This window comes from Triturus cristatus, chromosome 4_1 (assembly GCF_964204655.1).
Source record: "Triturus cristatus chromosome 4_1, aTriCri1.1, whole genome shotgun sequence".
Taxonomy (NCBI): domain Eukaryota; kingdom Metazoa; phylum Chordata; class Amphibia; order Caudata; family Salamandridae; genus Triturus; species Triturus cristatus.
This window is the reverse complement of record NC_140585.1, coordinates 449255123-449327211: the sequence shown is the minus strand read 5'-3', so window position 1 is coordinate 449327211 and position 72089 is coordinate 449255123.

The following is a 72089-nucleotide window of genomic DNA, read 5'->3' as shown; positions in this document are numbered from 1 at the left end:
GACTGTCCCGCTCCATATCCAAGAACTTCTAAAATATCACTCGATTAATTAGGAGAGGAGCAAGGGAGACAAGAAGGATATTTCATCACCTCTTGCCATGATGAAAAGTGACTATTTGCAAAGGTATTGTGGCAACATGAACAATGCAGTTATTGACTTTGTGAGACAAGGCACTTGGCCTGCACGAGTATTTTACCGCAACATTGCATTTTGGGATTCTGAGTATTCTACTTAACTGCGAAGAAATGTCTATGATTAAAGCTACCAAAGCTGAAACGCATCAGACCAATGATGAAATGTTGCCGCCCACATGCACAATAAATGGCCGCCTTTCATCCTACCAGTGCTTCGGCTTTCTTTGTGAATATTGCTGGCTGTAACTTAACGGGATGCTTCGTTCCTGTTACCTGCCGAAGCTGCCCTGCTGGGTCATGGGCTCCCGCTCACGAAGAGATTTTGGTGCCATTGATTACGGGAGACTGTCCCGCTCCATATCCAAGAACTTCTAAAATATAACTCGATTAATTAGGAGAGGAGCAAGGGAGACAAGAAGGATATTTCATCACCTCTTGCCATGATGAAAAGTGACTATTTGCTAAGGTATTGTGCCAACATGAACAATGCAGTTATTGACTTTGTGAGACAAGGCACTTGGCCTGCACGAGCATTTTACCGCATCATTGCATTTTGGGATTCTGAGTATTCTACTTAACTGCGAAGAAATGTCTATGATTAAAGCTACCAAAGCTGAAACGCGTCAGACCAATGATGAAATGTTGCCGCCCACATGCACAATAAATGGCCGCCTTTCATCCTACCAGTGCTTCGGCTATCTTTGTGAATATTGCTTGCTGTAACTTAACGGGATGCTTCGTTCCTGTTACCTGCCGAAGCTGCCCTGCTGGGTCATGGGCTCCCGCTCACGAAGAGATTTTGGTGCCATTGATTACGGGAGACTGTCCCGCTCCATATCCAAGAACTTCTAAAATATCACTCGATTAATTAGGAGAGGAGCAGGGAGACAAGAAGGATATTTCATCACCTCTTGCCATGATGAAAAGTGACTATTTGCTAAGGTATTGTGGCAACATGAACAATGCAGTTATTGACTTTGTGAGACAAGGCACTTGGCCTGCACGAGTATTTTACCGCAACATTGCATTTTGGGATTCTGAGTATTCTACTTAACTGCGAAGAAATGTCTATGATTAAAGCTACCAAAGCTGAAACGCGTCAGACCAATGATGAAATGTTGCCGCCCACATGCACAATAAATGGCCGCCTTTCATCCTACCAGTGCTTTGGCTTTCTTTGTGAATATTGCTGGCTGTAACTTAACGGGATGCTTCGTTCCTGTTACCTGCCGAAGCTGCCCTGCTGGGTCATGGGCTCCCGCTCACGAAGAGATTTTGGTGCCATTGATTACGGGAGACTGTCCCGCTCCATATCTAAGAACTTCTAAAATATCACTTGATTAATTAGGAGAGGAGCAAGGGAGACAAGAAGGATATTTCATCACCTCTTGCCATGATGAAAAGTGACTATTTGCTAAGGTATTGTGGCAACATGAACAATGCAGTTATTGACTTTGTGAGACAAGGCACTTGGCCTGCACGAGTATTTTACCGCAACATTGCATTTTGGGATTCTGAGTATTCTACTTAACTGCGAAGAAATGTCTATGATTAAGGCTACCAAAGCTGAAACGCGTCAGACCAATGATGAAATGTTGCCGCCCACATGCACAATAAATGGCCGCCTTTCATCCTACCAGTGCTTCGGCTATCTTTGTGAATATTGCTGGCTGTAACTTAACGGGATGCTTCGTTCCTGTTACCTGCCGAAGCTGCCCTGCTGGGTCATGGGCTCCCGCTCACGAAGAGATTTTGGTGCCATTGATTACGGGAGACTGTCCCGCTCCATATCCAAGAACTTCTAAAATATCACTCGATTAATTAGGAGAGGAGCAAGGGAGACAAGAAGGATATTTCATCACCTCTTGCCATGATGAAAAGTGACTATTTGCTAAGGTATTGTGGCAACATGAACAATGCAGTTATTGACTTTGTGAGACAAGGCACTTGGCCTGCACGAGTATTTTACCGCAACATTGCATTTTGGGATTCTGAGTATTCTACTTAACTGCGAAGAAATGTCTATGATTAAAGCTACCAAAGCTGAAACGCGTCAGACCAATGATGAAATGTTGCCGCCCACATGCACAATAAATGGCCGCCTTTCATCCTACCAGTGCTTCGGCTATCTTTGTGAATATTGCTGGCTGTAACTTAACGGGATGCTTCGTTCCTGTTACCTGCCGAAGCTGCCCTGCTGGGTCATGGGCTCCCGCTCACGAAGAGATTTTGGTGCCATTGAATACGGGAGACTGTCCCGCTCCATATCCAAGAACTTCTAAAATATAACTCGATTAATTAGGAGAGGAGCAAGGGAGACAAGAAGGATATTTCATCACCTCTTGCCATGATGAAAAGTGACTATTTGCTAAGGTATTGTGCCAACATGAACAATGCAGTTATTGACTTTGTGAGACAAGGCACTTGGCCTGCACGAGCATTTTACCGCATCATTGCATTTTGGGATTCTGAGTATTCTACTTAACTGCGAAGAAATGTCTATGATTAAAGCTACCAAAGCTGAAACGCGTCAGACCAATGATGAAATGTTGCCGCCCACATGCACAATAAATGCCCGCCTTTCATCCTACCAGTGCTTCGGCTATCTTTGTGAATATTGCTTGCTGTAACTTAACGGGATGCTTCGTTCCTGTTACCTGCCGAAGCTGCCCTGCTGGGTCATGGGCTCCCGCTCACGAAGAGATTTTGGTGCCATTGATTACGGGAGACTGTCCCGCTCCATATCCAAGAACTTCTAAAATATCACTCGATTAATTAGGAGAGGAGCAAGGGAGACAAGAAGGATATTTCATCACCTCTTGTCATGATGAAAAGTGACTATTTGCTAAGGTATTGTGGCAACATGAACAATGCAGTTATTGACTTTGTGAGACAAGGCACTTGGCCTGCACGAGTATTTTACCGCAACATTGCATTTTGGGATTCTGAGTATTCTACTTAACTGCGAAGAAATGTCTATGATTAAAGCTACCAAAGCTGAAACGCGTCAGACCAATGATGAAATGTTGCCGCCCACATGCACAATAAATGGCCGCCTTTCATCCTACCAGTGCTTTGGCTTTCTTTGTGAATATTGCTGGCTGTAACTTAACGGGATGCTTCGTTCCTGTTACCTGCCGAAGCTGCCCTGCTGGGTCATGGGCTCCCGCTCACGAAGAGATTTTGGTGCCATTGATTACGGGAGACTGTCCCGCTCCATATCCAAGAACTTCTAAAATATCACTCGATTAATTAGGAGAGGAGCAAGGGAGACAAGAAGGATATTTCATCACCTCTTGCCATGATGAAAAGTGACTATTTGCTAAGGTATTGTGGCAACATGAACAATGCAGTTATTGACTTTGTGAGACAAGGCACTTGGCCTGCACGAGTATTTTACCGCAACATTGCATTTTGGGATTCTGAGTATTCTACTTAACTGAGAAGAAATGTCTATGATTAAAGCTACCAAAGCTGAAACGCGTCAGACCAATGATGAAATGTTGCCGCCCACATGCACAATAAATGGCCGCCTTTCATCCTACCAGTGCTTCGGCTATCTTTGTGAATATTGCTGGCTGTAACTTAACGGGATGCTTCGTTCCTGTTACCTGCCGAAGCTGCCCTGCTGGGTCACGGGCTCCCGCTCACGAAGAGATTTTGGTGCCATTGATTACGGGAGACTGTCCCGCTCCATATCCAAGAACTTCTAAAATATCACTCGATTAATTAGGAGAGGAGCAAGGGAGACAAGAAGGATATTTCATCACCTCTTGCCATGATGAAAAGTGACTATTTGCTAAGGTATTGTGGCAACATGAACAATGCAGTTATTGACTTTGTGAGACAAGGCACTTGGCCTGCACGAGTATTTTACCGCAACATTGCATTTTGGGATTCTGAGTATTCTACTTAACTGAGAAGAAATGTCTATGATTAAAGCTACCAAAGCTGAAACGCGTCAGACCAATGATGAAATGTTGCCGCCCACATGCACAATAAATGGCCGCCTTTCATCCTACCAGTGCTTTGGCTTTCTTTGTGAATATTGCTGGCTGTAACTTAACGGGATGCTTCGTTCCTGTTACCTGCCGAAGCTGCCCTGCTGGGTCATGGGCTCCCGCTCACGAAGAGATTTTGGTGCCATTGATTACGGGAGACTGTCCCGCTCCATATCCAAGAACTTCTAAAATATCACTCGATTAATTAGGAGAGGAGCAAGGGAGACAAGAAGGATATTTCATCACCTCTTGCCATGATGAAAAGTGACTATTTGCTAAGGTATTGTGGCAACATGAACAATGCAGTTATTGACTTTGTGAGACAAGGCACTTGGCCTGCACGAGTATTTTACCGCAACATTGCATTTTGGGATTCTGAGTATTCTACTTAACTGCGAAGAAATGTCTATGATTAAAGCTACCAAAGCTGAAACGCGTCAGACCAATGATGAAATGTTGCCGCCCACATGCACAATAAATGGCCGCCTTTCATCCTACCAGTGCTTCGGCTATCTTTGCGAATATTGCTGGCTGTAACTTAACGGGATGCTTCGTTCCTGTTACCTGCCGAAGCTGCCCTGCTGGGTCATGTGCTCCCGTTCACGAAGAGATTTTGGTGCCATTGATTACGGGAGACTGTCCCGCTCCATATCCAAGAACTTCTAAAATATCACTCGATTAATTAGGAGAGGAGCAAGGGAGACAAGAAGGATATTTCATCACCTCTTGCCATGATGAAAAGTGACTATTTGCTAAGGTATTGTGGCAACATGAACAATGCAGTTATTGACTTTGTGAGACAAGGCACTTGGCCTGCACGAGTATTTTACCGCAACATTGCATTTTGGGATTCTGAGTATTCTACTTAACTGCGAAGAAATGTCTATGATTAAAGCTACCAAAGCTGAAACGCGTCAGACCAATGATGAAATGTTGCCGCCCACATGCACAATAAATGGGCGCCTTTCATCCTACCAGTGCTTCGGCTATCTTTGTGAATATATATATATTCACTGAAAAAACCATAGGTTTCAGGGGTGTTATAGTTAGCTGGACATTTCCCTCGTACTAAACCGTAGAAATTCCTCCGTTATAGTTAGTTCTGCTAACTATAACTCACGCGCCCGCAATGCACTGCTGATGATGTCCCATATTGCATCATTCATGACATGGTCAGTGACATCACTGATGACATCACTGATGACATCAATGATGACATATCAAATGACATCACTGATGACATCATCCACTTGACAATCCGATACACCACATCATACACTAGTATAACCTTTCATCACTCACTGTAAAATACAGAGTACCATATTTGAAACCATTGACACACCAATACCAGTTACTACATACCCACTCACTGATTCCTAAGTCTACACACACAACTACCCATTCAACAACAGAATCATCTATACATGTAGTCATTAATTAATAGAACACTATCAAATGCGCTTATACACATATATAGACATTGACACATCAGCAGTCATCTTAGTCGGTTATGCAGTCATCCTACTCACTCATGAAAAAAATGTATTGCACTTAAATTTACTCACTTACACAATTATCCAACGACACCTCATTTATTCAAACACATAGTAACTCATCGTTAATATGTTAAAAAAGCACCATTACAATTATACACTCATTCATATATTATATATATATAGTTACGAATCCATGTATTAAGTGAGACACTTTTAATTACTCACTTAAAAAGACAGTCAGACAGCTACTAAATCCTCCATCCAGACAGTTCTATATCCACTCAATCTTCAATACAGATTGGTATATATATAATACATATTTAAATTTCAAACTAAACCACATTCAGTGGATGATGTCATCAGTGATGTCATTTGAGATGTCATCAGTGATGTCACTGACCATGTCATGAATGATGCAATATGTGACATCATCAGCAGTGCATTGCGGGCGCGTGAGTTATAGTTAGCAGAACTAACTATAACGGAGGAATTTCTATGGTTTTGTACGAGTGAAATGGGCAGCTAACTATAACACCCCTGAAAACTATGTTTTTCACTGTGAATTTATATATATATATATTCACTGAAAAAACCATGGGTTTCACACACGTTATAGTTAGGAATTAGCAGTTAAAAAACCTTAGAAATTCAGTGAAAAAACCATAGGTTTAACACATGTTATAGTTAGCTGGACATTTTACTCGTAAAAAACCAATGAAATTCCCCCGTTATAGTTAGTTCAGCTAACTATAACTCGCGCGCCCGCAATGCACTGCTGATGACGTCACATATTACATCACTCATGACATGGTCAGTGACATCACTCATGACATCACTGATGACATCTCAAATGACATCACTGATGACATCACTGATGACATCATCCAGTAAATGTGTGTTTTTCTGAAAATTAAATATGTTTTATATATGTATATCTCAAGGTCGATGGAAGAATAAATGGGTATATAAGTGTCTAAATGGATGATTTTTATTTGAAAAATTGATTGTGTAACTGACTGATTAAGTGTATCATAGTGAATACATGGCTTAGTGAGTAATGTTTAAATATTTAAATATCTGTATCAGTCTCTCTCTTTGTGTATAAGTGGCTGCATGGGTTGGTGAGTAGCTACATGAGTGTCTATATAGGTTATTTGTTGGTTTTTTGAGTATCAGTGTCTGATGTCTGTATGGTTTGGTGGGGGGTATTACGTAGTGCATAGGTGCATGAATGAATGACTCAGTCTTTGTATGTGTTGAAGTCAGCATGTGTGCAGGACTCTATGGGTGCATGAGTGTGTGTATGAGTGTGTTAGTGAGTGATTGACTGTCTCTATAGTGTCTTTATGAGTAACTACATATGTTTTAAACTAGTATATGTGACTATTGGTGTATATAAGTGAGTATATGTGAGAGTGAGAGATTGAAAGAGTTCCTGAATGAATAAGTATGTGGTTCTATAAGTGATTGTTTAAAAGAGTAAGTATGTGTAAGTTTCCGTAAAAGTAAGTGTGGTGGTGTGTGTATAACTGTATATTTAAGTAAATGGATGTTTGATTCTTTATTAGCATGAGTGACTATGTGTGTGAGTAACTCCATGGATGAGTGGCATTGTGTAACAGGGTGTATAGGTGTATGAGTACATATGATGAGTGAGTACATGTATGAGTGACTGTATAGGACTGTTGGTGAATGAGTGGATGTGTATGTGAATCTTAGAATTACTGAAGAGGTTGTTGTAATTGGTATTGGTATGTCCATTGTTTTGAAAATGTTAGTTTGTATTTTTGAGTGTGTGTATCAAAGGTTATATTAGGGGAAGAGGAGCTCTGCCACTCTATCTCAAGGATGATGTCATCAGTGATGTCATCAGTGATGTCATTTGAGATGTCATCAGTGATGTCATGAGTGATGTCACTGACCATGTCATGAGTGATGTAATATGTGACGTCATCAGCAGTGCATTGCGGGCGCGCGAGTTATAGTTAGCTGAACTAACTATAATGGGGGAATTTCATTGGTTTTTTACGAGTAAAATGTCCAGCTAACTATAACATGTGTTAAACCTATGGTTTTTTCACTGAATTTCTAAGGTTTTTTAAATGCTAATTCCTAACTATAACGTGTGTGAAACCCATGGTTTTTTCAGTGAATTTGCAAGGTTTTTTAAATGCTAATTCCTAACTATAACGTGTGTGAAACCTATGGTTTTTTCAGTGAATTTGCAAGGTTTTTTAAATGCTAATCCCTAACTATATCGTTTTTGAAACCTTTGGTTTTTTCAGAGAATTTGTATGGTTTTTTTATATGCTAAGTTATGTATTTTTAATTAAAGATATTTTTTTTTATTTAAATAAAATTACTTTATATTCATTTATATATTATCTGTATTTTTTTATAAATTATTTTTTTTTAAAATTCAATTTGGATATTTTTATTTATTTAATTTTTTAAATTATTTTATGTCCACTTTTTTTTTTTTTATAAATTCTTGGGGTGCGCGCTCTGAGCGCGCACCTAGTACTATTTCGTATTTTTTTTATGAATTCCGGCGTACGTTATTTACGTACGCAAATATACTTAATGGTGCGCGCTGGGAGCGCGCACCCAGTACGTATGCGTACGTACGTACGCATGCGTCCTACGCCCTCGACGCGGTTTACTTCCGCATACGCTAAAATTATGCGCAATAACGGTCGCGTATACGCGTGTTCAACGTATGCGCGCTAGGTACGCGTATATGACGTATGCACCTTCGCGTTTACGCGTTCGTGCATACGTCATCGCGGGGGGCGCGCACGGAGCTTGCGCAGTGCGCGCACCTCGGGTTTATACATAATAAAACAATATTTCTTATTGGTTATCATTACTTTCAGTTTCTAATTGTATCAATACCACACCCAATCCCCTCATGGCAAGTCATGTGATCAAGAATCTTCACTTTTGATTGGTTTGAAGTACTTTCTGTTCCAGATTCTTCCCAAACCACACCTACTCCCCTCATTATTAGTTCTGATTCCTTTGGAGAAGGAGCTATTCTGTTGTTGAGAGACAATGGCTGAACAGCAACCTACTTCAGACAGTGAGCAGGACACTCTTGAGAGGCAGAGGAACAGGAAGCAGAAAGACAGCTTTATATGGCAGTTTTTCACTTTTCCAGAGAATGAGAAAAAGGTAAATGCACCGAAAGTTACATGTGTACTTTGTAAAAAAGTCTTATCTCGTGGGAATCCTAACAAGAAATATTCTTTTAGCATTCACACTATGTTGAGACATGTTTACAAAATGCATCCAGTATCTTATCGTCGAGCTTCTGGAGAAAACCCTCCACCTGCTCAGCCGACGACATCAGCAGCAGCTCAGCCGAGCACATCTTCGGCAGCTCAGGGGAGCACTTCAGCTGCGATGGTGCCTTCACCTGTTTCTTTACCTCTTGTTGGTCCACCTTGTTTGGCGAGGTTGTCTACACGGTGCACTGATTGCGGTTCTCTTATTTCTGTGGGGGAGACCAGTCTTGATCTCCTTCAGAGAAAATTTGATGCGCATACGTGCACTAGGCCATAGATGTTTTTTCTTTTTTTGCGTTTTTCTCTTCCTGTTTCCCTCCATTAACTCAAGGGCTCTTTTAAGAGCCACTTATAAACGTAATCAAACAAATTTTGTTTTTAGAATTTTTTTTTGAAATTTTTTTGAGGTGCGCGCACCCTGCGCGCACCCATGTTTTTTTTAATTTTTTTTTTTTTTTGAGAGACTACAATTAAAAATTGAAAATGTGATTGTACAGAAGTACAAACCTCAAAACCCCACTCGCTTAAATGCGTTTTTTTTTTATTTTGTTTTATTAAGTTTTTTTTCGGGTGCGCGCTGGGTGCGCGCACTCGGCGATATTTTTTTACAAAATATTAACCTTTTTTTTTGCCCTACAAGGTCCTACTTTAACCCTCTTACAATGCCTACTGGGTCTATTTCTACCCACTCTGCCCCCTTTTCAAGTTCTCCCCCTTTGTTTATCACCCCCTCTTTATGCGATTGACAAAATGGCGGCCGCCGCTTCCTGATTTCCACCGATTCGAATGTTTACTAAGATCTAACAACCAATCAGAATTGCGCTCGCGCACGGCGAGGTGCGCGCACCCAGCGAGCACGGAGCGCTTATATATATATATATATTGATTTAAAGGCTATTTTCTCAGAATCTACTGAACAGATTTACACCAAACCTACAAAAGGCACTTCCTTGACCTGGGGACTACCTCTCTGCCAAATTTCTAGTAATTCTGTTCAGCCGTTCGGGCTGTAGCCCTGTCTAAAGGTCCTATGGCAAAATGCATGGGAAAAACGCGTTTTGGGACCCCCCTTTTATCTCAGCCCCCGCTTGACGAATCCCCCCGAGACTTTCAGGGTAGGAGCGGAGCGTAGCGCCCCACCTATTTTGAGAAATTTGCGAACATTCGTCGACCAGCGCCAAAGTTATTCCAAATAGAATGTTGCGGATTTCCTATGGAAAAGGGGTCCTAACTATAACTACCTACTGGCGACCGCCAGTAGGTAATATATATATATATATATATATATATATATATATATATATATATATATATATATATATATATATATATATATATATATATATATATATATATATATATATATTTAGTTTAGTCAAAAAAATCTAAAAAGTCACGTGCACCCTGGAATGCGAGGTGTTCCAAAAGGACATCAAAATCATTATGAAAAAAGAGAGATGCCATCCAATTGAACAGAACGAATGAACATTCATGTTCTCTGTAATCCAATGCAACCAGCAGCAGTATAGGGCAACTTGCGTGATATTTGATGAAACTCACCACAAAGAGGCGCTGGGCTGCCTCATAGGTATTCCAGCATGCCAGCACTCCAAGTGCAGCCACACCCATCATATGGGCGTCACCAGAACAGTCCTGATCATGGGCAAGCAAAGGATTCACCAACAGATCATAATCCGGGTCAGCGCTTGATGTAGTAGAAAGGCAGATATCCAAGGTCCAATAGAAAGGGCACAGTCGACAGTAGAACACAGGTTGCATGCAACTGAAGTAAGCGAAATGCAAGGTAAGTCTATAACTCACACTCAGTGTTGCCAATTGCAAATATCCAAAGATTTGCTGCATTTGTTCATGGTAAAGTCGCAATAGGCCTGGTCTGTGCAGAACCACAGGATGGATATCCATTGCGTAACAGGAGCAAAAGTGAAAACCACCGAAGAGGCTGGGAAAGAATAGAATGTATAAAGGGCGGTATTACTACAAAAATTGTCTGAAAAGATGGAACAAGACCAGAGCTTACACGTTTAAAAAAATGTGCAAGGCCTTTAGTATCAGACACATTAAAGATTTGGGGGCATATCAACAAGGGCTGGCGATGTAATTATCGCCGCTTTAGCGTCCGTTTTTGGGCAAAAAGCGGCGATAATTATATTGCATTATTTACAAGGACACGCTATCGCGTGTTCCCTTGAATCAGCTCCTGTTTAGTTCACGCCTCGCTTTGCATCTCTAATGAGATGCAAAGTAGGCGTTCCCTGCAAAAACTAAGGGAAAATGATCTCTAACTGCCCTACTCCGTATTTACAATACGGCCCAGGACACCCATAGCGATGTAAAATACAGCATTAACCGCTGTTATCGCCGGTATTTTAAATCTGCTATTTTTCATGACTACCCTATCTATGACATGGGAGGTGGATTCAGTGGCTGAATCCACATCTCCCTATCATCTATGTTTCTTCTATCGCTGTGGGAATATCGCTGGTTTAACAGCGATATTCCCACATAACGCCTCTTTTGATGTAAAATGTATCACCCTGGAGTAACGCGTTGTTAATAACGTGTTATCCGGGCGATAAATTACAGTGATAGGCGGCGATAAATATAAAAACGCTAAGCGCGCTTTGCGATATTTATCGCCGTCTGTTGCTGATATGCCCCTTGGTGAATAAGTTCCCCAAAATGTAGTGGGACATTCGTAGTCAGCAGTGACTGAATTTCAGTAGACGTTCTAGCCATTGCAATTCGAAGGTCTCTTGAGCAGAAGTGAGAGAGACTTCTTGTTAAAACAATAACACTTTGAGTCTGCTTCGTTTATTGAAGTCTGTTTTCAAAGTGGTAATGGAAGGCCACAGCAAGCTATCTACAATCCCATGCAGGGGAGGAAAAAGTACATTGCTGCAACAAGTAACTCTTTCAGAAACCGTAACTATATAAGGAATCCCTGCCCGTAACCAGCAGCAGTTGTGGTTATTTAGCATAAGATAACTACCGTTAGAAAGCAATGTGAGTGTGAGACATATGGAGGGAACTGGTTTTCCTTTTAGAAAACAGGCAAAATTCGGCGCAGAAACGTTGCACGCAAACAGTGAAACGCAAACGGTAAAGACCAGATTTCATGCAGAAAAGTACTACCCAGGGGTTCAAGTCTTTCGATAGGAAAATGTTTCATACATGCACTAAATTGAAAGAGGGAAATATGTAAAGAATTAACCCTATGTATTAACCATACTGAGGAATCAGTGTCTGCTATTGAAAATGGTAGTTGTTCTAACTTCTCAATATGTAACAAGGTGTATGTGGAATATTTCATTGACATAAGCTTATGTTTATCGGTAAAATTAAACGGTAAAAACAGGGCAGTTGTCTTCAAATATACCCAAGGCACTTTACCACTTTTCAATGTTTGCACAGTCCAGCTGAATTGCATTAGAGGAACACAACTGATTATGACCCTGATACAAAACAGATACATAATTTTGTACAATGTCAATAACAGATGAAATAATATTGTCCAAAGTGTAAATACGAGAAGACAGAGTATTTATGCTGTTGTCAACTACATCCAAAACTTTACGCAGGTTATCCTGATTTATTTGGCATAACCTGAAAGCCTCCTCCGCTTGACACAGCTTCCAGATTTCCGTATATGCTGCATATGCAAATCGCCTCAGATGAGGAGACCGTGGTCCTAAAAGGAAATCTGCCAAATCAATGTCACCATTTAAACGTGAGCGATGTTGTTTCACAGATTATAACCATGATTGTCCTAACCACTGTTGACACAACTTACCAACAGAATATGTAGTAACTGTATGTGATAGTGGAAAGCGAGGGTCAGGTCTACTGACCCTCGCTTCCCACTATTCCCCGTTGAGTTAGAAAAATGCAACTGGCAAGCATTACTACTGAGTGGCCAAATTAACCATCCCAAGGGTGCAATAGTGGTTGAATTGAGGGTACTATTGTGGACCATATCTTGTAAGTCCTCCAAAGAATAGTTTTTATGTCGCTAATGAAGGAAACAAGGGAACATTTAAATTCTTAGCAGTAGCTAAAGCAAAACATGTAGTTTGTTGCACTGACTGATTTAAAAATAACAGCTGTGATGGTATCAAACACGCACAATGCAATGATTCAATTCCCTACACCTGCCAATTTTTGTTACTCCATATTGATTTTAAATAAATCATTTCTTTCCAATAATCATAACCTTTCAAGGATAAATCGGTTATGAAATTCGAAGAATATACCACTTTAGTATGGGTCAGCATGAATTTCGTGTGTGTATGTGCAGTCAATTTATAATATTAGGATGTTGGGGCTGATAGATTATAACCTGAAAAGTAGACAAACTTATTGTTCGGTCTGCGAACTTCCTTGAAAAGGGGCAGGACAATGTTCCCATTGTGTATAATTAACCTGATTACAGACTGTGTTTTACTTGTGTAAAAAATGATAGCCATCATGTTGAAAACAGAATAAATCAGCATAATTGGCAGAATTCAAATACAAATCCTCAGTTTCAAAAGCAGTGTAGTATTTTAAATCTGAAAATAATGAATGTATGGCATTAACATCCCAATCTTCGGAATGCAGTCCAGGTGTGATGACGTCACCCAATAAAACACAAAACAAGCCCCTTGCGTGACTTTTACGCTGCAGTTGCGTCCATTTTTTGATGCAACAGCGGTGCAAACAATGCGGCCTATTTGCAACGTGACGCATCTAGGGAGATGCGTCACGTTGTAAAGCCCTGCGTGACATTATACCTGCGTCAGGTATAATGTATGCAGGGTGGGCGTTCCCACGCAGGAAGGCCTCGTAAAAGTGACTCAGTGAAATCTACAAGATTTCACTGCGCCACTTTTAGGATGCCACTGCGTCAAAACCTTACGCCTGCTTCAAGCAGGCGTAAGTAGTGACGCAGTGTAGTGGGAATATGCCTCAACACGCATTGCTGGAGTTGCGTCGTGCTTGCGACACAACTCCAGCAAATGCGTGACTTTTCCGCCAACAGATGCGTCAGAATTTCTGACACATCTGTCAATCCTTGCGCCATAATGCGCCGTATTGTAAATACGGCGCATCTATGGTGGCGCAAGGGTTTCTAAGGGTGGCGCAGGGAAAGTGACGCATCTGTACAGATGCGTCACTTTCTTGTAAATCTGCCCCAAAATATGTATGGCATCCGAATAGTCTCTGTCGGACCGTATATTTTGTATTGAACTTTCTCCCAAACAATGCCATCTACTACTGGCACAACAGAAATGTTAATGTGGGATTGATCCCTCTTCATTACATGAGATGAGGTGAGTGGGGCCAAAACACCATCAACCAAGTGTACATTAGAACGTTCAGGTAAACAATGACCAATTAATTAATAGGAAAAAGACAGTCACAAACCCAATCCACATAAATAGAAACACCGTTGTAAGTACCATCCAGATGTATGTCCAAGGAGAAACTAGATAAGTTCTGAGAAACCAGCAAAAGAAAATGGATAATCGGCTGGGGGGTTCCTCCATAGTTGAGGTTGATGAAGAAGATGAGGAAGGCAAAGAAAAATTGTCTCTGTCCATGTAATAACCCTCAGTTCCTAAGCAATATAAAGGTGGATGGTCAGCATTAAAAGAAGATTTGAGCACACATGTAGGAATGTCCACCGTAATCTCTATTGGCGGTGCAGCCGTTGAAGCTGGTGACAAAACAGGCAGCACATCAATTGAGGTTTCCACTTCACCCTCCTGGTGTATGTTAGTTGTCATCAAAGACCTCACAGGAAGTGAAACATCTCTCCGCAGGGCGGGTTTGGGCATACTGTTCAGTATCTGCCAAATGGCGCAATTTGACATGTTCAATGGAAATATAGCGATCCTCCTTGCGTCCAGGTAGTGGATGCAAAATCACAGTTCGGGTGCCCTTTAATCCAAGAACAGGGACTGGTGCACGGTAGTGTAGTGTAGTTCCTATTTCCCTTATAGGCTCTGCGCATTGGAATAATATACACTATAGTTTTTGCATAGAACTAAGGTCAGTATGCTCTTATCGAGTACATTAAACTTAATTACTTTGTGTGTGCCAGCTAACTCAGAGGTCACTATAAACTTCTCGAATGAACAAGAAGGGATTAGTTTCAAACAACCGCATAAACATGACAACTTTGTTTCCCTTAGATTCGGAACACGTCTCAGAATCGTGGAAACCATAGATAACCGTTTCACTCAGTCAATTGTGCATGATTAGTTTCTCCAGAGTTACACTGAAATAGATAGACGGGCGTTTATTGAACAGTCTTTTTTCTCGTGTAAGAGATATGAGCTGTTACAATCATTAGACAGTAAGCAAGATATAATACGCACAGCGTAAGCAGTAAGAAGAAATAATACTGCAATAGCATTGTCTTTTAGCTATGACATATTTATATATACATACATAAATAACAGGCTAAAAAGTGAATACTCGTCTGATGCTTCTAAATAGTTCTACCCCAGTGTACCTAACCTAAGTGTAGTACAAGGTAAGAAGTAGGTGCTGTTTTTTATAGTATGGTATATACTAAGTTTGTATGCCAAGAGTCCCTCTAGGTTCTAGTCAGCTCCATACCTTTAGAATGAGAGAGGTGGGAATCTCTTTCAGGGTCTCAAACTCTAACTCCCCGCAAAAGGAGTCAGAACACTGAAGCTGGATTCTTTGCGAGCAGGGATGACAGCGTCTGGTCAGTGCGCCAGGCTGGGATATGGTCTCTTCCGAAGTTGCCGTTGCGAACCGTGCAGTCAAGTTGTGCCGAGCCGAGCCGCGGTTTGCCATGGTAAGGGAAGATATATTTATACCTGCAAGGTGTTTAGGAATGCTAGCATTGATGTAAAGTTGGGCAGAGGAAGACGTCATGGATGAACCCCTAAGGAATAGTAGTTCATGCATAATAGATGAGTCCTTAGAGAAATCAATTTTCCTAGCTAGGGAAAGTCCAGACGGCTTAAGGGTCTGGTTTCTAAGAACTCGTTGTGACGTGGGATGGACGGATGTAGGTGACCATGCCTGTATTTGGAGAAAATGCACGTCCGCGCATGCGCAATTGTAAAAAGAAGTTGCCGTCAACGAGGAAGAGGGAGCCCCGGGACGCCACACCGCAGGTAAGGCATTTTATCTTATTTTTAACATAGTTTAACTTATTTTAAAATGAGGGCGGGCGGGAAGCGGGCGGCGCGTAGTGGATCTACGCGGAGCGTGCGAGTGTGCGTAGATTTGGCCACACTACGTGATGCTCCACTTAGCCCCACTATGCCCACTACACCCAGGGTTAATTATCATTCCCATCCACCACCGGGAACTTAACCCAATAGTAAAACATTTTCAGCGAAAAGCAGCGTTCGCTTCAACCACAAAGATAATGTCTGCCCCTGTAGTTGGGACTCCATGATTAGTCAAATGAGCAGTCAGCGCCACTCGATTATGAGCAGCGACTGCAATAGCCATTATCTATCAGAGAAGAAAAGAAGGGGACCGGTTGCACAACACTGGGTAATAAAGAAGAAATACAAAACCGATTTAATATCCAAGTTTGAGAAACCTATAATCTCTAATATAGGAGGTTACTCCCTTACACCACAGACGTCTCTGGTAATTGGTAATAGGGTATTATGGAGAAGCACAAGCGCAATTCAGGGGTCTCGTGAATAAGTACCAGACCAAACATTTGTGGTGCCATGTTGCAGGGATTCTGCACATACACAGAACTATGCACAGGAAAATGGGACCTCAGTGTATAGGGGCTAAGCCTTCCCACCACCTTAGTGCCCACGATCCAAGCACTGACTAGCTCAGGCATCTCATTCGCTCTCCTACTCACAAATGGTGAAACCAATGATTAGACACCCCAGAACACAGATCACAGATCTCTCAGGAATCGCGGTAACAAGATACACCTTTTGGCTCACATTCTTGTACTTATCCACAATAAGATCTGACAGAGACACGAAAATAGTTTAAAATATTTATTTTAACTAACATGCTCTAAACTGCAGTATACGAGCCACCACCAGCAGCAAAATGCATAATATCAATACAGTTAACATTGCAGCAAGGCAATACATCATATTCGGAGATATCATTTTATAAGGACAGTGGATTAAGGACTATAAGGCCTAACCACCCTTCCCTTAGTAAGTACGAGTATCAATATATAATAGAAGATCTCTGGGCTTTGTCAGCAGACACCATACCTCAGGACATAGATCGTATTTCACAAGTGCGTGTTGCTCTTCTCCCTGGAAAGGTCCCTCTTCAAGTGTGTGTTACCTAAACATGCATCCTCATAATGTCAGAGTCGATTTTCCAGCAGAAACAGCTGTGTTGGTATGTTTTGTCTAGGTGCTAGGGCCTGACCAGAACAGAATAACAAGAGTCAGTGTTTATTGAATGTGCTCACTATGTGCAGACTAAACTCCAGTAACAGGCAGAGAATGAGCACAGCAGAGAGATCTCATGTGAAAGGCATAAACAGAGTTGTGCAAAATAAAGACATTCAGTGTCATGCGCAAAAGCAGCATCATGGCTACTGGGCTCATGCTAACTTAAAGATTTCGATAATATCTCTAGTAACCATGTGACAATATCATTCTATTGCGCTCAGTTATACGTATCTTGATCTTTCTTTCAGTCTTTCCAATGTACAACAAACCACACAGCATTTGATTCTGTAAATGACTTTCTGAGTATTGCAATCATATGAGTGCCTCATTTTGATTGGTTGTCCTGTTTTGGATGGATGACTGTATCTCCAACAATAACATTATTGCGACATATGCAATTTTGAATTTTTTGTGTGGAAATGAGCGTTTCCATAATCGAATATTTTTTAGAAGACAGTACCTCCTTCAAATTTCCCATCCGTTCATTACCGAAGATACGTTTGTGAGAAAACAGACCCTAAAATATGTCCCAGTTGCAGTAGCTCCCAACATTAGTTACTAATGCGTTTGATGACATGAGACTTTTTGGAAAAATTAGAAACAAACACTGACCATGCAGGTTTATCAGTGGTAGATTTTTGAGCTAACCCATTTGATCTAGGGATGATGACACCCATTGAACAGCTGAGTTGAGTAGATCAGAGTGATATTCTCTATTAATGAATTGTGATTTGCAGGTCTTCCATGATTGCTGCACACTCTTCATTGTCCAATGTAATCATTTTGATTTGAAGAAACTGGGAAAATGGTAGATGCTGTTTCAGAGAATGAGGGTGGAAACTATGAAAGAAAAGAGGATTGTTACGGTCAGTTGGTTGTCTGTATACTTTTGTCTTGATGGCTGCTGGGGACAAATCAATCAGTACGCCAAGGAATTAAATTGTCTGGTAACTGATGGTATGCATGAAAAAAATCTTCTGGTTTCTTTGGTTGAGTGTAGAAATGTTGGTTTCGAGCACCTCTTTTTGACTATTTCAAATGAGGAAAATATTAATATATTGGAAATAGTCAACAAGATGTTCCTGCCATGCTTTTGTAGAAAACATGTACTGCTTTTCAAACTTAGACATAAAGATATTCACATAGCTGAGCAGCTTATTTCAGCATGGAGAACCAGCATTTGAATTTATGTGCTGCATATAATACAGTTTTGTTGTAGTAGCATTTCCCCCAGCTCCCTACAAACTGTCCTGAATAGCCCATTTGTTTCTCATTTCTAGTTTTAAGAGGCCCCTGATTAAGGGCTTTCCTGAAATGCAGTGGGTTTTGGACATGACTGTTTAAATGTGAAGAAACTTCAATTGTCAGACTGTGGGGCATATTCACAAGGATCTATCGCCGAGTTAACGGCACATTATCACAGCCAAAGTTGTGATAAACTTATCGCCCCAATCACAAGCTGGTGTTAACAGCCCACAGCACCAGTTTACCTGCGATAGCAGCCACAAAAAACATTGCCATGGAAGGCCCCCACAACTATCGCTAATGAGATGCAGAGTAGGTGTTGACGTCCAAAAAGCTGCGTCAACACCACTTCACAACATTCACAACGACCAGACAGAACTGTGATAAGTACACAAAACAGGCGATAAGGCGCGTTAGCAGCAGGAAAATAACACTTGCTCTGACCTGGTGCAAAGTCGGACCACAGCATGCACCACTAAAGGGAGCACAGCCCACAGCCACACCTGAAGAACAACCGATGCACCCGGGCGACTGAACATGCAGCCCGGAGGGCCGAAAGGACAACAACACCCTCCGCCACCACCCTCCAGGACCCCCCCTCCCCAGCACCCCCTGACAAAAGACATGCCACATCAGCTACACCTAAACATGTACCAAATAATCTGCTTGATGTCGCACAATCACAACTGGTGACATGCATATGTCGTCACAGAAATGAGCATCACACATTCATTTTCGAAGCAACAAATGAAACTTTATTAAAATGAAAACTGAAATGAAATGAAGACACATGGCGGCCACCCCCGGGACAATCCATAGGTCATAGCCTGCAAGACAAAAATCACAATGAGAAGGCGTGTCCTGCGCACATCAAAGGATAGAGAGGGAGCGAAGGAGAGAGAGGAAGATAGAGAGATAAGAAGAGAGGGGGAGAGAGAGAGAATATGAAAGGGAGAGAGAGAGAGAGAGAGAGAGAGAATAAGAGAGGGGGAGAGAGAGAGAGAGAAAGAGAGAGAAGAAGAGATGAGGAGAGAGAGAGAATAAGAGAGGGGGTAAGAGAGAGAGAGTAAGAGGGGGGAAGAGAGAGAGAAAGAGAGAGAGAGAGAGAGAGAGAGAGAGAGAGAGAGAGAGAGAGAGAGAGAGAGAGAAGAAGAAGAGAGGGTGCAACCAGTGTGTCTCCAACCACTTGCCGGTATGGATAGCAGTACGCCAGGTCACACATCTGAGACAGAGCCGTCATCTGAAACAGAATCCAGAAACATGATTGGCACAGTACACACACTTGCACAAGACAACATCACCTGCCTGCCCATGCACACCCAGGCAGAGGCACCCCAGCCCCTCCCACTGCCCATTGGAGCATGCCCGCCCATGCACACCCAGGCAGAGGCACCCCAGCCCCTCACGCTGCCCATCAGAGCATGCCCGCCAATACACACCCAGGTCTCACTGCTCACCTTCCGCCACCGGTGTGTAGACAGAAAGTCCCACATTGTGCTGCGGCAAGCCACAAGCCTGTGTCCCACGGTCATGGCACCCTCCACACCATGCAGCCACACTCCGCAGGCCACCAGGTCTCAAGTTTGGTGCTGGGTCTTGATTACTTCATGGCATAGGACATACCAGTGCACCCGGCATCTACGCAGGCTGCACACCCGCTCAGCCCAATGGGTGCCACTAACTCTGGGATCCCGGAAGCGATGCCACATGGCAGTAGGCCTGCGCTGCCCGCTGGCTCTGGCCTACACTGCGTTTCAGCAGGGCACACAAAACCTGAGTTGTCTGGACCACCAGGACGGGGCATCATCGCAGGCTGCACACCCGCTCAGCAGCTTAAGATGCCACTGACTCAGTGCACCCAAAGTCACAGTCCCGTGGCAGGGTGCCTGTGCTGGCCGCAATGCCCTGGGTGCCACTAACCCTGGGCAACCCCAGTCAGCGCCATGTGGTGGTAAGCCTGTGACAGCTGCAAGGCCTTGGGTGCCACTAACCCTGAGCAACCCTAGTCAGCACCACGTAGTGGTAGGCTCATGACAGCCGCAAGGCCTCGGGTGCCACTAACCCTGTGCGCAACAACTCATGGGCCCTTTATGATTGGGAACCGCGGAGCATCCATCATCCAGTCACCACCGGCAGAGGGGAATGTGACGTCGTCGAACCCTTATTTTGGCAGAGTCACATGGCCTGTGACGCCTCTGCCGGGTGGGTGTGGTGTGCGTACAAACCTGCCCTCAGGGAGTGGCTGTGACATGCTGAAAACTAGACCAGTGATCTTCACACCACCAGCGAGTACGCCAATGACGGGTAGCAATGAGGGCCCCCCTTTGGAGCGTTAGCGTAGTGGTCTGGCCTGCTGTACGATGGATCAGCGCAGGGCTTGCAACAATGACTCGTGGGCTCTGGGCATGGTTCAGTCCATGTCCGGACAAGGAAGTGACTGATGCATGTGTCCCTGTTATAGTGTTCACGGGACCCGGTACACAATATGCAATATAGCACCCTCTGACTGGCATCCCACAGGATGAGCATCATTGACGCAAGGGAAATCACTGTCCCTACATTCATCCACACATTCATACATGAATGATGACAGAAATGACACCGCAGTACATCACTGGATGTTTATTGCACATCCAGTGCTGTTCTGCAGCTGGAGCGGTACAGGGCAATGCCGAGCACACTACACAATATGGGCCTGTGGAGGGCCAGCCATGTCCATCCGGGGATGACAAGTACTGTGGAAGAGGAAGGGTACAGTCTGCAGTCTGGTCACCGTGTCATTGGTCATCAGACAGGATATGACAGTCGATGTCGCTGTCCAAGGTGAGTGCATCGGAGTGTATCAGGGGTCAGTGGAAGGTCATGAGGCCATGTGTGGCACTAAGCAGAAACAGGCCAGGTGGCGGAAATGAATGCTAGTGCCTCCTGATCACAAACCCATCCACGTCCTCATCCCCGGATGTGTGCTCTGTCCCACCTGTGGGTGTTGCAGTACCGGCTGTGGCACTGTGTGCCACTGACACATCAGGGGCTGGACTAGGATTGTTGGCCACACTGTGTGGCAGTGACACATCAGGTGCCTGAGTGGATATGCCTGCCGCACTGTAAGGCACTGACACACCAGGGGGCGGAGATGTGGATGGTGTGGGGGCAGCAGCATTCATCAGTGTCACGCCTTGTGGCAGCAATGCCATGATGATGCTCTGCAGGGCATGGTAGATCCTGGCTACATTTCACTGATGTGCAGCGGTGGCTGTCATCCTTTCTGCCTCCATCCGCACCATGTCATCCATGAGCCTCCGCATGTGTGCCAGCTCACGGCTGCTATCGCTGGTGCCCCTCTGAGTGGACAGGTGTTCTTCTTTCCACATCAGGAGTCCAGCGATGTCAGTCAGGGCTCGTTGGAGACCATGGAGAGGGCCTAGACAGCCATGGATGGCGTCCAGTTTGGTGGCCATGAGGTCGAACCCCACCCGCACCTGCTCAGCCATCTCCATCTGGGCCTCCAGCACACGGCGTTGGAAGGCCGTGTGTTGTTCCTGGGGGTCTTGGGAGACTGCCAGAGCCGTGGGTGCCTCCTGCTGAGTGGTTTGGGTGGTGGGTGGGGTCTCCTCATTGCAGCTGGTCAGCCCTGATCCTGGAGGTGAGTCACGGATGATGTCGATGAGGTCTAGGAGGGCTTGGTTGTCAATGCTGGGGTTGTCCTCCTCATCATCAGTAAAGAGTGGCTGGGACTGCTCTGCAGGGAGTGTTGGCTGTGGCCCTGCAATGTGAAGTAGAGACAGCATGGATATGGGCGATTATCCAGAGTTATTGAGGGTGTGCACTGTGCTCTGCTTGATTGTGCATTTGTGCCATCGTGGCCATCTCCACCCATCCCCCCAATACCTGGTGGTCACTCACCCTGTTGCGGTTGTGTTGTGTCCTGTCGAGCAGTGTCCGGTCCCCCGACACCGGCCACAGTATCCACACTGATGACTGCTGACACCAGCTCCTCCATGTCATCCAGCACGAGCTGTGGCGCTGGGCCCCAACCTACAGTCTGCATTGCTGCCTTCTGGTTGGCTGCGAGTTTCTCCTTGATCTTCCTCTTGATGTCATTCCATCGCCTCTTGACCTCGTCCATTGTCCTCTTGTGCTCTCCGACGGCATTCACCTTCTCCACGATGTCCCGCCATATTCCAGTTTTGGTTCCCAATGACACGTTGGAGGTGATGAACAGTTGTGGATGGTGTTCCATCACCTCCTTGACTATGATCCTGTTTGCCTGCGGACTGAACTTCATCTTCCTCTTCTTCTTGTCCTTGCCCTTCCCTGTCTCTGAGATCCCGGGCTGGTCATCCGGGGTGCTTGTGGTGTTGCGCTCGTCCTCTGCACCTGCTCCGGCTGCCTCCATGGTGCTTGGGTGTTGGTGAGTTTGTGTTTGTGTGTGTTGCAGGCCTGGCGCTGCTTATCGCTGATTTCCTCATCGCGCTTTGGCCTATCGCAGGTTTTTTTGTGTTGTGGTTTGTGTTTTTATCTCCATCGAGGCGGTTGGGTTTCGGCAGACTATCGCATGGTACTGCCTTGTTGTGAATTCCACGTTGACACGGGATTATTTTCCCGCAATGGGCTGCGATGTTGAGAGTTGCGTTAAGCTACTCTCGCGGTAGTTATCACACGTTCTTGTGAATATACCTCTTTGTTTTTGGAAATGTGGAGCAACATTTTGTTTGAACTTTGAACACTGACATAATCAACGTCTTCAATAAAATAAATTGAAGCACTGAAGAGCATCAATCTTATTTTGATTAATGATCTCTCTATTGCTAATTTGGTTCAAATCCCAATCCCAGTTTAATTTTAGGCAAATCGTACCACATTTTTACATAGCAAATATTTACTTCCAACACCACAAGGCAAAACAGGCTGTTGTACGAGATCACTTGTATTTAAAGAAGCGCCTCTTTCATATCCAACTCCAGGGCTGGTAATGCTTGCCAGAAGGGAGGTGCATCTCATTCACTGCTGGCATGCTGTGGCATGCATGTTTAGGGTTCACATCACTGTATGCTCACACTTCTGTTATGTGGTCAGTCGTGTGTGTAGTTCAGTCTGTTTGAAAAGACTGCAGCTTCAGATGTCTGTCTAAGCTGGTAAAAGAGCTTGTGGGTAGAACGCAGTTCCGCATGTAACCTGCAGGCAGGGTAAATGCCTGCTGTGTCTGCCCCGTAATTTTATCGTTCCATATAATTTAATTACAGTGGCATTCTGGATACAAAAAGACCTTATTTTACATGTTAATTTTCGTTTGGTGTTCAAGCTTCCCTAAGCATTGCCCTTTGAGATAATGTTCAGAGGTTAGCTTTTCACGCAGTGCTCCGATTGCCAGCTATATAATAATCATGGTGTGTTACTTTTAGAAATGAACAGTTTGTGACTGACTGTAGATACCAGCCAGAGTCACTCAAAAGGAGTTTGATTTCATTACTCAATGTGTGACTAGTTGTCCCATTTTCCTGCAGTATTATATACTCATTCTATTTGTTTTGGCAATGTTAATGGGCATTTTAACGATAATGTCTTGTGAAGAGCAGAGATCTGTGATGAAGAGCCTCCCGCCCACCCCACCAACCTCCTTCGTCCCGGAGATCATCTGGCATTTAGGTGTAAATGTGGCCAGCAGGAGTCTGACCAAACTAGCTGCCGAAGCCCCATGGGATAGGCCTGGCACCTCGCTGAGAGCAGGCACGCCCAGCAGCATATCGGGACTGGAGTGAAGACGGCAGAGGACCATATGTTCTCTTCAAGCCCACTTGTCACCATCCCAGCTCTCTTTCTCGTGCTTGCTGTGCTTACAATACGTTTACACTCCTAGCATGCGCTTTTTGGCATTTCCCTGCCAACTCTTGACAGTTTCCTCCTCGCGCTGGGTGTTTTCATACCACCTGTCATTAGTGTGCTTAGAACTGTAATGCTTAACCGACAGGCACAATTATGCATGCCGACCATTGTGTTAATTGAGGCACGACTTGTGCAATTTTTCTCTTCGGGGATTTTTATGAATAAGGTGGGACTGAAATTGACTATGTGCAGCTATTTTTTACACAGTTCCATGCCAGGGTTTGTCCACAACACCTTTGCAGCTGTTCCTCCTGGTCAGCCATCACAAAGCGTTATCAAGGCAGAGCGGCTTTCTTTAACAATTCCATTGATGCATGATCATTTTGTGCATTTCTATTTCAATGTCCACTTCCTACTAAAGGTATGCTAATAATGGGGTAAAGTCACAAGAACATGCAAACAGCTATGGAGCGTTTGTCGGATACTGGGACCAGGCTTGTCCTTCTAAAGAGTTACCATCCCCTTGTCTGCGTGTTAAAATCCGGCACATTGCTCAACACCTCTCAACTCCGGCAATCATCTTCTGAACTGACTATTCACCCTCACTGCATGGAGAAGATCAACGCATCTCATTGCTTGCAACCAGGAAAGGTACTTTGTTCACCGAGGCCTGCATGGGTCCTGCAGCCGGCCTGCGCTTCCACGAGGTCGGCCCAAACTTTGACTTTGCCACAGTCCATCGTGGCCTAAAGTATCCTTTTTATCGCTACTTGCTTCTAAGAGCTTTAATGCATTTATTCCTTTAAAATTTAGTATCTCAACTTCTATACATTGGATTTTTGTTGTTTTGGTCTTGTTTTGTTTATAATATCATTTTCTATTTTTATAAACCAGTGTGGAGTATTTTAGTGACTTATTCATTGTGTTACTGTGTGTGTATGTTGCACAAATACTTTACACATTGCCTCTTTAGATAAGCCTGACTACTCTGTGCCAAGCTACCAGAGGATGAGCACATGTTATCTTTTAGTGTGTATCTAGCTTACTCTGACTAGAGTGGTAGTTTCTGCCTGGCCTGGCTGCATACCTTAGTGAACCAGGAATCCCATTTGTAACATTAGGATAACTTTAAAATCTATTCACAAATTATTTTGTATTAGCTTCCCAATGTAGATATCTGGTTTTGCAAATTTCAAAACGTGAAACATTCAGATCTCATGTTTTTGCTTTTGCAAAACAGTATGCCACCAGCTGCGGCTAGCATGGCTAGCAGGTGGCGGCAGCTCGCGGGTGGTGGGTTGCACGCACGGGGGCGGGTGATTGCGCATAATTACAAAATTACCTTACTTTCCGCCGGGTCCCGTGTCTCTGCTCCTGCTCTTCTCCGGAAGCACAGCCAGGCCCCACTGACCAATCACAATGCTGCAATGCAGTATTGTGATTGGTAGGCACCCAGGCTACCCTGACCGATCACAACGCTGCAATTTGATTGGTAAGCGTCCTGGTTGGATGCTCAACCAGGGAATGGGAGCCTGTGCTTGTTCTCCGTGCAGGTTGTAATACAGCCTGCATGGAGAAGGGGTAAGTGTGCATGACTGGTCCGACCAAACAGTCATTGCGCACTTGAGTGGGCAAACCACTCCGCCCCTGCCCTGCTCAGTGAGCAGAGCAGCCCCACCCACCATCCTGCCCGCAAAGGAAACATATCATAATAATAGCTTGAAGTTATTATCATGTTATGTTTTCTCCTCTCGTACTGCTTCAAAGCAGTGGGGCGGTGCTACTCTGCCATAGCGGAGGAGCTGCCACTGTATGCCACTGTTTTTCGAATTGAAAAATGTTCCATCATCATCATCAAACTTTATTCGGTCATTACGACCATCAAAGTATATAGGCGTACAATACAGTATATTGATAAGAGAAGGATTTTCATGTTGGGTATTTTGGGTCAAGATGGATAACGTCTTTATACAAAAGCAAAACATAATAAAAACCAAGCCATTAAAAACAAGGAACAGGTTAATAAAAACAGTCACAACAAGGTAAAATCGTGACAAGCTAAAAACACTTTAAAAAAAATATGGAACCGTAAATGTACATAAAGTGCTAATGTATAACGTGCAAGAGTACAATATTGCAAAAAATCTCAGTAATTTCGGCATGAATAATATATCAATATAAACACAAAGTTTCAGATGTAGATTAGATACTAGATGAAGATTAATAAAAGGTGTGTTTAATTCATTTTTTGCGTCTGCTTCCTGATAAATCAAATTCTCCCCAGGAATGTGGCCACTGCACATACTATTAGTGGGCTTGTATCTGTTCTGAGGATACGTAGTGCCTCTAAATGGATATGGGTTCCTAGTTGTCTACAGGCAGGGGCTAAATATTTAGATCTTGGGTTTTTATACAGTGGGCATACAAAGAGAATATGCTCTGTCTCAAAGCAACATGGACAGTGGCAAAGTGTGTCGAAGGAACCCCTGTTCCATGACGCAGCGAAAAAGTTCAAGGGGAGACAACCAAATCTAAATTGGATGAATATCTTCCTCTCTTGCAGGACAATAATGAAATCCATATATACGGTTCATACACACTAAGTAACTTAAACTCCATAAATGCTATTGTGAGGCGACCTCCTATTGCATATGTGACAGTTCTCTCTCCCAACCATTTCCAATAATAAGACTTAACCCACTCTCTACTGGGCAATAAGCTGAAATCTGTTTCTTCCCAAAGGTTTCCCAGACCTAATTCATAAAGCATAGTTATTATGTTATAAAACCTGCCAATTTTTCTGAAACGATTCAGCTTGTGAACCTCTTCAGTAGCAATCGCATAGTTGTGAAGCTCTTTTTTTTTTTTAATACGGAGCCAAAAGAGAAGCGGGCGAAGCCTCGCCTTATCCACTATTGTAGTTCTACCCAAATCTAACCTTAAGTGAGTGAGCGGGGTAGTCTGGGGGAGGGAGCAGAGTGATCTTAAGAATTTATTTTCAGTAAGAAGCAGGCTCTCCAGATGATCAAATCCCCAGATTTCAGCCCTATACAGGGCCGAGCCAACCACCTTCTGGTCGTATATCTGAAGCAGGGCTGCAATCCGTCTTGCTTGTGATGTCCTATGTTCTAAAATTAGGGCCCCAGAAGTCTTCCTCTGCTGAAGGATTCGCTGCGAAAAATGTTGTCCATGCAAAATGTTCCTATAGCCGATGTTCCCATCCTAAATGTTTATAAACAAAGTCCAGCTCTTGAAGCACTGTGTCCTGAGGATATGATTTGAGGTGGTAGCTCGCTGTCTGCCAGTGTCTGATTTCTATATGTGAGGTGCACGTGGAAATGCGCTATATGCTTGTTTACGCATGATAATGTGTGAGCTTTTCCTTTTACTGCAAGTAACTTGCTGAATTAAGACTTGCACTATATGCGTTCCTTTGATAAATACATGAACAGAAATGCATTACATCTCAGTCCTGAAAATGATCGTCGCAAAAAGTGCACTGCTATGTTTAACAATAGACATGGCTATAATTATTGTCCACATAAATCACTTTATTTTAATAGGAAAAGCCTTGTTTTTCTGTTAAAAATAATAGGTTGTTTCAAAGGCATTGTACACTGCTTAGCAAAAGAAATAGGCAGCCTCTCCCATAAGAATTAAATGGCTACTGTATGTTTTGCACTCTATTATTAGAATATGTGCCAGTGTAAGTTGCATCAACTGGAAATATGTTTCCCTGTGGATAACACCGACTTCTGGTCATATGTGCAGCTACAAGTAGTGCACTCCTATTCACTGCAAGGAGCTTAAAAAGAAATATGACGCTTAAACTACTATTATTTACCGAGTGTCACTGTTTAACTGAGTTATGCAAATCCTTGCTATTTGCTAGAGTTATTCAGCCATGCAGCTCACAATACTGTGAATGCTTCCAATTATCGCTGAAAATATTTATTTTTTGCTGCAGCTGCTAGCAGAAAATAGAGTACAGTAAAAACGTCATAATTGCATAGACGTATTATCTTCATTTTCATAATCCTTGCTTAATCGACACTCCTTTTCAATAGTTTTGAATCTGTGCATTGTTTCGCTTTACTGAGCCTGAAAAGAATTGTAACAACGGCAGTGAATTTAGACATACAACAATGTTTACCAATGCCTTATGAACCTTCCGTTTAACAACTTTCATTGTGCAATTGGACCTGCCTGTTTAGAAACTGAAACTGTTGAGGGCCCGCTCATCCACTAATATTTTCTATATTTGTGAAAATCTTTCTGCACTGTATGCACTGTATACACCGCCCCTCCTGCAGCAAATGTGCACTCAAAATCGAAAGTAGAAATCCTATCCTGTGATAGCAACAGCGGCGGCCCCCTCCATTAGGGACCCTCTAGTTCTCACCCGTTTTATTTTTGTTTTTTTTTAATCCCCTGGACCTGCCCCCAGGACTCTGACGAGTCTTGGGGGCAGGTCCAGGTGTATAACACTGTGGTGAGGGAGGGGTAGTTCACTCCTTTTTCCCCTTCACTATGCATGTGGTGTTTGGCCGGCCAAACATCTCCTGCGCAATGAAGCTTTCTTTAGCCCCAGCTGCGTTGCTGGGGCTGGAGAAATTAGGCACAGGCTCCCAGTCTGTCTGCCAGTGCAAAGTCATAGTGCCTGGGCAAATCCTGACGCTGCTTTCCTGCACCATCATGATTGGTCACAGTGCTGTCTGGGAGCCTGTCCCCAGAAGCAGGAAGAGCCTGATGGAGCAGACTGCGTATGCGGCGTCGATCAGGTAAGTTTATTTTGTATTTGTTATTTTTTTATTTTGTCTCCCGAACCCCCCTGACTCCCTGAGCTCCCTCCCCTGGCCCGCCCTGCCAACTTCGCAGGGGATGGGCTGCGACTGGATAGCAGTTTTTGCGCAGTGCATGCGGTATTACCACAATGGATATAATTGTTCACTAAACTTGCATGAATTAGTTCTTGTGCTTGCTGAACAGATAGAGAAGCTTCAGAAACGAATTTCCTGCTTTATTGTCATATGGTCACGTGTTATAACATCATTTGTCTTTCTTGGAAATATCACTCAATGCCGGGCTTCACATCAAGGGTCCCAGACAGCCAGTTGAGTGGTACCACTCTCCAGCAACATATTACACCCTGTATCTGTGAACAGGCGACATAAACACAGATGTTCTGACAGGTTACATGGCACAGGCATGCAACGATAAACCACTAGTGCCTCTACAATGCTGCCCACACAACGAATGTGTCTGAATAATGCATTCCTTTACCGCGCATACCTATATCACACATGCCTTCAGCTTGCAAATTAATGGTAAAGGCATGACTGGTAAAGGGATATTTGTGGTAAAGATCACACCTCAGCCTCCTTGTCCTGAGTGATAAAAACAATTCCAACCCCCCTGAAGCCTGAAAACAACCATGACCCCAGTGCTCTAAAAATAACCACGACCTCCCTGAGTCCTAAAAACAATCCGACCCGAGCCCTAAGAACAACCTGACCCCCGAGCCCTAAAAACAACCCTGACCCTCCTTTCGAGTCCTAAAAACAACCCCATCCTCAGTGAGCCCCAAAAACAACCCGGACCCTCCTGAGCCCTGAAAACAACCTTGACTTCTGAGCCCTAAAAACTACTCCACCCCTAAAAACAAACCCCCATCTCCCATGCCCATCCCCAGCCCCACTTACCAGGACACATCCAGGAGCTTTCTTTCCTGATCCCTCCTCTTCCTACGCCCACCCATCCGTGCATCTAGACCGTGCACTGCCTGTGCATATGCGTGGTTCCGCTTCCGGGAGAACGGCATGTGTGGCTCAGCCAGAGTTATACAGGCCATTTCCTGTTATGACCAGGAACTCATTGTGGTAGCCTAGTAATGAGGAGTTGAGGCTTTTCAGGTCACACACCGACAAGGCCATCCATAGGCTGGGTGAAAAATATGATGATATAATATAGACCAAGTGAATGTGCAAACTCTACCTACTCCTGGGAGATGAAATATATAAGAATATATAGCAATGACCTGAAACAGTGCAAATGTGAGGCGGGATCCAAACTGCTTAAGTTTCGTTTATTTTACTACATTCAACTTATAAAACAAAATGCAAAGTATAAAATGTATATGAATGTGTGTACACACAACGTGAGAAATTAAGGAAACAAGGTTGCTTAGAAAAATAGAATTAAAGGAATAAAACTCAAGTGGTGGAGGCAAAAAACTGATTACCTGTATAGAAGATGGCAACTGGGCCATAATTATACGTTTATTGATTTCTGAGCGGCATGGTCCACTCGTCCATGAACAGAGAAACTGTGCCACGTCTCATCCCAAAAAAGGGAATATAGTGAGTCTGTGCTTTGGTTTTCACTTCTGTGCCTTCTTCTTCTGAAAAGCTGGATATTCCTGAATGCTTGATGTCTCTCTATAATGCTTCTTTGCCCGTATAGGTGCTCTTTATCTTCCCTTATCCGGACTTTCCCGTTTTTCTGGATTAGGCACACAGAAGTTAATTCTGACCTCATTTCGTTCTGTTGGGTTCGTCCTACCTGCCCTGCTAGGTGGAAAGAAACAGCCTTGAGGATTTCAATGGCAGTTCCCTGTGAATGGAGAGAGGCTTTTCCCTGCACTGCAAAATAACACTCTGACTCCTACCCTCAAGACTCTAGTTTTAGGTCCATGGGCAAGGATCTCAGGGATGCTTTGAAAAATGCCTGCAAATCACACTGCTGTCCTTGCTCTCTCTAACCGTGTCCCTGCGTCCAAATGGCAAGAGAGAGTGCATTTTGCACTAAAATATAGCACGAAATGTTGTTTTTCAATTCAGCATAAATATTGCTGAATTTCACTTAATTACGCCAAAGCAGATTATTGGAATTTCACACACCCCAACAAGGGGACCTGATTGAGGGAAACTGACAGACCCTCTCAGTGACAGGTAAAAGGGCATGTACTGCTGCTATAATCTGTTTCTGTCACTACGTTTAGTTTTTCAGAGCCAAGTGAGCTGATGGAAGTCACAGTCATTAAAGGAGGGTGCACATAATGTGCCCCTCCTGAACACAGGATTCTGCCCTGGGTCACGTTCCATGTCACTGTAGGCCTTTAGACTTACTATGGAAAGTGTAGGACAAGGGATGCAGGCTGTCATAGCCATGCAGGAGTCCTCTTTCATCACCACATTAATCAGCTGGTCAAGTGTGTCTGTACTGTATCCCTCACACAGGCCAGCATCTTGGAAAGGGTGGGCTTTTAGTTGCTTACATATTAACTTAGCTAGTTCACTTCATTTCATAGTTCTCTTACCTGAATATAGATGAAGCACTAACAGGGAAGGAATTATAACTTCACAAGAGAGGTCCCACTCTCACCCAGGTGAGCTTCAACAGTAGGATGAATTAGAAGGATTATCTATTACAGACAACTAATTGGAAATGAAAACATTGAGTTAGTGGGTTATAAATTATATCAAAACTTTACCAAGAATTGAGACTAGACTACTACATGACACGACAAAGAATACCTGATAGTGATAAAATGAAAAAAAATAGCAATAGTAACTTCTTCTGAGCAATGGGGAGCTTGAATTTAATTAAATCTAAAGTTATGAAATGCTCGAGTCATGAAAAGTGGACTCAAAGTCTGGAGTGGACAAGACCTGAACGATGATGCTAATGGCTGATGTTCTTCTATATCTAAAATATGGATCACTTATATGCATGGGCGGGTAAATGGGGCCAGTGTGGGCTGTTGCTCCCCACTCCTGGATGTCTGTCTGGACTTGTCCAGTAGGTGAGCTGGAGTGTGAACTCAGCTTTCACCTTTCGTTCTTGCAGGAGATGAGAAAGCCTGCAGATTGCAAAACAGACACTGTTTTGTAGAGTCATGGAGAAGGACAGAAGTAAGGAAAGCTTCATGGGGAGTGTACCAAGAAGTCTCAAAGGCAGAGCAAAAAACAAGAGGACTCAGAGTTTCACTTTTGCCACCAGTGCAACACACATACACTCAGTAGCATTTCCCAAATCAACGCACTTCTCTCCATTCCACATAGCTGAGTACTAGGCCTCAGATTCATGGTTTCTCTTTGAAGTCAATAAGTTCTTTCTTCTAGCTGTTGATGAGGTAGTCCCGCCCGAGTTCTTCCATCCTCCTCCTGACTCATAGTAATTCCGTCCTAGTCTGGACCCAAGCAAGATAGAAGTGTAGTGCACTGCTGTTGAAGAACAAGTAGAGAAAGAGAATTGCTACATTTTGTGCAGTTTTTTGTTTGTTAGCTAATGTGACTGGTCTGGTCTTTAAGTAAGTTTGTAAAGGCCAATCACCTTCAGTAAAAATGATCACCCATCATTCAGGCCCCACACATTGCAAATAATTTTAATTAAGTTTAGAAATTACAATTGAACACCCTCCCTCAATGTCTGCTACCAAATGAATCATCAATCTTCACAGACAATCATTCAATATTATATCACTCATTTGCGCAATTATTACCTGTTCCAATCCAAGCATGGTGCTGGGTACACAATTGTATCTCCTTTTTGATGAAAACAACAGTTTGGAATTTGGTAGTCTTGTAAATCAAATTATCTTTTAGAACAGCCCTTCTAAGTGATGAAAAAAACAAGGATAGGTGTGGACCATACAGTTTTTCACTAAGTAAGTTTGTAAAGCCCAATCACCTTCAGGAAAAATGATCATCCATCAGTTAGTCCCCCAACATTGCAAATGATCTAAATAGAGTTCAGAAATTATAGCTGAACACCCTCATTCACTGTTTGCCAACACATCAATTATCAGTTACAATCACTCACTCATTGTTGCAATAGTTGTAGTTCTATCTTCCAGTCCAAGAACGGGTAGGTTAGGTAGTAGGTACACAATTGTATCTTTAACGCAGGCAACACATTGGAGTTTGGTATTGGTATCTTGTAAGTCAACAATCATCTGGGGTAGCACTGCTAAGTGATGCAAAAAAGGATAGGTATGCGAGGGTGGCAGGCATTGTCTGCAATGTCATGAAGGAACTGTGGAGGCTTCTTCACTTCAGGCTGGAAAAAATGCAATCCAGCCATAAATGTATAATCTGATGCAAACATAATGGTGTACTAGCTATTTTTAAAAAACATTTTGTGCAAAGAAAGAAGTTCAATGAGAAATAATAAAAAAAATTATATGGTGGCACTGGCATACTCAGTCCCAAAGTAGAGTTTGTCCTCAAACTCCGATGGTTCACCCAGAGGTTGGTCAGCTAACACACTTGATTCTAACCAATCCTACTCCTGTGCTGATTAAGGAATGGTGTAATTGTGTTGCATGAAATGTTGGTTCATTTTAATCATGGTCAATCTGTCCATGTTTTGATGTGAGAGACTGGTCCTTCTCACTATTACAACTGCACCAGCTGCACTGAACACCTGCTCAGCAGACACACTGGCAACAGGACAAGTAAGGTACTTTATTGCCAGCCTGCTGAGATCTGCTCATTGGCACATCCTCCCATAACAATACATCAATGGGTTTTGATCCACATAGACTTCTTTTGGATCATCCAGGTACTTCTTGAACATGCTCTGGATGGTCATTGGTTCTGCCGCTTCCTCGACCTCTTTTGTCATTGTATCTCCATTGGGCTTAAGCCCTTGCATTTGAAACTAATATAATGCAGAGGTTGGGTGTGATCCTTTTGCTGCTGTTGTTGCCAGTGTTTTGGGTGATGGTGTTGCCTGCTGTGAGACAAGACTGCCCTCTCTGGAAACTGAAGGCAGCACCCCAAAACTGCGGGATGGGACTCTGAAGGGTATGTTTTATTATCCTCTAACACCACCAGAAAATCACTTTTTTGACGTTATGGTGGCATTAACTCCTCACCTTATTTACAAGGTAGCTGGCCTAATGCTCTCTTGTAAATAATGCCCCTATTGACACAGCACTTAGCATGACAGGGGCATGCAATGGGTGTTGCGGTGGCATTCTGCCGCAACACCCATTGCATTTTGATGATGCCCCATGTCTACAAGGTATGGGCCAGTGCCAAAAAAAAGACCAGTAAATACCCAATCTTAAGGAGGAGAAATGTTTTATTTATCCTCGTATTTTGCTCTTTCCACGTGAGCTGCATTCTGCAGCAAACATGGATACAGCAAATCACCTGTTAAGATTGTTTATGTGCAGGAAGGTGTTCTTTCCTGCACATAAACAATCACTCCTGCAGCACAGGCACCCTAGCAAAATGGTGCTAGGGTGCCTAAACTGGCACTATGCAGCGTTTTTAGCACCAGCACTAGGGGAAATGCAGGAGTGTGTCATTTTTTTGTAAATACAGCACATTCCCGAATTTGAAAACTGTTAGAGCATGGCGTTACCAATTTTGGAGTAGAAACGCGCTCCAGTAGTTTACTGTAAATATACCCCTAAGTTCCAGCCGCTCTTCTTCCAGGTCTCCGACTTTCTCAACAATCCACATTTTTGTGTTGAAACATCTCCTTCAGAAAAAGGAGTGAAAGTGGGCACAATTGTCTTGTACCATGGATCAAGTAGTGTGGCACAGAGTGAATCTTTGGAGGAGATTATGTTGTTTTGGAGCCTTCCATTAGAAGTCAAGAGAAACAGTAAGCTCTCAAACAAGGCAAGCGCTTCTGTGTTTTCCTTCACATCTGCCATGGTGAAGCTTTCAGACACCTTCTTTAGCTGGTCCTGTAGCAGATGCAACAAAGGGATAGGTTGGCCCATCATACAGTCCTCCTTGCTAACTTCCAATTTGAAAACCTCAAAAGGGAGTAGCATCTGTGTCAGGCATTTGACTAGGCTCCATTTGTCTGCATCCATGGTCATAGCTTTCAAATTGTTTTCCATCCTCTTTGAATGACATAGTCATTGATCTGTTTATACTGCTCAAACAGATGTTGCAAATTGTAATAGACCAAGTTCCAACGTGTTGGCAGCTCCAGTATCAGGGCTTTCACTGGTACTCTATGAGCACGCTGAATAATCTGCAAATTTTTTGAGAATGTCTTGCACCACGAGGTTGATCCAATTGGCTTAACACAGGACCCTGAAATAGACACCATCTGCCATGTCCTTGACTATGTTACTGACTTATCTATGGCAACACATCCAGTTCTGAGACCTCTGGGTCGCAGCCATTCAGACAACTTGCTGTTAAATTCATCCAAGATGTTTACAGATGTATATGATTTCTCCATGGCGAACATGGCCACTGTTGCATGCCGCCAAATGCTTTTAAAAATGTCTTCAGTGCCAAGACCTGTAGATATCTTTTGCTTTACCCCCGCAAAAGAGATCTAGTATACAATGATGCACATGTAATAAGTCATCTGCCAACTGGTCAACATGTCTGTTGTCAGGTGAATAGTGTGAACAACACTTTGCTGCAAAGCTTATCCACCCATTTGCATGACACATTGATACAGCACTGAAACAGAAACTATGGCAAAATAGGTCCGATTTAGAACCTTACATTTCAGGTAGATCGCTGCCACAAATTCTAAGAATCTTATTCCTTCTACGAAAGAAAAAGGGAGGAGGTCCAACGCTAACATTTTTGCCAGCTTCCCATTGTACAAATGTGCTGTTGGATGGATGGATGGATTAACTGAGGCAGAATGACAAAAAAGTTTAAAAAAATAAAAATATTTTTTTTTTCCAAAAAATTAAAAAGAGAAAAAGAAAAAAGTTAAAGATTTTTCTTTCAAGTAAAAAACAGAATTTAAAAAATGCAATTAAAAAGAGAAAATTAAAACAAAAAGTAAAAAATCTATCAATAATTGCCAATGTTATATATTACAGGATGAAAAGAAACCTATTGTGAGGCAAAGAGTTGCAAAATAAAAAAAAATTGAAAATGCATGTAATATATAAGTACTGTTCATCAAAATACATACAACAATGATTATCAAGCATATTTTTAAGCTGATAACACATCCATCCATGCATGCCTGTGGCAAAGGCACACTGGCTGGATGCACAAAATGGCTGCCAGTCTTTGCCACACGGTCAAACAACGGCAAGCAAGGAAACATGGGGAGCAAAAAACACATACACGCCTATGACCAAGGCACACTGGCTGGATGTGCAAAAAGGCAGCCAGCCACATGACCAAACTACAACAGCAAGCAAGGAGGCATTAGGAACAAAGAACACATGCTAACCTTTGGAAAAGAACACTGGCTCGATGCAAAAAATGGCTGCCAGCCACATGGCCAAACAACAACAGCAAGCAAGGAGGCTTGGGAACAAAGAGAACACATTCAGGCCTATGGACACATATAGGTCTGTATAATGAATTGTCAGATTGTAACATTATTTAAGGTGTTGTGGCACCTCACTTGTAACTTAGAAACATTAATTCATTAAGTCAATGCTTTGAATAAGAAAGACATCTTGCAGTCAGTGCCCTCCTTGATTTTGCTCAGCAATAGTTTCATCAACTACATCTATATATCTTATATGTACTTTTTAAAACAATGAAGGAATTATACTAGGTGAGTAATACCGCCTGGTGTTACAAATAAAAAGTGGGCCTCTCTGTAAGTTCTTTGTATATTTATCCTGCTTTTTCACATGTTTGTGGTGTAGCCTAGGCTCTAGAGGGGTATAGAGGATCCCCTTCCCATTTTTTTCCCCACTGAAAATGCAAGCCACCCATCACAATAACTTTCAAAATTTAAATACAAATACGAATAAATACCGGTGCATGCCGTCTATCAAGCAAACAACACACGTATAAAAATGTTTTTTTAACTTACTTGTGAAATCCCAAATACAAAGTACGAAAATCCAATCGTGTATATGCAGCAGACAAGGAGAGGGATCCTTTCCAGCTCCAAATCCAAACAAAAAGTGACCAGGAGATGGAGATACCACTGGGAGGAGCCTGCTGGACAGGAACAGGAATTTGGAGTATCTGGGGCACTTCCTTCCTGTTGGGAAAAAAATTGTTTAAAAAGCCTTCTCGCACAAAAAAACAACCCTAACAGTCAATTGGAGAAGAAATCCATTCAGATAACCTGTTTAGCTGCTTCTCAGTCAGAAAAGCTTCTCAAGTGGTGCGGTGGTGACCATGAGCAGCATCTCAGTCACAAAAGTTTCTCAAGTGGTGCGGTGGTGACCATGAGCAGCATTATATTGGTGCCATCATGGTCGGAAGCCGTGCGAGTGGGAGAAAAGTCTATCGCGCTTGTGCTAGTGGCCCGAAAATATCGTGGAAATGGTGAGCATGTGCCAAAACAAATTTCGAGCACCTGAACAGAAAAAAAGCTCTGCTTCGCACCTGGAGGATAGAATCTAGGAACCGCCATGGAGTTCCCGAAAAAGAGACTAAAGACCTGATTTATAAATTACGTCTGCCAGGCTGTGACTACTCCACCTGCCAGATTTATAAATGACCACCAGGTTAGTGCCTGTTCCTCTCAATGCATTTTACTGTTTGCTACAAGGCTGCGTTGCAAGGACGCAGCCCTGTAGCAAACAATATTTACTTTCTTATTTTCAAAAAAAGAAAATCATGAAACTGGATTTTTTTATTTTTTTTAAAGAAAAAAAGTAATTCTCCCCTTACCATGCGAGGCTTCCCCTATGGTGAGGATCGGATTATGTTTTTACTGTTCCTCACCGACAGTTTTTATTTGGCAGTGAGGAACAATAAAAAATGACTACATGTCCATCCATCTAAACGGGGAGGGCGGACATGCAGCCATTTCTCCGACGGCCCTGACTCCCCAGAGCTATTGGAGGGTATTAATCATGCTGGAGACAGAGTAAATGCAGCAGGTGGACCACTATTTTGGCGGGGAGGGAACTCTCTTGCTGTTGAAAAGGCATACCCTCACTGCCAATATATAAATCAGGCCCTATGTCCGAATGTGAAAAGTTTGACTGGGCGAAGATGCAAAATGTATCCTGGCGACAAGAGGACTTGCCTGGGCACAAAATTAAATGTTTTATGATCTAAACATTTACTGCTAATATCATCAGTTTCAGAGTGACATACAGCAGCTATCCAGCTTCGAGAAGACTTCCTCAGATAGCCTCTGGAACCTTGCCCTTCTGAAGGATTTTATCTTCCATTTCAAAGGCTAAGTCCTAAAGTCACATTTTTCATTGGTATGAACCTGCTTGGCACATCCAAACCACGTTCTAAAGGTTGAAAGCAAAACTAGGTATTGGTAATCCACAAACAGTGAGCATTGAGCAACTCTTTACTGACATATTTCTACTTCCTCTTATGGAATTATTGTGATTTTGTTGACATTTTGTGTAGTTAATATCCCCCTGATGTATAGGTTGGAGTGGGATTCGTTTTGTCTAGTGTCTTTGACTTGTTAACTGTTTGGACCTTCTAAATGCTTTACACATTTTGCCTACATTAAGCATGTCTGCTCTGTCGCCCAGCTACCAGGGGCTGAGCCTTTGTTTAAATGACTGAAACCTTTGCCTGAACCTAACAGGTTAGGAAGTTTGGACCTCATTTAGTGTTTGGTGGGCAGGTTATTTCATCACAGATGTGACGGATAACCTGTTTGACTTATTTCAAATGCAATATATCCTAATACACTTGTAATTAGATGGACAGGCTACCCATCATATTTGTGATAGAGTACCTGTCCGCAAACTCTTAATCAGGCTCTTTATTACTTGTGATAGACTACCATTCACCCCAACTAATAATTCACTTTCTTATACAGTGACAGACAAAAAATACATCTGTTTGCTTTGTTTTACATTTTTGGTGAGCCTTATTGTTTATGACTTCCTCAAAAATAAAAGACAGGTTCCCGGGATACTAGGTATGTCTCTCAAAATGTGTGTACATTTCTGTAATGTTTCTAATGCACAGAGATCAGTTGAGGATCTTGCAGAGAGCTAATGACATTCCTATGCATTCTGTCATGCGGGAGGTTCTATTGCATTCCGCCCTCTTCATGTTTCAAAGCCTTTTCAAACGATAAAAGATCAGTTCTGGCCAAGGTATGTAAACATTGAAAATGCGCCATGCATGCCATGACTCCTTAGCTAATTAATCAAGGGATCCATATGACCAGATGCTTTGAGAATGTCCTTAGAAAGGTGGTGAGCAGTGATAATGCAAATGTGAGCCATATTATTCCAGTACCTCATGTGCACAAAGACAAGACTGAGAATGTAAAAGAATGCATCGGGGTTACAATGATGGCAGTGCAAAGAGCTCCTGCTACATCTCTGAATGTCTCCTGCATAACCTAGTCCAGTTTGTCTACAATCGATATCCAACTCCAGTGTGTGCTCACACAAGGACCTTGTTTTCCGATTCTTGGTTCCCAGACTTAATGTTGTGCTCATGCAGGGGTGAGGTGAAGCCGCTCTTTGGATGTCTAGACAATGCTCTTGCTTTTCAAGGCACTAGAGACTATCTACGTGAAAAGACAAAATGTGACTATTGCGGCTTCATTGGCTCTGCAGACTGCCGTGTCTAGATCTTTATTTACAGTGATTTAGTCTGATTACTGCCAGGCTGCTCTGTTTTCAGTTTTTTCCAGAAAGCATTCAGAGCACGTATGTTGTGTTCAATAAAAGAAAGCAGTATTGAGTCACAAAACACTTCATGAGAAGCATTTAGAGCATTGGCATGCTGAGACAGTTCAAACATCTGAGAGGTGAGTGATCAATTGGACAACAGGGTGAACTGAGTCCAAGGATTTTTGCTTGTTTCACCTGACTATGAGTCCTGACTCTCTGATTGAAAATGCGGCAAAGGGGCCGGCCTCTCGCACTAATGTTCCAGAACGGGAGCTAATTATAGGTGCAAGTCGTTAGTTCACTCTTTCTCCTCTCATGAGGAAGGGGAATCAGGACATTTAAAGGATCATTCTTCCCATTTCTGGGGCTTTTGGGGTCAGAGTCAACAGGTGGATGACGAAGGGGCGGCTGTTCCCACAGGGGAGGTGGACAAGGATCTTCTGAGAAAGATGAAACTAGCCGGGCTCATTCAGCTACCATTCTTGAGGCAGCTAGCAGGAATCCAGTAGCCCTATGGAGTGGTTCCTAAGCAGATTGCAATGACGATTTATACTTTTATGCAACACAAATGGGAAAAACGGGTCTCAGTAGAAACAAGAAGTACATGAATATAGAGATTCGAGAGGCCTTTCGAATGATAAGACAGGGAGTCAGAAAATGGATTTATGTGAAAAGAAATCCTATCTGTCTGTGTTCCCCTGTTTTTTAGGTCTCGCTGAGACAGCGAAAGCTGTCTCTTTGAGACATTTTGTAAGTGGGCTTTCAAAAGTGCTACCCACATGGTTTTGCTGGCCTAGTGCTTGAGTGCACGATGGCGTGCACGTGCACAGCTGCTCCTTGCATTCCCCCCTCCCTTCTCACCCAGCCCTTTGATGCTCTGCTCGATTACTTTCACTTTAGCCGCTTTGACCCTTGCATTCCCCCCTCCCTTCTCACCCAGCCCTTTGATGCTCTGCTCGATTACTTTCACTTTCGCCGCTTTGATGTTTGATCGCAAACGCGATCACTTCCGCTTGGCATAGCCTGTACTTGTTCTCTTTGTCCTCACATATGCTCTTCCCTCTATGTTTTTCTCTCTGGTCTCACATGTGCTATTCCCTCTGTATTTTCACTCTGCCCTCACATGTGCTTTTCCCTCTCTATTTTTCTCTCTTTCCTCACACATGCTATTCCCTCTGTATTTGTCTCTCTTCCCTCACATGTACTCTTCCCTCTGCATTTTTTCCCTATGCTCTCACATGTGCTCTTCGCTCTGTATTTTTTTCTCTGCCCTCGCATGTGTTCTTCTCTCTACATTTTTCTCTCTGCTCTCACATGCTCTCTTCCCTCTATGTTTTTATCTCCGGTCTAACATGCGCCCTACCCTCTGTATTTTTCGCTTTGCTCTCACATGAGCTCTTCCCTCTCTATTTTTCTCTCCTCCCTCACATGGACTCTTCCCTCTGTATTTTTCTCTCTGCCCTCACGTGCTTTTCCCTCTGTATTTTTCTCTCTGCCCTCACATACTCTTCCCTGTATGTTTTCCTCTTTGCTCTCAAGTGCACTCTTCCCTCTGATCACATGCATACACAACTATGCACACATACAAACACACACATGCATTTACACACACATATGAACATATACAAACACACACAGACATGCATAAACATATGCATATACATGCACACCAACACACCAACCCCACATACACATATAAACAAGCACGCACACCAACATACTCAAACACATATACATACACAGACATAGGTATACACACAAACATATGTGTACACATCCATGAAGACAAATAAACACAATGACACACCCATACTTGCACACCAACACACACATGCATACACAAACATATACACATACAAACACACACACATGCATACACACACAGATATATACATATAGACACACACACTATGCACACACACGCATCTCCCGTACTGTCTCATGGGAAGAGTCGGTGTCAGCTGTCTCCTAGAGGGAGATCTCGCATGAGACAGTAAGACTCAGAGACATGTGGCGGTGGGGAGAGACAGACATGCCTCCCTTTAATTCTGTTGTTGCAAGATGGTGACTATCTTCTGCCACTGGTGTATTCAGATAAGCGGCAGGAAGTTCGTCGGACACATGCACTGGTTTCAAATTCGAGAAAGTGTGGTGAACGTTTCACAAATCGGGAGTGTGTGTCAACACGTGTTTCTCCTTCACGGCAAGGCCAATCAGTATGTTTTGTTTAACCGTGTGGTTATGAATCCTTTCATTGCATAAGTGAGCGGGTATGGATGTAAACAAAAATGTAACACTAATACCACATTTTCTGTCACTCTTGTGAACAGGTTTGCTGTGAATGTATGAATGAGAATGGCGTTTTAGAATATGTTGCATGGAAAAGGGTCAACATGGTGTATACGTGTTTTTTGGTGTTTTTTTTAATTTATTTTTTATTGCATGGTTAACGTCATGATATACCGGATTCGGATGCTTCATTGCAGATCAGTTGTTTGGCCCGTGGTTATTTACGAGTTTGGAAAAAATACTTTTGTATTGTTTTGATTCTTTTTGTCTCTGCCCTATCTCTTGGCTGCGTCCTTACTCTCTCCCATCTTCTCTCTTTACCTCTTTGCTACATGTTCTCTCGTAATGTTTTCATTTTCCCCAACTCTTCTCTTTACTCTCTCTAATTCTTTTTTTGCTCCTTCTCTGTCTGTCCCTTCTCTCCTCTTTCTCTCTCCACCTGTCCCTTCTCTAACCCCACTCCTCTTCCTCTGCCCGCCCCCCCATCCCTCTCTCTCGCAGTACTGCAGCATAGGCAGCACCAGGTCTCTGATGCCTTCTCAGTGTTGGCCCTGGGGGTGGAGGAGGTAAGTCAGCCCCCCAAGTGAATCCCATTATCAATAGAAAGTGAACCTCTATTTACCAACACGTACGGAGCGGTCTCGGGTGACCGCTGATGCGAACAGTGATCTGCTCTCGGCCCCGGCAGGGCCTGTGGGGTGGGGACGTTACCTTACACTAGGAGATGAAGTAAAAGTGATATCCTCCCCTCCCCCCACTCCACCACTGTCTCTCCTCACCCTCCACCTCACTCTCTCCTCCACTTCTGATTCCCTTCCAACTCAGTCTCTCCTTACCCTCCACCTCGGTCTCTCCTTACCCTCCACCTCGGTCTCTCCTTACCCTCCACCTCGGTCTCTCCTCATTCTCCACCTCGGTCTCTCCTCACTCTCCACCTCGGTCTCTCCTCACCCTCCACCTTCGTCTCTCCTCACCCTCCACCTCCGTCTCTCCTCACCCTCCAACTCTGTTTCTCCTCACCCTCCACCTCACCCTCCATGTGTCTCTCCTCACCCTCCACCTCACCCTCCTCACCCTCCACGTGTCTCTCCTCACCCTCCACGTCTCTCCTCACCCTCCACACATGTCTCTCCTCACCCTCCACACGTGTCTTTCCTCACCCTCCACGTGTCTCTTCTCTCCTCACCCTCCACACGTGTCTCTCCTCACCCTCCACACATGTCTCTGCTCACCATTCACACGTGTCTCTGCTCACCCTCCACATGTGTCTCTGCTCACCCTCCACGTTTCTCTCCTCACCCTCCACACATCTCTCCTCACCCTCCACACGTCTCTCCTCACCCTCCACACGTCTCTCCTCACCCTCCACACGTCTCTCTCCTCACCCTCCATCTCACCCTCCACACGTGTCTCTCCTCACCCTCCGTGTCTCTCCTCACCCTCCACGTGTCTCTCCTCACCATCCACGTGTCTCTCCTCACCCTCCACGTGTCTCTCCTCACCCTCCACGTGTCTCTCCTCACCCTCCACGTGTCTCTCCTCACCCTCCATGTCTCTCCTCACCCTCCACGTGTCTCTCATCACCCTCCATGTGTCTCTCCTCACCCTCCACACATCTCTCCTCACCCTCCACACGTGTCTCTCCTCACCCTCCACACGTGTCTCTCCTCACCCTCCTCGTCTCTCCTCACCCTCCACACGTGTCTCTCCTCACCCTTCACACGTGTCTCTCCTCACCCTCCACACGTGTCTCCTCACCCTCCGCTTCACCCTCCACATGTGTCTCCTCCTCACCCTCCACATGTGTCTCCTCCTCACCCTCCACAGGTGTCTCCTCCTCACGCTCCACATGTGTCTCTCCTCACCCTCCACACGTGTCTCTCCTCACCCTCCACACGTGTCTCTCCTCACCCTCCACACGTGCCTCTCCTCACCCTCCACACGTGTCTCTCCTCACCCTACACGTGTCTCTCCTCACCCTCCACGTGTCTCTCCTCACCCTCCACGTGTCTCTCCTCACCCTCCACGTGTCTCTGCTGCACGCCTCACACTGCTGCACAACACACACTGCTGCATGCCTCACACTGCTGCACGCCTCATACTGCTGCACGCCACACACTGCTGCATGCCGCTGCACGACACACACTGCTGCACGCCTCACACTGCTGCATGCCACACACTGCCACACACTGCTGCACGCCGCACACTGCTGCACGCAGCACACTGCTGCACACCACACACTGCTACACGAAACATTGCTGCACGCCACACACTGCTGCACGGCACACACTGATGCAATCGGCACACTGCTGCACGCCACACACTGCTGCACACTGCTGCATTACTCACTGCTGTATGCTGCACGACACTGCTGCATGCAGCACACTGCTGCACGCAGCACACTGCTGCACGCTGCACACTGCTGCACGCCGCTGCACGCCGCTGCACGCCACAGTGCTGCATGCCTCACACTGCTACACGAAACACTGCTGCACGCCACACAATGCTGCACGCAGCACACTGCTGCACGCCGCACACTGCTGCACGCTGCTGCACGTCACAGTGCGGCATGCCTCACACTGCTACACGAAACACTGTTGCAAGCCGCACACTGCTGCACTCCACACACTGCTTTTATGCGAGTTTATGCTACTGACATTGTAAATGACAATGCCTTTATTTGTTTTAAAACCAAATCATAAATAAAAGGCATTGTAATTTTACAATGCCAATAGCTCAAACTCTTATAAATGCGAGACCTATTGCATTGCAAATGCGTGTTTTAAATGTGGATAGCTGGTTACTGGATAACTGCAATGATGACAACTCCCTAATTAAACCGAGCTACATTTGGTGCTATGTAAAAGAATAACTGTTCTTGCCATACCATTGCTTTGGTAAATCAGCTATCCTTGCAAGAAGGTTTTGTAAAGGTGTCCAAAGGGCACCTCGGGGTTTGAATGAAGAGCTAACGTTTACCACGTGCACAATAAATGTATTTGTTCTGCTGCGGGGATGTAGGCTGAGCTTTTCCAAACGAATAAAATGGAATGAAATCCTGTACGTTCAAGAGAAAAGTGCTATCAAAACCAAATTTCGGCTTTTTCTTCGACTGCTGGCCAGATAAAAATATATGACACTCACTAGAAGTGATTCCGTGGTAAATGTTTGAATACGTGTCCAGGAACAAACAATAGTCTTAACAGACATTTGGGCAAGGATGTTTGGGGTTGGCTTTGTGGGATAAATTTGGCCTTCGACAAGGGTTATTGCTATTTTATGTTGCATGCAATTACGGGGGTTCTTAGTATGCAGCATCAATTTCGTGAAAGTACCCACTCTCTTGAATTCTTAATGAAGAGTTGCTGAGGTTGACTTTTTGGCCCTGATTACGAGTTTGGCGGGCAGGGTTACTTCGTCACAAAGGTGATTGATATCCTGGCTGCCTTATTATAATTCAATAATATCCAGTGGAACTTGTAATACGGTGGACTGGATATCCGTCGTGCTTGTGAGGAGTCTCCTCCCATCCACCAAACTCGTAATCAGGCCTTTTATGATTTACCCACTTCCTGACCATATTCAAGTCCCAGCCTGCATCCATCTGATGACTTCCTGCTCTAGGATGGCCAATGAATGGAACGTCTGGAGCAGAAGGCCCATCTCAGCTGTTCGCCTTCCCACAGTCATCAGCTGCGAAGTGCCATTGAGTGCTGCAGGAGAATCTTTTTGGTTTAAGTTAGCATGCCTGCTAGTTGCACAACTTTGCAAATTAGCTCTCACACCTAAAGGGAGGACCATCAATGTTGTATCCCTTACAAATCGAGTACAAAGGCATTAGAAATCTGCTTCTTAAATGGCATTGGTAGAATACCTAATCTAAAATGTATGAGGCAATTGTAGATTTAGAACACGTGTATAAGCTGTTCTGCTGATTGCGACGTGGGTCCAGGATTCAAAAGCAGATCTAAGCAGTGTAAAGCCTGGAATCACATAGGTAAATTCTAACTTTTTGTTCAGGTGCGGGCATCAAGTCTCACAATCGAGAGCTTTAACTATTTTGAAACACTGTATGCTAATTATAAATCACAAGTAATATCCAGCAATAGTTAGATACAAGTAAGTGTATGAAATATCTGAATTGCAGGAGAATAACCTTTTTGTTCCTCTAACCTTGGAAGCAGGCACGGAGGTTATAAATTACAGTTAAATTAAAATGTAAATTAAACTTTGTCTGGAAAGTCTATACTGACAAGCTTCAGCTTCAGAAAACCGTCTGGGCAAAATAAGTGGAGAAATCCATGTCCAGCTCAGTGCCAGCGGAGTCATAAGCATCAAACTGCTGATGCAGCAGAAAATATCAGTCACTTCAGATATTATTGTTAACAATAAGAACAGCCGTTCAAATTAAAGACTGGTCGCCTTCTCAGGCACACCAGTACCTTATCATGCTTCAGCATATACCCTCTTTCATCAGCAAAATCCGATTTGAAAATGCTTTTAACATTTTATCCTCTTAGTGAATTCATAATCATAGCAAAGTGAGCAATGACTGAAGTTAAAAATGTAGGAGTACCTGGATGAAAGTATACAGTTTCATATAAATAACTAACCATTGATACATTATCATGGAAACATTGAGCAGTGGACATCATTCAGCAAAGAAGCAAGCATGCCCATTTTGCGACATTCCTCAGTGACAAATAGAGCAGTGTATCAACACAAACTCTGCTGAACATAAATAGAAGAAGCACTCCATAGTGAGAAGCTTTCATATCTGGACGTCATTGCCAAACCTGCAGGAACGGTATGAACAGGAACGTCACAATATAGAAAACTCAAAATATTTACCAACTTGTCTGTCCTCAAACCAGCAAAATCATGAATATCAAATGAAACACGGATGACTGTAGCATGTAAATCTTATCTCCTAGCAGCGGAGTGCTAGGTTGGACTCAAATGTGCATTACTTCAATCAAAAACATAAAACTAATGCTGGCATTAACTTTCCCTTCAAGGGAAAAATAGTGGTGATCTGGGAAAAAATGAATTGCAGAATGTGCTTTTGCTGCTGCCTCTTTCAAACCTTAGCTATCACATCCCTTGTAAGGAAATGCAAAGATAACATCTATTTTTTCATGGCCAGCCAAGAACACGAAGCATGCCAGGCAAGCAAAGTAAAATCTACTGGAAGATTATTAATTTTTCAAACTGCATTGCATGGAATAAAACACTCGCAGGGACCATGTAATCTGAAATCACTTTGTACATTTGAACTGGATAGTGGTTGTGTTAGAACTGTGATTCCCTAGTTGGCTGAGGTAGGTACCTTAGGCCAAGTAGGAACCCTCGCTTCCACGTCAGGGAAAGGAAGGGCACACTCACACAGCGTCGCTGAGACTCACTTGGACTCCTGTGCACACAATCACAGGAAAATCCTCACGTAGGGCTCAGGCTGCAAAAAGCACACGCACACAGCGTCACATGATACGCTTGGACTCCAGGTGCCCACGATCACAGGGCAAATTTTACGAGGGTCTCAGGCTTGCAGAGATGCTCCTGGAAACTTTTGTGTTCCTGAGTTTCCGCAAAAGGGAGCCAGATCACCTTGAGATCTTGGGGATAAGTGACTTCTGGACACAGCACACAGCAAAGTCCCTTTAGCCTCTCCTTGGTTAAAGCAGCAAACTGCAGGCCAGCTCCAGAACACACAGCAAGGGTCAGTCGTTTCTTTCAGTCTCTTCAGCTGTTTCTTCCTTGGCAGAGGTTCCTCTTGATCACAAAGTAGGTTCAATCCTTTTCAGTCTTGATCAATCCATTACTCCAAAGTTCAGGGGCTTCAGCATAGTTATACCCCTAAATGTCTTTGAAGTCTTTGTGTTCAGGGGGCACTGACCCCTGTTCAAACCTGTTCTGGGTGCCTCCCTGCCAATGACACCTTCTTCCTTTGATTAGTGGGGGTCTGGACTCTCAATCACTCAGCAGGAGATGGGACCATTGTTTTATTGCAGCAACCCATACCTCTTCACCTCTAGGGGCTACTCCTCCCCTACACTCCAGATGCTGGTAAGCCTGTTGCTGTCTCACCTCCTCCCCTGGATCAAGACATTCCACATTCAAATCCAGACAGTCAATCCACAACCAGGCAGAGACACACAGAAATGTTAGAGCCTAAAAGCCAAGCCACTTCTAAAAGAGTGGTTTCTAGACACACAATAAAAAAAACACTCTCATAAAAATATGTGTTATTACATTGTGAGTTCAGGCACACTAAATTTCACCTCTCCATCTTAAGCCTTTGGGAAGATAGGCTGGAAAACATATTACATAGCCTCCCCATTCTATCCTATGGGCAAAATGGCCTTTCAACAGTGAAAAACGAAATGGAGATTATTTCACTGTCAGGACATAGTACACACCTTATTACATGTCCTACCTTTCACCTGCATTGCACCCTGCCCAGGGTATACCTTGGACCTACCATAGGGGTGTCTGATGTGCATAGAAAGGGAAAGGTAAGGCCTGGAAGTGGGTGCACTTGTCAGGACAACATGGCAGTTTAACAAACTGTACGCAGGCACTGCAGTGGCAGGCCTGAGTTCTCACTTCAAGGCTACTTGTGTGGGTGGCACAATTAATGCTGCAGGCCCACTAGAAGCATTTGCATTACCAGCTCTGGCACACATAGCGCACTTTACTAGGGACTTTACTAGTAAGGCAAACATACCAATCATGGACCACCAATTACCATTACACTTTACACAGGGAGCACTTGCACTTTGACACTGATCAGCAGCGGCAAAGTGCCCAATGCATCTAAGTTGGCAACACCATGTCAGAAAAAAGGTCCAGGGGGAAAGCAAAAAGTTTAGGGAACTTTAGCCAAAAAGGGCCAAGTCAAACACAACCCCCTCCCAGCCAAAAGCTTGGGTAGACCAATCAACTACTTGATGGACTTCCCTGCTTGGGGCGATAGAACACAGATGCAGGCACACTACGGCAAGGACACCCTTCTTTTATATGCCTTTCTGACTCCAGGGGATTCTCTTGGTCACTACTCCCTGGGCCAACTATGCCGCTCCGTTGGTACTTCCTGGCAGATTGGGGTGCTCCGGGAGTGCTGGTCCCTTGTCAACTCCCACCTAGAGTGATACTCCTGAAAGACCCATCGGTCAGGATACTGTCTCCAGTAATCCTACCCTCAAGGTTAGAGGTGGGTTTACCCTGGTCACTTTTAGGGGACCTAGCCCTTCTGGCTGGGCACGGTCTCACAGGTTTTCCCATGGGGGGACACCTTCCTCCATTAACCTTCCATTGATATTTCTGTGCCTGCCATTTAGGAATGGCACCCACAAACTTCAGGTCCACGCGAGCTCTGGTGACAGATGCCCCACGCCCTCCTGACACTAGGTGTTCTTCCTCACACAGCTGGCAAGTAGTTGCCAGGCCTTCAATCTCGTGCTCCTCTAAGGAACCTTCCAGTCTCTGGGGTGGGGTGGTGAACCCCTGGGGACGCTGCTCATACTCCCTCCTTCTCTTTTGAGACAGGATGCTAGCCCGCATGACCCCCTACTCTGGGACCTAACGGTTCTACTTCGCCTCTATTCCCTCTCTAAGGGCTACTCAGACCCTAGGACCCATGACCAGGTGTCAGGCTCTTGTGCCAGCTCCCGTGAATTAAAGAGCTCACACCCTAACATGGGTTAGCGCAATCCTATAAAACAATTACTGAGTCTAAGCTCTCTAGGGGCAAAATTGAGCAACCCCTTTGAATCATTTGCCACGCTAACCATCACCCAATCATCTAGTGCACACTTGTACTCATCGACAATTGGCAGTGGCTGTATGCTGCCACCTTTACAACTGGACTTTGCCTGTTTAACCTTAATGTCCAGTTCCCTCATGCTTAACTCATGAGCTAAGAGAATCTCTTTCTCTTCCAAGGTGAGAGCGTTCCTGCTCTCCTCTGCTCGCTTTTCACTTTCAATAAGCAGCCTTTTCTCTTCCGCTTGAGTTTTAAGCTTTAAAACCTCCAACTCATGCTCTCTGACCCTTTGGTTTTCCTCCAGCTCCTCTGGTGAAAAACTCCTCCCTGAATAGCTACTACCAGCCCCCCAGGCTGGTCCTTCCACTGGCAAATCCTGTGGACCAAATCCGTTCCCTGGGTCATCCTCATCCACCTCAACATCACCCGTCTGTTGAGGCCCTTTGGCTTCCCACCTGGCCCTCGAGGCCATTTGCAGCTCCTCCTTCTTGGCACTACTTTTCATGGGATATCCCAAAGCTCTGCAGAATTGTCTCAATTGATAACTTGGTAGGTAAGCAATGCCTCAATGTCGAACTCTAATTCTGCAGCCTCACTGGCTACTTGACTCCTCTGAGACATGATGTGTGGCTTAAAGGTCACTCAAAAATAGAACCAATAAAATCAAAAAACACAATATGTGGTTGCGTCGTGGTCTGCGCTACTAGTGGTGTACACCAATTACTGTGAGTGAATTTGCAAATACACTTTCAATGCTTTACCGCTGACCACCAACGGTAGGTCCCAACCGCTGCCTCCAATGTTAGAACCGGGATTCCCTAGTTGGCTGAGGTAGGTACCTTAGGCCAAGTAGGGACCCTCGCTTCCACATCAGGAAAAGGAAGGACAGCTTCTCTGATAGCCCCTGCTCACCCGCTCGGTAGCTTGGCACGAGCGGCCAGGCTTATTGTCAAGGCAAATGTGTAAAGTATTTGCAACCACGCTTTCAGTGACCCAATGATGACAACCCAAAGGGACTCCAAAGGAGTTTCATAGAAAAACAAGTATATGTTTATATAAAAAGATATACGATGAGACCACACGATAAGAATCCAACATATGCGCATTTGTAAAATTCCTCCTGGCTAGTTATTAGGCCAGCCAGCCCTTGTAGGCTCTGGCAATATTAATGAGCAATTCTAAATGATCCAATGCAGTCCTAATGCAATGAAATCCAGCTCGTAATGCAAGAATAGGGTACTTTGCAATGTAAAAATAATGCAGTTCTTTTTTGAACAAGCAAGCAGTTTGTGATGCCAAAATAATTGCAATGCGTAACGCAACAATCAGGCAGTTCGGTATGCAAACTAACGCAAGGCGTAATGCAACATTCAGGTAGTTTGTTATGCAAAAGTAATGCAATGCGTAATGCAGCAATCAGGCAGTTCGTAATGCAGAAATAATGCCATGCGTAATACAACCATCAAGCAGTCCGTAATGCAGAAATAATGCAATGCGTAATACACTCCAGCACCGACGCCTCAGACGGTCTCACTGCCCCTCGTACTGACTCGTGGTCAGCTTCCGCCAACATGTTCCCCCAACATGGGTATGGTGTAAACTAACGTGCAGCTCCGCACTCCGGTCCCGGTACTGCCACTCCTTGGCAAGTACGGGCCCCGATATGAGCTGAGTAGTTATATGAAGGGTATACCCAAAATCACTGGGACCTGGGTGTAGGACAGTATAGAGCAAAATGGTCCCAGCACAACATGAACAATAAAAATCAAACATCAACAAATAAGTAGGCAAACAAATCTGAAGAGAGAGTTCAAGTGTTATTTAATCACACTGAACTCCAAATTTCATATATTCAATTTACACTTTACGCAAAAAACATTTCACGAGACAGAGTAGATGTGCACAAAAAGGGGGGTGGGGAAGGAAGGGTCAGTGAATTAGTGTGAAATTGAGGGATATGTGAAAAGAACAGTATATACTTTTATTAACAATCAAATTGATAGGCATGTTTCGTTCAACGCCACATATTTCACATGGATCTAATCTCAAAGTACGATACAATGAACATATATGCCGCCATGTATAATGAAAATCACAGTGCAACATGCACTGTTGATATTACTGGCAGTTATGTTGTGTCGACGTTTCGACCCCTTGGTTCGTGTAGGTATTCGTTAAGACCTGACAAAATGGGGTCTTCCTCAGGACAGGTCTGTCTTCCCTTCCCCTTACATACTTTAAGACCGGCATTTAGCGGCAGCACGGTAACGGAGATCGCGAGTTTCTCCGCCTTTCCCGTTTATTATCCTGGGAAGCTTTCACGCTCCTTCACACTCACGGATGGAGAGCAGACCAAGAGGGTGAGTCCTTTCTCCGTTGGAGATTTTCATTCACGGCTAGATTGAAACAACCCCAGTATTTTAACATCTGGGCACCCACTGAGTATACCGCCGGCAACGCTTTTTACTGATTTAGCTGGTGTTGCCTCGCGTTTAGCGTAATGTTACAATCCTGAATGCAGCGCTTGAGTTGCAGCGCTTCCTTCCTTTAGAGATTTCTATTTACGGCCAGCTTGGTTTCAGAACAAACCCCCTCATTTTAATACCTGGGCACCCTCCACTTATACCGCATGCTGTGTTTTATAATGATTTATCTCATGTTGCCTCGCGTTGGGTGTTATGTTACGATCCCTAGAGCAGCGCATGAGATGCAGCGCTTTTTTTCTGTTTGGCTCGATTTGAAACACACCCAGAGTCTCTACCTTAACTTTTTGAGTCACAAAGGGTTTAGCGGTTTCATTTTTTAAGGCAGCAGGGCATCCCCCTTTCTTGGATGTCTTTCCGTTTAGGAAGCGGCTGCTATAGAGCTTGACAACTTTCTGGGTAGTTACCTCTTTAATCCCTTCCACTACCTTTAATTGCCAGGCGCTATCCCTTTTCAGACGTCAAGTAATAGTTCCACGTGTTGGCTACCATAGAGCTGGCTACTAGGTCCGTAGCATTGTTTTTATTCCTCCTCTTTTAACTCGTAGATTGATTTCTCTACGGTGACCAAATGGATGTTGCACCCCATGTCTCGCCCCAGCCCACGTATATCTACCCAAGGCTGTGTATAGGCAGATTTTGAACTGCTACCTTCGAATAATAGGGGATCGGTTCCCCTCTGGCAGAGTAAGTTGGATGACAATCCTTGTATAAATTTGGGACCTCAAGTTCTTAAGAGGCCTTTACTAATAAGCACCTCATTTCTTTAGGTGGCCATCACTCTCTTCATTGTACCGCTGGGAGGCTCTGCACCCCCTTTCTTTGACGACACTACGCGTCTTAGAAACCTGCCAACCAGGCAGAAACGGTAACTTTTAAACTTACATTTATTTTCGTTCTCTTAGATGTCATGACCTCAATTATAGATCTGACAAATTATACTCTTTGTATTAACCCTTCCACTTTCACCCCTGTCCTGAGGAAGACCCCATTTTGTCAGGTCTCAACGAATACCTACACGAACCAAGGGGTCGAAACGTCGACACAACATAACTGCCAGTAATATCAACAGTGCATGTTGCACTGTGATTTTCATTATACATGGCGGCATATATGTTCATTGTATCGTACTTTGAGATTAGATCCATGTGAAATATGTGGCGTTGAACGAAACATGCCTATCAATTTGATTGTTAATAAAAGTATATACTGTTATTTTCACATATCCCTCAATTTCACACTAATTCACTGACCCTTCCTTCCCCAGCCCCCTTTTTGGGCACATCTACTCTGTCTCGTGAAATGTTTTTTGCGTAAAGTGTAAATTGAATATATGAAATTTGGAGTTCAGTGTGATTAAATAATACTTGAACTCTCTCTCCAGATTTTTTAGCCGACTTATTTGTTGATGTTTGATTTTTATTGTTCATGTTGTGCTGGGACCATTTTGCTCTATACCGATATGAGCTGAAGCAGAGGCTCACACTGCAAGCCCGCACCCCGCCCCAGGCGGCGACACACGTTACCTGGGGGTGTGACCTCGCTCTCCTCTCCTCCTCTCGCGTCTTGGGCCTCTGATGCGACTTTGGGGATTCTGGGAAGTGGTGATAACAAAGATCTCAGGCTGCAACAGGGCACACTCACACAGCGTCGCTAAGACTCACTTGAACTCCATCTGCACAATAAAAGGGCAATCCTCACGAAGGTCTCAGGCTGCACAAAGCACAGGCACCCCAGCGTCGCTGAGACTCACTTGGACTCCGGGTGTGCACGATAACAGGGCAATCCTCACGAAGGTCTCAGGCTGCAAAAAGCACATGCACACGGCGTCGCTGAGACTCACTTGCACTTTGGTGCACACGATCACAGGACAATCCTCACGAAGGGCTCATGCTGCAAAAAGCACCCACACACAGCGTCGCTGAGCCTCACTTAGCCTCCAGCAAGAACTTTTTCAAGATTAGCTTGGTCTATAGCCCTTAAACGTGAAGCGGCTTCAATTTGAGACAATTTCTAAATTTCATTGTAAACAGCATATATCCATCGTTTAGGCATAGGGCCAATCGGGCCGTTTATGAAATCTGCTAAATCCACATCATTCGATAACAATGACAAATACTGTTTAAGAGAAGACAAGGTAGAGTGTTGCAACCAATTTTGACATAATTTACCAACAGAATACGATGTAACAGAATGTGAAGTTAAAAATCGTGGATCAGGCCTGTCCTGTAACCTGGAGCCCTGTCATGGAAACGCATTTGGCATGCACCTGCACGGGTCTGCCGAACCAACCACCCCATAGAGTCAATATTAGAGATATTAAATGTTGCATTTGTAAATAGAGACTGCAACTCCTCAAATGTGTAATTGGTAGTAACATTTGAGTCTGGATATTCTGCAAGGGAAGGAAAAGCAGGAGCCTTCAGTTGTTTAGCCGTAGCTAAACCCAGACAAGTAGTCTGATAGGTGGAATCGTTCAAGAACAGTATTTGTGTTGGTATAAGACAAGCACGAAACAAAGCTTCTGTGCCCTGCACCTGCCAGGTTTTGGAACCCCAAACTGATTTTAAATCAACTGTATTTTTCCAATGATCATAGCCACCCACTGCCAATTTAAGGATGAAGGAATCAGAGTATAACAATTTAATGTGGGTAAGCATAACTTTCGTATTTGATTTAGAATTTAATTTAAAATAGTAAGATTCAGGGTTTGAGTAACAAAACTCGTAAAATATGTAAATATATTCAACATGGTCTTTGAATTCCCTATTGGTGGGGCGGGACAGTGTTCCCATTGTGTGTAATTGAATACAGCTCGAAAAGTAGTTGCTTTATGCAAATAATGGTGGCCATAATACTGATAGCAAAATAAGTCAGCATAATTTGCAGAATTCAAATACAAGTCTTCAGCATCAAATGCTGCAGAGTATTTTAAATCTGAAAACAGAGATTGTATTGCTCGCACATCCCAGTCATCTGAACGTATGTTATATTTAACCACATCACCCATGGAGACACGAAGTACATTTGAAACATTAACAATCTCTGTCGGACCATGAATTTGAAATGGGACTGTATCCCAAACTATGCCATCCGTAACTGGCCAGGCTGTAATGTTGACGAAAGTCAGGTCCCTCTTCATGATGTGCGATGAAGAATGCAGGGCCAAAGTTCCATCTACCAGTATTACAGCAGAGCGTTCTTTAAGGTAGTGTCCATTGATCAAAAGAAAAAATAATGTCACAAATCCAACGGACATGAATTGGAAAATAAGGATGCGCAACAGCCAAATATATATCCAAGGGGGAACCAAATAAGTGCGTTTAAACCAGGAGATAAAAATGGCAAATTTTGATGGGGTCAAAGTCGATGTTGAATGAGAGTCAAAGGAAAAACGCGACCCATTCCTGGCTGCAGCATTCAACCCAGGCAAAGATTCACTGGTAGGGTAAGTATATTCTGGTTCCTCATTAGCAGCTGAGGATTGTTGGACCAGCAAAGGAATAGCAACAGAGTCCATCTCTATGGCAGTGTCAGGATTTCCTGAAATAGTGGCATACGATGAAGCTGGAGGCAAACTATTCAGAATCGGCCAGATGGTGTAGCTTGACATTGTCAATTGAGACATATCTGTTGTCTTTCCGTCCTGGAAGTGGAGGTAAAATAACTGTACAAGTTCCCTGCACACCCAGCACTGGAACCGGAGCTCGATAGGATGGACCAAATTCTTTTATGTTCTCCACCTTCTCTCTGACCAGTTCTCCAACTTTAGGCAGCCAGCTGATCACTGGAATCTGCAGTGCACCATCCGCGGCGGCAGGTAAATAGTCTTTTGCTAGACTGTCTCTTGTGTCTTGTAGGGTCTGTAATGCAGCACACTGTTTTTCTACGTCAAAAGGGACGGCAGCAGCCGCCAAGTCTAGACCATCAAGATCTGGCACAAACATTTTCATGCCAAAGAGCAATTCGTAAATGGTCCGCCCACCCAGAGGTCTTCTAGGGAGATTATTAAGTACACGTTGTACGCTATACAAATGGGCGAGCCAGTTCCTACCAGTGCATAGGACTCTAGCTGTTAAGGATTGCTTTAAGTCAGGGTTCATTCGCACCACAACGGAATTGCCCTCAGGCCGGTATGGAGACAAAAATTTGACCTGCACCCCCAAAGACCTCGTGTATCCTTTGTACGCCTTAGAGGCGAACGGAAGTAAGTTGCCTACTGCAAAAATTCCCACAAAGATGCACAAATCCCTGACTACAGTTCGAGCGTCAGCGCTGCATTGTGGCCAGACCCATAGAAAACCTGTACACGAATTAACTGCAACTAAAATTTATTTATATGCAGTATCAGAAGAAAATGGACCGCAGTGATCCAAATAAATACATGCAAATGGTCTATTGGATATGCATAACAGTGTTTGTGGTAGTCGGGTCACAGTAGACGGCTTGATTTGCTGACAAATCTCACAAGAAAGTACATAAGTACGTGTTTGTTTATATAAGCCATGCCACCAGTAATGTTGTTGCAAGATACTGACTGTAGCAGACACACCAGCATGCGCCGAAGCCATGCACTTGTATGCTGCGATTATCAGAGTAAGCCTGCGGTCCGCGTTGGGAATCAACCTCTCACCAATGTTATTAATTGTCACATAGGGAACGTTATCAGGGTTTACATGATAAGAGTATTTGGAAGGGAATACTTTTGGATAATTACCTCCCTTCTCTGTAGCAGTTATAGCTAGCAAGATGTCATCATCAATCTTACTCATGGATCTTGTAACCGCTGGTTATTAAGCACGTGTCCACTGCTGACTTAGCTGCTTCATCCGCTAAGCTGTTACCAACTGCGTGTACTCCTACATGTTGGTGGCCAAGAGTACGAATTACCTGTGTGAGCGGCAGGCTTTCCTTTAGCTCTGCCACTCGAACCCATAGCATCTTATGCTTAATTTTCTTGCCTTTTGAATCACGGCAGTCATTTTGAGATCAAAATAATAAATTGGCATTGAAAGATTGCACATAGTAATAGGAATCGCTTACAATCAAAGTAGTCACGTTAGGATCTGCAAACTCCAGTGCGAGCACCAAAGCACGCAGCTCATCCAATTGGGCGGTACAGTCGCCGAGGGCCTGTGTGTGAACCACAATGGACTTAAACTTGCTGTTCACTATGGAACCAGCCACAATCGCACAGGCTGCAGAATAAGAATGTTTAGATCCAATAGCTGGTTGAACAGAACCATCAGTATAAATGATACAACAGATTTCCTTGAGTGGGCGCATAGACAGAGGAGCTGGATGAACGAATTCATATTGCAGTGACTCCTGAGTCTGTAACGAGGAATCATAGATAAATGTGACATCCAGGGATGTCAACGATGTAACCCATTGTATCCACCGTGGATGTAAAGCTTTGGAATTAGGAACACTGGCCTTTGTCACTACTTCTAGAGCAGGATATGGTGTTCCCACCAATATGAGTTTTCCTGCGCCAGGGCGCGTTCTTTTAGAATCGCCATCTGGACTGCAGTCAAGATTTTTTTGACAGAGGAAAACCTCAGTTCTGCTGAAGTATACAAGTGTGACTTGTAAGCAATATGGACTGTGTCTCCTTCGTTAAACGTCAAGTATGTGAAACCCACCGTGCCTGGGACGTTTCGCATCACCAGGTTAGTATTGTTGTCACAGGTTAACAAGAGTTTAGAGTCAAGTAAATCAGACTGCAAAGACTGCAGTATATTTGTATGTTCCGGAAGCTAGCATGCATTTGCAAATGTTGGTTGTATCAAAGCATAAAGAGGCTTGATAGGCTGGGCATATTCTTGTATGTAAGTACAACCAAAGTTCAAGAAACCCAGCAAAGACTGTAATTTTTTCATGGTTGTAGGAGGATGCAAACATGCGCACATCTTTAGGAAGTGTGGTGCCAAACCGTGTCCTTCATTATTGAGCTTGTAGCCCAAGAACAACACTGCGAATTCAGCAATGTGTGATTTTGCAAAATACATTTTTTTAACTGTAGTCCGCAAACTCCACAATGATGCAGTCCACGCGACAAAGATGCGGATATAATACGTGATCCGTAAAAAAAATGTCATCTACATACGAATATGCATTAGGGTCGATTGTGTCTAACAATGAGACTACACGTGAGGCTGTTCTTAGCCCATCTCCTATCTTGTAAAATGTTTTTGTTTGCCGCTGTATGTAAATGCTGTCTACTGACTTGACAAGGGGGACAGGTTGTTGCTAGAAAAGCCATTGGATACATCTAGTGTTGTTTTATATTTTTTCCGAACTAGACTGTCCTCTAGGGCTGAACTATGGGTATTCTGTACCGCATTTGTCCAAATGTCGGTAATCCAAAATTATGCGGTACAACCCCTCTGGCTTGGTCACGGTAAAAAGAGGGTTATTCATCGGTGACACGCATGTCTCAATTACCCCTTGATACTCCAATTGGTCTAGTATTTCCGCTACAGGAGCCTTTGCTTCCTTACGGAAGGGATATTGGGGTTGTGCCTGTGGCATGGACCCCAATAGAATCTCGTGATGGGGAGATGTTGTATCCCAACCCACCTGAGTACGGTATAGAGCTGGCGCAAGAGCCGATGCCCACTGTTCTGCAAAATGTCGCACATGCTCCTTTGGGACACTAGTGTGAAAAACTAGGGAGGATTACCTCCTCCCTTCTCGGAGCTGCTAGAACAAAAGGCGGGGGCCAGTCTTCCTCTGCTAATAGGATGCCATATGAAGAAGTCAAATTTTCCCCAAAAAAACCTTAATGCATTTTATGTCACCTTCAATGAGAATACTAATGTCACATAGTCTGTCAGGGAGAGCCACTCGGGTGTCAGCAGTTTCAACTGTGATGAAAGTATCAGTTGCTGTCGCCTCCAGAAATGGAGGCAGTGCTTGCCGCACTACTGTAACCTCCGCTGTGCTGTCTAGCAGCGTTACTGCCTATGTTTGATTCTGGAGCTGGGTCCTCACCGTCTGTGGCATACCTCGCAGTTAAAGCGGCCACTTTTTTCTTTTGAAAAGGGGTGCGCTGATGAGGAAAGTATTCTTGTTTTCCCTTTCCGTCACCAGGCTGTGGCTGCTCACCTCCCTGCGGGTCACGTCATCCATACTCCTGGCGATCACCTCCACCACCAAATGAGCCTGATGCTTCCTGTGAAGAATGAGGATAGCACGTATCAGGAACCTGAAATCAATCAGGAGATTTAATTCTCGCGCGGTCATGCAGTTCATAAGTGCATTCTGAGACCGAAGGCGTAGGGGACGGTGCCTGTTCCCCTTGCTTTTGTTGTGTTTTCCACTGCTTGTTATTCTTCCAATTCTTTTTAGGGAATTGTGGATGGCCTCCTTGATCATTTTGAGATGTACGCTGTGCCTGTGGTTGTGCAGGCACTTTAGCAAAAGGCTTAACACCCAAACCATTTCGCCCAACTGTTTTGTATGCCTGGGCAATAATTTTAGGTAATTTGCGGGGCTTGTCCACATCTGGGACAAGCGCCAGAGCATTAGACACCTGAAAGTTTACTGCATCACCATTAACATTAGCAAGGATTAGATCAGCAACCACGTCATACGCTCCAACTAACCTCATCCCAGGGGAGTACTGTCATGGATGGTGTGCCAAAACACTTTGCGTAAGCTGCCGCAAATATTTTACCCCAACTCTCACAATCAGTGACTTCGGGTGCTAAGTCTTTCTGCTTCTCCACAGGAGTGGTATGTGGAAACATCACTTCCAGCTGCTCAAATTTCTCAGCAAGTCAATAAGGTAGATCTTCCTTATTTGGGGGAGGCTTGCCCATAACGAAAATTACCCATTACGGGGCTAATGGTAATACCGCCAGCACCAGCTGGTTGCTCTGCAACTCCAGGTGCTCCCGCCTGGATGTTGCGGTTCACATACTGAACCAATGCTCTATACACATGGATTAGTGTGGTGAGACGGAGGGCCGCTACATCGCACGTTAAATGCCGTAGATGCGGCGTAAAACCCGCCAACACGGGCCAAGTGGCCCCATCAATCGACAACGGGCCAGACATGACAGGTGTCAGGGGTACGGAAAGGGCACCATCAAATCAACTGCGATGTTGCTATGCCGTCAACGGAACTTCTAGTGTTCTATATGGCTGACACACAGCAGGAAGGGCGGAATGGCTGTATTTATGCCATATATTATCCGCCCCCTCAATTGCTGGAAATGTCACCCAGGTATATAACAATTCATATGAGTAGACTGGGTCATCTTGGACCACAAAGATCAGATTAACACCAGCATCTGGCACTCCACATTCTTGCAAATGCTGCCGGACTGCCAAGCGGCTGTGCGCCGCAATGTCAACTTCCATTTAGAAACTTGAAAAGCAAAACACTAAGGAAAAAGGCAGAAAGACAATGTCGGTTCGTAATTCGAAATACGAACAATACCTTTTGTAAATTTCAAGCTTGAATCACCTATAAAAGCAACAATATAGGCAGGTAAACCGTCATCAATGTTTTCCGGAAACAGAGGCGAGGGGATTGTGAAAAAGTACTGAGAACTACTAAAGTGCCTCGTAAATAAGTACCAGACCAAACGTTAGGTGCGTGATGTTGCAGGGATTCTGCACATATACAGAACTATGCACAGGAAACCAAGACTTCGGTGTATTGTGGTGTACCAAAAACAAGCCTTAGTGCCCAGAACCCCTATCCGGCTAGCTATAGTATCCCATTTGTTCTCCGTAGTACAGCGGAGCTACCAATGATTGAATATCCTAGAACATCTGACTCAGGGCCTCTCAGAATTTGTGGGAACAAAACACTCTTTCGCTTAGATACTCATACCTGTTCACAATTTGAGTAACCAGAGACACTGTATAGTTTAAAATGTTTATTTCAACTAACATGCTCTATAATGCAGTACACTTGCTAACACTAGCAAAGAACTGCATAAAAACAACATAATCAGCATGGTTCCAATTCCATATATACGAACGGGGATAGCATATTATAATGACAGTGGATTAAGCCTCATAGCACTTTACTACCCGTCCCGTGCTACAAGCTATGTTTATTATATCAGTGGAAGACCTCTGGGCTTGGACAGTGGAAACCCCTACCTCAAGTCTTCGATGATAGGATTTACATCTCCGGACAAGCACAGCTCTTCCTCTGGAAAGGTTTTCTCCAAGTGTTGCATCCCGTGCAATATTAAAAACACCCAGAAAGTCAGAAGCGCAGATGTGTTCCATGTTATGTCTATATGTGTGTGGGACGGACCAAAGCCGATTAACCAGTGGAGTTGTTTTCTGGCCTTGAACACGAAGTACAGACGAGAACTCAGAGCACAACAGAAATAGTGAAAGGCAGACAGTTCCCATGTGAAGCAGCACGAGCAAAAGTGTTTACGGGAACCAAGGCATGTAGTGTCGTGTGAATAAGTGGCAAGATGGCGGTGATGCAACTCACAAACTAATGCTAACTTAGCAACGTCCGCTGGCACCCCCAAACCCTCACGACAACATAGCTAGTCTGAAAATTTGATCTCAGGTGCTGAACTTTGGGACGGATTCCAGCCTAAAGGTGGGTCATAATATTATTTGATTCAGCCCAATCTAGCAATCTATTCAGCAGTTGTCATGCAAAAACATTTTGCAGATTGTCGATCAAACTGATTGGCCTGTAATTTGAGGGGATGCATGGATCACCTTTCATATCGATACAAATTTTTTTTGCTCCTCTCCACTATTCTGGTATCTCACACCCTGCTGCCATTGCATTTGACAATATGTTTATTTACACGGTCCATACTAGTGGCTCTGTCCTATACAGGTCTCCTGGTATTTTATCTGGTCCTGGTGCCTTAGCTGATTTTAAAAGGTCAAATGCTCTGGCTGTATCCTCATAGCTAAAGAAAACTGGATATACTAATTCTCTGCAAGCTAGAGATGGAAGGTCAGTAGCTGTGGCCTGATCGCCTCTTGTTGGTGAATCATTAATGTCTTTTGCAGCTTACAGATCTGAAAAATGCGACACCCATCAATCCGGTTGGATGTGCTAGTGATAAGTTTGAATTTTTGCCGAATTCACGTGAGCTACAGCATGCCAAAAAGACCAAGGGCCGATTCACAGAACTAACTTAAGACAAAATCCTAAACTGACTACCATTTTGGTATTCACAGAAGGCACTTACTCATTTTGGTATTCACAGAAGGCACTTACTCATTTCGGTATTCACAGAAGTTAGGCGTCCTAACTTTAGGACTCCTAAATGCCTTCTGTGAATACCGAAAGCCTTAAAATTAGGATTTTTCTCAGTTTAGTAGTAGTATAGTTAGGACTCCTAACTTTAGGACTCCTAAATGCCTTCTGTGAATACCAAAAGTCTTAAAATTAGGATTTTTCTCAATTTAGTAGTAGTAAAGTTAGGACTCCTAACTTTAGGACTCCTAAATGCCTTCTGTGAATACCGAAAGCCTTAAAATTAGGTTTTTTCTCAGTTTAGTAGTAGTAAAGTTAGGAGTCCTAACTTTAGGACTCCTAAACTGAGAAAAATCCTAATTTTAAGACTTTCGGTATTCACAGAAGGCATTTAGGAGTCCTAAAGTTAGGACTCCTAACTTCTGTGAATACCGAAGTGAGTAAGTGTCTTCTGTGAATACCAAAATGAGTAAGTGCCTTCTGTGAATACCAAAATGGTAGTAAGTTTAGGATTTTGTCTTAAGTTAGTTCTGTGAATCGGGCCCCAAGAATTGTTTGCTTTAGAAGCAGCTAGCATGTCAAACCAAATTTTGGCCTCCTAATTTTTCCAAGCAGCGCTCATTGTTGTTTTATACTTGTGCCTCGCTTTAACTATTATTTTCCTATCGCCTCCCATGACAGCTGTTCTCAAACATGTCTTAGCCTGTTTACAGGCATGATTAAACCACTTGTCTTCCTTAGCCAAAGTCTGTTTTAAATAGGCCACCTCTTTGTAAGAAATCTCATGCATCTCATCGAAGAATATATTATGTATATTTAATATGTGGATATCCACATCCCTTGTCCCTACATACTTCAATAGAAAGACCAAGAACAGATCATATACTTGTGAATAAAGTTTTTTGTTCAATAGAACATTTGGCCACGAGACATATCGGTGGTTTCTAGCAAAAATTTGTTTCGCTGCAGGTGTATAACTTTTGCTTTTTGTTCTTTTCAGAGATTCCCCGCTTAGCGATAAATTTAGTGAGTTGTGGTTGCTATCACTGTGCATCTCCACTTGCATATCTACTAAGACCGACCACCACCTCACATCTAGGATAACATAGTCTATGACACTTTTGAATGTATGAGGCATTACAGGGTCTGAAATAGTGCGACCATTACAAGCCCTTAATCCTCTACCTACTGTTATGACAGTTAATTTAAGAGCAGTGGCAGAGGGTTTTTTCCTAGGATTTCCAGTCAATAAGGTAATTACCCACAATTCATCCTTCGCTTCAAATAACTCTTTAGTGTGTATAGATTGTTCAAAAGTGGTATTAAAATCCCTTGCTGGCACTTCTATGTAATCCAATCCAGGGAGTCCAAAACCTCTTCCAAAAATAATAGAGTGAGGGATTCAGCACTTGCCTTTGACAATCTTACATAAATATTTAATAGCACCCTGGTAAGGCCAGCTGGAAAACTTACAACAATACCTATTAGATTTGGACAGTTTAATTGCAGTGGCGTATAAGAACCTAGAAGATCGTTTTGAACCAGAATTATAAGGCCAACAATAGCCCTCCCAAATTTAACTGGTGGTTTTGCTTCTATGGTAAATGTGGTATATCAATTTATTGACACTTTCTCGGTAGCCCAAGTCCCTTCAAATATACATAAGGTGTAATACCCGATGTATGAGACCCAATCAGGATCAACCAGCTTCGATGTTAAGCCAGCCACCCTCCAAGAAAGTAGAGCAATCGATGAGTGGCAAGTCCTTGCCGTCTCAATTTCAGGGGAAATGATCAAGCTTAAAGATTCATGTGAATGGGTGTCAACATCATCCGTACCATGAACTGGTAACACATCATCCCCACTGCTAGATATTGTTCCTACATCTGCCCTGGGCCTGAAAGCAGTTATGATTTCAGCCACTATATCAACACAATCTGTTGATACCACAAAACATAACATTAGTATCATCTCAATTGGTTCTGGTCAATGGATTGTCACCAGAAGAACACAGACCCACAGCGGCATGCACACTCAGTTAATCTATTACACTTAGGTTAGAAGCAACAGCAGACATAGGCTTGGGCTGGTTGATCACTTTAAAAGAGTACATGGCATGACTTCCTTTTGATCCTTCAATAGGGGGAGATGCTTTTAACCTTATTGCGTGCGAATTGTCCCCTTGGAGTTGACAGGTTTGCAATTCAAAATTTATGAGACTTTCAACCATCCACTTTGAGCACAATGTGACCATGATGTGATCATGGGTAATCATTCCATCGATGATATTGTTATGTTATGTTATGTTAAAACTTTATTTCTATAGCGCACGGCTACTCCAGAGGAGTGTCCCGGCGCTTTATCGGGGCAGCTTGATAAGACATAACATCATAAAACAGACAGCGAACAAAAGAAAAGAAACATCCTAAAGGTTAAAAAGCAAAGTCTTAAGGCTCTTCCTAAACAGAAGGAGAGTAGAAGAGGACCGTAGGTCCAAAGGCAAGGAGTTCCACAACTGAGGGGCCCTCAAACTAAAAGAGCGTCCCCCAGTGCGAGCCTTCCTCACTCGGGGAACCACAGCCAGGAACAAAGATTCCGACCGCAGAGATCTAGCTGGGCAGTAGAAAGCCAGTCTCCGTTGTAGGTACTTTGCTCCGGCGCCAAATAGCGCTTTATGCGCCAAGGTCAGTGCTTTAAACATAATCCGCTTCCGGATGGGCAACCAATGAAGCGATCGCACCAGACCCGAAGCTCTTGCTCGCCTATGGAGACCAAAAATAGCACGGGCCGCGGAGTTCTGCACAACCTGCAGCCGCTGAACAAGATACTCCGGAAGACCTACATAGAGGACGTTCACATAGTCCAGTCTGGAGCCTATTAAGGCTTGCACAGTGACCTTTCTATGCTCTTCTGTAAGCAGAGGCAGGAACTTCCGGAGCATCTTGAGTATGCCAAAGCAGGTGCCCACCAGGCCAAGAATATGTGATATCAGCGACAGATTATTGTCAACCTTCACTCCCAGATTTTTTGCCACAAGCAATGCCTGGGCGGGGGGACACATACCTAATGGCCACCAGGCCTGCCAATCGGGGTCCAGAGAGCAGCCGAAGAACAGCACCTCTGATTGATTGGAGTTTGCTTTAAGGCTGTTACGCTGGAACCAGCTAAAGACCATCTCCAGGCAACCCCGGATGTTCTCTCCATCAAAATCCTGATCTTTCCCACACGTGAAGAGCAGTTGAGTATCATCCGTGTAGGATACGATCTGGGCCCCAAAGGACTCCACCAGTGCCGCCAGAGGTGTCATAAAGATGTTGAACAGAGTCGGGCTCAACACAGAACCCTGTGGAACACCGACTCCCAATGGCGGCATCTCGGCGGAGCTCGGAGAGGCCCAGACCGTTTGTCGGCGGCCCTCGAGAAAAGATGTAAACCAATTGAACACCGACCCCCTCAGACCGATGTCGTAGAGTCTGGAGAGGAGCACCTCATGGGGGACGGTGTCAAAGGCCGCCGACAGATCCAGCATGACAAGCATGGCCCTTCCTCCAGAATCCAGTGTCTCCCTGATGATCTCAGACACTTCCAGAAGTGCCGTCTCCGTGCTTAAGTTAGGGTGAAAGCCGGACTGCGATGGGTGAAACAAGTCATTGGATTCGAGAAAGCTAGAGAGAACGCCATGTACATGCTTCTCCGTGATCTTGGCCAAGGCCGGCAGAAGGGAAATCGGCCTATAGTTGGCCAAAACCTCAGAGTCCAACCCAGGCTTTTTGAGGAGGGGGATCACCATAGCCCTTTTCCAGGGCAACGGGACCCTCCCCTCCCTCAAGGACAGATTCACCAAAGAATTGACCAATGGGTTAACCACGGACGCCATCTTGGCCAAAGATTTGGCTGGACAAGAATCCAATGGTGAGCCCAATTTAAGATTAGCCAGAAGAGCTAGGGAAACATCGGCAGAGACAGATGGAAACTCAGCAAGAACCGCACCCTGCATGGACGGGGAAGATAATCCGGCCTTCGGACTAGAACTCACTTTCACGGACCTCACTGGAAAAGAGTCCTGGATAGACTTTATCTTATCCGTGAAAAATTTAGCAAGATCACAAACCCAAAGCTCCGATGGAACACTGTGGGACACGTTGGATCTGGGCGCCGTGAACTCCCTCACCACAGTAAAGATCTCTTTACAAGAGTTAGAGGCAGCCTCAATCCTCCTAGCCAGATATTACTTTTTCTCCCGGAGAATATCCTGATGATAGGATTTAATCATTGTCCTATAAGCCAATCTGGCCTCTGGATCATAATGGAGGCGCCATGCCCTCTCAGCCACCTTACACTGGGCACGGGTGGAACACAATGCCTCAGTGAACCACGGAGCTGAAACCCTCTTAGCCCTTTCCTGAGGGGCCATTACGGGGGCCAGATCATTCAACCTCTCCAACAGCCACCCCTGCAAGGACTCCACATCCTGCTCTAAATCCCCTGAAAGAGGGCAAGGATGGTCCATAGCAGCCTGGGCTAGCAACTCAGGCGTGACTCTATGCAGAGCCCTTCGCACAGCGCCATGCTGTCTAGGGGCACTGTTGGGTAACTTTTCACTACCCAATACACAGAATCTGACCAGCCTGTGGTCAGTCCAAAGCACCGGAAGGAGCTCAACGTCGACGAGAGGAACCGAGGAAAAAACCTGATCTAAGGTATGTCCCTTGTCGTGTGTGGAACCAACCAAAAAAGGGACAAGACCAAGAGGGGCCGTAACGTCAAGCAGTTTTTTCACATCCGGATCATAGCCGGCATCCATATGAAAATTAAAATCTCCCGCCAGAAGACAGTGCTGCGCACTCAAAGCCATGCCAGATATGGCCCCCTCAAGATCGTCCAAAAAAAAATGAGCCCACTGGTCCGGGAGATCTATATACCAACAGCCCTTTCAAGGCTTGATGCGGGGTCAATCTGATAGTGAAGGCAAGGGATTCGGCTCCTGCAATGGTATCCAAAGAAGAAATAGAGCAGGTAGCTGACTTTTTCACTACTACCGCCACCCCTCCTCCCCTGCCTTTCACTCTATCTTGACGAAAGATTTTATAATCTGAAGGAAATGCCGCCATGATGTCCGGATTAGACGTCTCCCCCAACCAAGTTTCTGTCATATTGGATACTTCTGGGATAGCGTTCAAATATTCCCTGCGTTGGAGGCGAAGGAGAATTCGAGGGACATCCCTGCATTAATTTGTGAGTAGATTTACTTGAAAAAGGTACCCTTTTACTAACCTGTGTTCCCTGACCAATATCATATCTAGATGCAGAAGAATGATGGGAAGGCAGATAGCACTAGTTTCTAGACTGAGGTATGGCATTTCTGGAGCTTTGTGAACTTGATGGACTTAAACAATGACGTTTTTGAGAGGATGTCTGAATGCAAGAGCTTAAAGACTGATTTTTAGTTGCCACTGGTCCAAGATGTTGGGTTTTCGTTATAAGGCCCAGCCTCAAAGACGTGTCTTTGTTGCCTACCGAAAGATCTTTAGGTTCCAAGGCCAGAGGGAGCTTTTATTGGTTGTCTAATGGACCGTTGTTGCTCTCATGGCCACATCAGCAGGATCTACTTTGTTGGCTGATAAGCCGATCAGTTAAAGAAATAAGTATATTGCTAAGGTGATCCAGCTTATCGTTTACTGACTGTAAAAGACAATCTCCCTCTGTTTCACAAATTGAGACTATTTTAGTTTGAGTAGCAATGGTTGGTCTTGCTGAACCTTTAGGGGCAAGCGGCTCGCTGATATCATCAATCGAACTCAACAAAGCAAAGCGATTTTGACACAATATATTAGTAATTATGTTAATTACAAGTGATAGAGCGTGCATAACTGGTTCACTTATTTCAGTGGGTAGTATCTCATACGGCTGGGGCAAGGTGGATTCAATGATCCCAAAGTTGTCTGTAATTGGAATGCTCAGCGTTTTAGTGCCAGCATCAGCAGGTAAAACGGGTGCTGACTTATTTTTCTTAAATATTTCAGGAACCCGTAATGTTCTATCTTTCCCTTTAACCTTCCCCTTTGGACCCTCGGAACTCAAGAGAGCCTCCACCTCCTCTATTAATGAGTCAATGTTGACAAGTTTGTTGGTGTGAGTTGGAGAAAGCTCAGGTTTATTCCCTGATGGTTACAAGGTTTTTTTGCACTAAACTCAATTTTTGCCGGGTCCCCAGCCTTGCATTTACCCATATCTAAAATGGTCACAATGCACTTAGTATAGACCAAAGATGTAATAGAAGAAAATAAATCTTACGGTTCCGGAGGGAAAATTGAAGAGAGTAGATCCAGCCCGACCTCTTCCAGGAGATGATGGGCGAAGATGCACCCGCTCTTGGCCTGGTCTTCGCCCGGGTGCTGCGGGAGCCTACATGCCAAATAAACACCTCCAGGCGTGAAAACAGTGCGGCCATTAGTGCCAGTTCCATGGGGTTATGGTTCTGCCCTTGCAGCTCAGCTCTGCGTGTCCCCTGCTGTGAAAGTCTACACACCATAGAAATGCCTCTGGGTGCAAAAACAGTGCAGCCATTAGTGGCAGTTCCCTGGGGATATGTTCCTACCTCTGAAGCTCAGTTCTGCACGTCCCTTGCTGCGAGAGCTCACACGCCATATAAGTGCCTCCGGGGGCGAAAACAGTGTGGCGGTTAGTGCTGGATCTCTAGGGCTATGGTCCTGGCAGTTACTGTTAACTAAAGTAACTATAACTTGCTTCCTCTTCATTAACAGTGCTGTTATCAATAATGTCATTTCAGAGTTGCTATCAATAATGTAATTGAAAAAGTCATGAACGATGTAACATGTGAGGTCATAAGCAGTGCATGGTGAGTTGGCAAGTTATAGTTAGTAGAGTTAAAGAAAACTGGTGAATTTCAGTGTTTCTTTCACATTAAAATGTTACAATTTAACTGACATTTTCACCTAACTATGATGCCACTTTTACCCCTGTTTTTTTCAGTGAGTTTCTAGTTTTTTTTTTAACGAAAACTAAAATTTATTAGTATACCAAACAACAACGCCAGGCTAGCATTGTTTTATTCAGTGAATTTCTAGGGTTTTTTCAAACGTAAAATGAGATTTTATTACCATGCCTACATTTCCCAGCTCCGAGGCCCAGCCCCAAACCCCCTGTGGCCAGCCAATCCCTGCTATGTACGGCCAATGGGTGTGCACAGCATGGGGGTTGGCCATAGAGCCTGGGGCAACCAACCCCCTTCTTGTACAGGCTTCTATCATATGTGGTGTGGAGTTGGCACCATGGGACACCCACTCCATTTTTTTATTGTTTTGTGTTCCAGCAGAGCTCTCGCTGGAGTAAGAGTCCTGTGAATCATGCCCCATTATAGTTATTTTACCTTCAATTAAAGGACACGGGGACTGAGTCCCTATGTGCTGTAATGGTGCCTGCAACATTTCTCTTCATGTTGCAACCAGCCAATCAGAGCACAAGCTCACGCTAGACTCTCTGCCGTTTCTCGCTTCTGCAGGAGCCAGGAGGCTGACGGGGAAAAAAGTCCCCTCATTCAATTAGTTCGCTCTGTTATTTTAAGATGCATTCTCACAGAAAGTCCCACGTGCCAGAGTATCCAGATAGCTCCAAAAAGTTGTACCTTAACTTCTCAAAAACAACTGAATGGATTTACACCCAATCTGGATACAGATCTTGCATGCAGCCAAATTCTTTGTAATCGTGTTCAACTGTTGGGCTGTGCAGCTGTCAAAAGTTCCGAAAGGATACTGCAGGGGAAAATTGCATTTTGGGACTCAACTTTTTTGCTCAGCCCCCGCTTGACAAATCACCCTGGAACTTTCAAGGAAGGAGCCAAAGTAATTTGTTTGTGCAAAATTTGAGAAAGTTTCTGAAGATTCGCCAAATGGTGCCAAAGTTATTAGCAAACCAAAAAATCAGTTTCTTATTGTACCTAGGTCTTTCAGTTGTTTTGCTAGTTTAAAATGGAATGTTTTATCTGCTATATATCAATATTTATATATCCATTACCTACTGGTGTCGCCAGTAGGTAATAATAGTTAGGGCCTAGTTTCTATAGGAAAAGCATTTGTTAACTTCCTTGTAACTTTGGCTCCCTTTGACAAGGAGTGGCACAGTTTGTCTAGTTTTGCATTGGGAGTTTCATAGTAATCTGTGGGGGCTGAAAAAGAGAGGAGGTCAGAAAACTTGCACTTCCCAAGTTATTTACCACTGGGATTTTGAACACAACTACAGCCCGAACTACTGGACAGAATTACACCAAATTTGACAGAGCGGTAGCTCTTGGTCCAGAGAGAGCCCTTTTGGTCATTTGGTGTAAATCTGTTCAGTAGTTAAATTCTATATATCTAGGGACCCGGACCCTCTGTGGAGCCCCTGTGGTGGATCTGTGAAGTCATGTGCCACCAGCAACACAAGGATTGGCCGACCACAACCTGATCGGGAGGGTGCAGCTTCCATTGTAAGAATGAGGGAATGGTCTAAAAAGGGCTTAAAGGTTTTCTGCTAAATGATTAAAAGGGTTAAAGTAAAGGGACACTGACCCCATGGGTGTGTTAGAGGAGTATCAGAGTGACCTATGTAAGTACGAAATTCAGTTAAAATGTGCTTTTTTCACTCCAGGAATCCAAGGATTCCCCCGGGGCTTAGTGTGGCACCCCCATATAAATCTGTGATGGATTTGTGAATCTTGGTGACTTTGGGGAGGGAAACACTTTCAGACCCACTTAGACACACACCCAGGCACCTTCGCAACCATTTAAAGACCCATGCAGGAAGTTACACACTCATTTACAGACCCACAAAACTACTAACACACCCACTCAGAGACCCACACAATTACTCACAGACCCACTCAGAGACCCACACAGCCAGTAACACATCCACTGAGCCGGAACTGTAGTGTGGCGTCAGTCTTGATTAACCCTAATCCGGCTGACCAATCTTTAAAACAAGTTGGGAAATAAAACTGAGGATGGTTGATACTGACTGACTCCCTATCGTGAGAACTCAGCAATCAAATTTATAATAAACATCATATACTGCATTTGAAATATCAGATACAATCAGATTTGATCAGATTTTAAAAGGAGAAACCACACTCATGATTGAATTCAGCAAAGACCGCAAGAAAATGTGCTTTTTGCCCTGAAAAAGTCAGAGAGGATGAAACGCGTTGGCTACGGTCTTTTTATTTTGCTGAAAAAGAAGTTATGAATAAAGAATCTGATGAAAACAACTCTGCTAAACTGCTATTGCTTTGATGAAATGTGATTTACAAATGTATATACAAAACTAATCTCTTCCTGTGTACTTCAACTGAAATTTGAGTGCTGGACTACCAACCAGGGGGGATATTTTACTGCCTTTAGAAAAGGAAA